General features: G+C 36.3%; 1 protein-coding gene across 1 annotated transcript; it reads left to right on the top strand.

Annotated features, from left to right (window-relative positions):
• Window positions 1–42,499: 42,499 nt before the first annotated feature.
• Window positions 42,500–66,581, top strand: LOC141684455 (twinkle homolog protein, chloroplastic/mitochondrial-like). Its single transcript, XM_074489441.1, has 21 exons — window positions 42,500–42,806; window positions 43,179–43,312; window positions 44,156–44,211; window positions 44,321–44,378; window positions 44,470–44,577; window positions 44,749–44,832; window positions 46,035–46,115; window positions 46,827–46,892; window positions 46,980–47,096; window positions 47,406–47,453; window positions 47,531–47,616; window positions 47,742–47,802; window positions 48,197–48,379; window positions 48,686–48,817; window positions 50,257–50,318; window positions 51,215–51,298; window positions 51,760–51,891; window positions 52,589–52,685; window positions 52,756–52,890; window positions 52,970–53,037; window positions 65,861–66,581. Exons 1-21 carry the CDS (start codon window positions 42,620–42,622, stop codon window positions 65,895–65,897), a joined length of 2,016 nt encoding a protein of 671 aa, XP_074345542.1. The 5' UTR covers window positions 42,500–42,619; the 3' UTR covers window positions 65,898–66,581.
• The last annotated feature ends 5,508 nt before the right edge of the window (window positions 66,582–72,089 follow it).

Raw genomic sequence — 72,089 nt, 5'->3', positions numbered from 1 at the left:
TTCAAAGGTCTGTAAAAACAAGGGAAAGGGGCTTATAGTTAAAAATAAAGATTCTTTGAGTCAAGATGATATGGATGATATTGATGAACATCTTGCATTCCTTTCCAGAAGATTTGCCAAGCTCAAGTTCAAGAAGAACTTTAGAGCATCTAAGCCAAATAGAAACATGGTAGATAAATCAAAATTCAAATGTTTCAAATGTGGCTTGGTAGGGCATTTTGCTAGTGAGTGTAGAAAGTCAGATTCCGGCAAGAAGAAGTTTGAGCCTGTGGATTATAAACAGAAGTATTTTGAGTTGCTCAAACAGAAAGAAAAGGCTTTTATTACACAAGAAAATGACTGGGCAGCAGATGGTTTGGATGAGGATGAAGATGTCAGCTATGTAAATCTAGTCCTAATGGCCAAATCTGATGAAACATAAACAAGCTCTTCAAGTAATCAGGGAAACAGAAAGAATCTGTGGTACTTGGATAGTGGTTGTTCAAGGCACATGACTGGAGATTATACCCTGCTCACAGAGTTCAAGGAGAGATTTGACCCAAGTATTACTTTTGGAGATGACAACAAGGGTTACACTGTGGGATATGGCTTGATTTCTAAAGACAATGTCATCATTGAAGAGGTTGCCTTAGTGGATGGCCTCAAGCACAATTTGTTGAGTATCATCCAACTTTGTGATAAAGGCAATTCAGTAACCTTCAATTCAGAAGCATGTGTTGTGACAAACAAAAGGAGCAACAAAGTGGTTCTCACTGGAGTGAGAAAAGGAAATGTGTACCTAGCTGACTTCAACTCATCAAATGCAGAATCTGTCACTTGTCTTCTCAGCAAGGCAAGTCAAGATGAAAGTTGGTTATGGCACAAGAAGCTATCCCATCTAAACTTCAAGACCATGAATGAGCTTGTCAAGAAAGAATTGGTTAGAGGTATTCCTCAAGTGGAGTTTTCTAAGGATGGATTGTGTGATGCCTTCCAGAAAGGAAAGCAGATTAAAGTATCATTTAGGAAGAAGCTTGATTCAACAATTGAAGAACCTCTGCAATTGCTACACATGGATTTGTTTGGACCAGTCAATGTGTTGTCCATCCCAAGGAAAAAATTTTGCCTAGTAATTGTAGATGATTTCTCAAAGTTCTCTTGGACATATTTCCTAAAGTCTAAAGATGAGGCGAGTAAAATCATCATCAATCACATAAGGCAAGTCAACAATCATCCAGATTTCAAAGTTAGAAGAATCAGGAGTGACAGTGGAACTGAGTTCAAGAATTCTGTTATGAGAGCATTTTGTGAAGAGAATGGGATTATGCATGAGTTTTCAGCAGCAAGAACTCTTCAACAAAATGGAGTAGTGGAAAGAAAGAACAGATCACTTATTGAAGCTGCAAGGACAATGCTTGAAGAATCAAAGTTACCAACATACTTCTGGGCTGAAGATGTAAATACTGCATGTTATACTCAAAATATTTCTTTGGTTAATCAAACAAAGTGTATGACACCCTATCAATTGTTCGAGAACAAGAAGCCAACTCTAAATTTTCTTCATGTCTTTGGATGCAAATGTTATATCTTGAGAAATCAAACTGATCAAAATGGAAAGTTTGATGCTAAAGTAGATGAAGGAATTTTTGTTGGATATGCTGTTGGTAAAGCATATAGAGTCTACAATCTAAGAACCAACATTGATATGGAATCAATATATGTTGTGTTTGATGATAAGAAGATTGAAGAACTGCAAGATGGAGATTAACATGAGAGCCTCAAATTTGATAATGTAGAGATGGTTAGTGATGATGAAAGTGATCAGGAAACAATGACAAAGGATATTGCAGAAAAATCTACTACTAATGAAGCACAAAATTCAACATCTGTCGAGTTGTAAAATGCTTCATCCGTCGGAAGCCAATCTGCTTTATCAGTCGGGAGACAATCAGCTTCATCCGTTGGAACTCAAAATGCACCATCCGTCGGGTCATCAAAAGAAGCTGAAAGTCTGAATAGATCACTTACAGAAAGTTCCCCTTTCTCAAATCAAAGATCCATAAACTCATGGGGAGTTTCTAATAATCAAAACTCAGTTACACATCAAGACAACAATGAGGCCTCTTCATCTAGAGCTAATCTACCTCAACAAAGAAAATGGACAAAAGATCACCCCTTTGAGCTCATCATTGGTGATGTATATTCTAGAATTCAAACAAGGAGAGCAATTCAAGAAGAATGTCTATATAGCAGCTTCCTATCTAAGGAAAAACCAAAGAAGGTAGAAGAAGCTCTGTTGGACCCTGATTGGATTTTAGCTATACAGGAGGAGCTAAACCAATTTGAAAGGAATAAAGTATGGGAGCTGGTACCCAAGTCTAAAGGAAAGAATCCAATTGACACCAAATGGGTATTCAGAAACAAGATGGATAAAAATGGCATAATGGTCAGGAACAAAGCTATATTGGTTGCTAAGGGCTAGTACCAACAAGAAGGAATAGATTTTGATGAAACTTTTGCTCCTATTGCAAGACTTGAAGTCATCAGAATTTTCTTAGCCCATGCCAATTTCAAGATCTATCAAATGGATGTCAAGAGTGCTTTTCTAAATGGAGATTTGGAGGAGGAAGTCTATGTCAGTCAGCCATCTGGTTTTGAAGATCCAAATTTCCCAAATCATGTCTACTATCTTTTGAAAGCACTCTATGGACTGAAGCAATCACCTAGAGCCTGGTATGACACTTTATCAAAGTTTCTTTTGGAAAATCACTTCACAAGAGGTACTGTGGATAAAACTTTATTCTTTAGAAATGTTAATGGCTCTAGTATACTTGTTCAAATTTATGTAGATGATATTATATTTGGCTCTACAGATGAAAAACTTTGCAAAAAGTTTGTCAAATTGATGCAAAGTTAGTATGAAATGAGCATGATGGGAGAACTAACTTATTTTCTTGGTTTACAAGTTAAGCAAGTTAGTGATGGTATATTCATTAGTCAAACTAAATATATTCATGATATTTTAAAGAAGTTTGATCTAATGGATTGCACATCTGCAAAAACTCTCATGGCCACTGCAACTAAACTTGAATTAAACACTACTGAAAAGTCTGTGGATATTTCAAGTTATAGGGGCATGGTTGGCTCACTTTTGTACTTAACAGCTAGTAGGCTAGATATAATATTTGCTACTTGTCTTTGTGCTAGATTTCAGGCTGATCCTAGAGAATCTCACCTAGTGGTTATTAAGAGAATTTTCAGATATCTCAAGGGAACACCAAAACTCGGCATTTGGTACCCTAAAATTCCTGATTTTGATCTAACTGGTTATTCAGATGCAGATTATGCAGGTTGTAAAATAGACAGAAAAAGTACAACAGGAACCTGTCAATTTCTAGGAAACAAGCTTGTGTCCTGGTTCAGTAAAAAAGCAAAATTCAGTTACTACTTCTACAGCTGAAGCTGAATACATTGTTGTTGGTAGTTGTTGTGCACAGATTTTGTGGATGAAAAATAATTATTGGAATATGGTCTACAAGTGGATATGATTCCTATTTTATGTGATAACACAAGTGCAATTGCCATCACTGAAAATCCAGTACAGCATTCAAGAACAAAGCACATAGACATCAAGTACCACTTCATAAGAGAACATGTGATGAATGGTACTGTGGAACTGTATTTTGTTCTAAGTGAAAAATAGCTTGCAGATATATTTACCAAGCCACTGGATGAATCCACATTCTCAGGGTTGGTAAGTGAGTTAGGTATGCTTAATTATTCTTGAATTGTTTCAGATATTTTGCAAGTTGCTATGCAGCTAGAAATTTAATTAATTTTTCTGTTTTGGATGAAATTTTGGCTAAGTCAAAATTTACATCCCGATGGATGACCATTATCCATCGAGTTTGATCATCCGTCGGAATACAATTTGTCAATAAAATCAATTATATTTTTGGAATATTTTATAACTCGACGGATAACTGATTTATCCTCATCCGTCGAATTGTCTCAATCCTAGCCGTTAATTCTCTGAACATTATTTATCGAGTATACTTAAAGTTTGTAAGTATGACACAACGGATAAGTGACGGAATTTTTACAGTTTATTTATTTTTAAACGGCTATTTTGGGAAATTTTTATTGGTTACTTTATTTTACTTTATTATTTTTGACAGTTATTTTCTGAGATAGTATAAAAGTAAATTCACTTTTATTCATTTCTTTTATCATTCTCAAGATTCAATAACTCTAATTTATTTCTTCTCAAAAGCAAACACTCTCTGCAAATTCCAAATCTCTAACAATGGCACCTGTAGTGAAAATCATGTCTCAAACCGGTTATATCTATGAGAAAACAACTTCTCAACTTTTGTGAACAAGGAGATTCAACAGTGTAGTGACTATCACAAAATGATACATTTTGTGAAGAACTGCAAACTCAACTATGTCATGCTGGAATCACCCACCATTTACTGTGAGGTTGTTGAAGAGATATGGACAACTGCAGTATACAACTCGACAGACAAGACCATGACATTCACTCTAAAAGGTAAACAGTTTTGCATAAATAATGATTTTGTTAAAGCATGCTTCAAGATTCCTGATAATACTGTAACTGCTCCACACACAGATACTGACATTGTTAATATGCTTAATTTCATGGGCTATGCACTCACTACTTCTAAATTAAGTAAAATTAGGAGGTTGGGTCTTAGGAAAGAATGGAATTACCTGTGTGATGTAGTAACTAAGGTGTTTTCTGCTAAAATTAGTAACTTTGACTCTATAAACATCTTTATGCTTAATATGCTTTACATGCTAGTTACTGATAAGTACTTTAATTTCAGTGATTTGGTTTTTTTTGAGTTAGGCTTTAAGTTAGGAGAGATCAATAAGAGAGGTAAAAGTGTCTATTATGCTATAATCTTTATGATGCTTGCTAACCATCTTATTGAAGATATTGTGATTGAGAACCCAACCAACAAGTTAAATTATTGGGTTCAAGAAAGAAGGATAATTGCAGATTTAAACAGAGCAAACCATCACAAGAAGGTTCCCTTATACTACTTTCCAGCAATAGAGGGACCTCAGGTAAGTGAGGTAATTTCTTCTGTCTCCACTCTTCCAACCTCATAAATTTCTTTGCTTTCTAGTGTAGCTATGGCAACTGTGTCAATGACCCAACAGGTGCCTGCCCAAGCTACCAAACCAACAAAAGTTCCTAAATCCAAAGCTAAGAAAGCCCCCTCTGATTTCTTTCAAAAAAAATCAGTTATAAAATCCACCAAACCTAAAGAGGGGAGTGTGAAGGTGGGAAAGAAAGGTGAGGGACATGGTGAAAATCAAAGAAGCCCTAAGGATAAGGATGGAGAGGTGAGAGTTTCCCAGCCTAGCCACACTGCAGTTTCTCAACAAACTGTAGTGCTTAATAAGGATATTAGCTCATTACTGGTTTCATCCTCCCAAAAGGATGTTACCATTGAAACAAGCTCTCAGCCAAGAGCATAGACCAAGAGGGTAAGGGACACAAGCTCACCCCAAACTTATACCAGAAAGAAGAAACCAAAAACCCTTGGGGATGCACATGGCTCACACACTGTGCAAACTGGTGCTAAAGACTCAGTCACTGCACCTTCTCAAAGTCAGGTTTATGTGGCTCCAATAAATGTGGAGTTACAACCAAAATCTCTTATAATTGAAGCACCTGATACACCAAATTCTCCCACACACTCATTGGATGTTGACATGATAAACACATCACTTCCAAATTCTCCATCTTTAACTCTCTTGGAGAAGCCAAAAATCCATGCAAGTGAGCATCATCTTCTAGATGATTTGTTGGCTCACTTGCCATTTCTTTCTGAGACTGTTGAGACATCCGTGCCAAAATTTTCATCGATCTACACAGAGTCTACAATAGTCTCCACTCCAAACTCAATTATTTCTTCTATCCCGATGGATATTTATCATCCGTCGAGTAGTGATTGTATCCCGATGGATAAGCTTAACAACAGTTATCCGTCGGATAGTCAAACTGCTAACCCGATGGATATTCCTCATCCGTCGGGTGTCTCTGCACAACTTCAAATTTCATCTATTCTTACAAGTGCAGAAGACTTAGTAGTAGTGTAATCACTCCTAGGACTGAGGGAAGGGAGTAAACTGAGTGAGAGTCTGGGTTGTTCCCAGGAAAAAGGAGAGAAAAAGAGTGATCTAATGCAGTCTATTTCTTTAGGACTGGCAAAAGTGAGTGAGAGGAATCCCACCTTAGATGGTGAAGGCGAGGGTGTGAGGGTGGGGAGCCAAGGTGAGACCTTAATGCAAGAAAAGAGAGACAATGAGAAAAATACAGGTACAGGGGAAATAAGGGTGAATGTCATTGCAAGTGACTTAATAAATGTCCAGGATGCAAACAGGGAGGGACTATTTCAGCAAAGTCAAGCGGTTATAGATTCTACCTCCTTGGATGCTGAGATATTTACTCACCCTGTTCCAGCATATCAACTTCTAGCTGGACAGGGCAATGACAATGCAGAAAAAATGCTATATTTGGTGCACACCACACAGTCTATGCAAAGAGTAAAGGATGCAATCACAACTCTGCCCTCTACAGATGGTGATATTGACTATGAGACTGGTGGTTCAGAAGATTTCTTTGGTGGTGAGGATGAAGAAAGTGAAGAAGAGCCATTGGACATAGGGGGAGAAGTAGGCCCTAGTTCCGGATCAGGCATGCCATTATGGGCCTTCTCAAAGAAATGTGATGAACATCATTTCAAGACCACAATCATCCAACTTATCAGTCAAACACAGTCTGCTCTTCAATCATCTGAAAATGCTAGCACCAAGAAGCTTCTGCAAGCACATCTTGCTTCTCTCCAACTACAGCAAATCCAAGGCTTCCAACACAATCAGGATATCACTTCTATTCAAACAGAGATCACTCAAGTGAAGAAGGATATAGCTGATAGATTAGATGCAAAACTTCCAGAAGCTACAATTCTTGATATCAAAAGATAATTAAGGAAGAACACTGATCTACCAAGGCGGATTCTTTGGAGAAAAAAATGACAACAATGGAAGCCTCTCTAACAAAAATTCATCTACACCAAGCACAACAAACAGACTTGCTTCAAAGGCTAGTGGCAGCACAAACCTCTTCTTCTACTCAACTTGCTGATAACAAAGAGGGGGAGAAAGAAACCTCTTCTGAGAGGGAGAAAGACAGCTCAATTGTCTTATTCAGTCAAGGGGAATCAAGAAGTGAGGGGAGCAAAAAGTGCTCAATATTCAAGTAAATAAAGCAATTGTGCCAACAATTGCTTTCACAAAGCCACCTGCTAAAGATAGCATAGATCTAATCAAAGAAACATCAGCTAATTTGAAAGCAGCTGAGAAGAAGCAATTGAGTCCAATCAATTGGAAGAAAATTGATGAGAACATCCAGAAGATATTTGGTCCTGAAGGGTTTTTAGCACATAAACGCAGCGAAAACGTAAATTTAATCTTTAAAAAAAACTGAAACCCTCCGCAGGATCCATGCGAAAAAATAATATTTAATTCGTAGTTCAGTATATTTACCTTAAGAAGCTTTACGTTAATGGAAAGATGGAGGTCTTTAATAGCGATCGAAGAACGATGAACGGAGATCCTTAGCAGCTGTTCCTCAAGTGTGAAGCACTCCGCCGGTAACCACCAAGAAAATGATGTAATGAAGGAGGAGGAGATCGAGAGAATTAGGGTTTTGTAAATCTGTTTGGTTGAGGCAAAAATAGGGTTTATAATAGTATATTCATAGGCAAAATTTTCAGCTGAAAATTTTCCCATAAAATATTATTATTATTAACCCTTTATTATTCTCACTAATAATTAAAGCACCTTTTAATTATTAATCCTTTTTCTAAACTATTTAGAAATAATTCTCTCACTTGATTTAATTTCTAAAAATTAAATTCTTAATTAATAATATTAAGAACCTTTTCTTAATTAATTTATAATCAATTAAATCTCATTTAATCAATTATTAAATTTGCCAATTAATTATTTATTTCATAAATAAATAATTATCAGCCATTATTAATTAATTCCTCCACCATTAAATCATTCTCTTTTATGATGTGACCCTATAGGTTCAATATTAAGCCGGTAGTAGAAATAAATAATAATAAAACTATTTTATCATTATTTATATAAATTCTCTAATTCATTAAATATGATTAATTAATTAATCATATTTATTCTACATCGTGAGTGATACTTCTCAGCATATCGCGACTATCCGGATAATACGAATTCACTACTTAGAATACCAAGAACCTATTCAGTGAGTAGTTACCGTACAATTAATTCCTTCTACCCTGCAATGTCATGATTAAATACAAGGCATGGAACTTGTGTCAAGCCTATCTTATTTAATCACTTGCTTTCCCATTCACTATACTTAGTTCTATTTAATGTAAATTAGAAACTCCTTTCTAATTTCATTCACTCTGGCCAGAGATTCCTGAACTAACATAAGTGGATCAGCATTGAACATTCTCTTCCTACACTGGAAGGGGTAGATCCTTTATTGATCATACACTATCTTCATGTACAAATTCCTATACCCAGTAGAGCCCTTATAATTGTCCCTTGAGACTAAGAACTAAACCAAAGCATAGTTCAGTGCACACAAGATGACTATGATGACCTCAAGTCTAAGGATATTTGTACAACTATCACTATGTGAACAAATGCTGACACGTGAGTGAACTCCATCAGTTGTTCAGTTGTGTGAGTCATGTTCAGTGAACTGATTCTGTAATAAGCACCTACATACTAGCTATAGTGTCACCACACAAATGTCTATGAGAACAGACATCCTTCATAATGAAGCAAGCATAGTATGTACCGATCTTTGTGGATTATTAATTACCAATTAGTAATCCTACGACCAGGAACTATTTAAGTTTAGAGTTATCATCTTTTAGGTCTCATTATTATGATCTCATCATAATCCATAAAAAGCTTTACTCTAAACTGTGGTATATCTTATTTAAACATTTAAATAGATAGAACCCGCAATAAAAACAAAACAAACCTTTTATTAATATCAATGAAATCAAAACAGATTACATAAAAGTTATTGCTAAATCCACATACATGATTGGACTTAGGACATATCTCTTTCAGGTCCAACACAAAAGCCAGAAAAAGTCTTCAATCATCACTCTAAAGTCATGAAAATCTCTGTGAATGATATAAGTATGAACTATCTGGAAAGGGGTCAAACTTCCTGCATCAAATCTCTAAAGAAAGATCTCATCATGAAGGCCAAAAGGAACTATCCTAAGTTTTCAGACAAGAATCCTATGGATACAATGTTTGAGACACCAAAGCCAGATGAAAAGAAACTGTTGTCAAGATCTATTTCATTCTACAAGGATCCAACTGATTCAGCATTGAAAAAAAGAATTGCCAAAATTTATAGAAATGGTAAGGAGATCTGTGTGGTGGTTGGACATCCACTGTTTGTGGAAGCTAAGAAGGAAGAGAAAGAAAGAATCAGGATAGAAAAGAAGCAAGCTGCTTTGGATGCTAAAAAGCAAAAGCAAAAGAAAGAACAAGCTGCTATCTTGGCCAAGCTTCAAGCTGTAAAAACCACAATAGAGCTTCTTGTACAACCGACTGTAATTACTGAACATAAGGATCTGAAAATGCAAGAAGAATCACAGCGGAAAAGAAGATTTAGATACAAACTCCATTATAAGAGGAAAATGAACTTTAATGATGAGGAATTGGAAGACCAATTTCCCAAAAAGCCTACAACTACAACTCAGACTTCAAAACCCTCAGTGGTATTTGAAGAATTCAAAGTGGTTGATCCAACAAGAAATATTCATGGTGAACTAATTGTTCCTAAGGATGAACTAGTAGACCGGGATAATTTACCAATTCCTGAGCTACATTTACCCATCTTCAAGACAAAGAAGACAAAGACTAGAGCTAGCAAGAAAGTGAAGCATGTATCTCTCAAATCCAAAGCTCTAACCAAATCCCAACCCACAGTCAACAAGAGAGATCTCATGTACATTTGTGATATCAAGGAATTTTCAGACTTGAATCTCTACTTGGATGAATTGAAAGAAGTAAGAGGACTTGATGCTTACAGACATCTTCCTGAAAGACTGGTATTTAGATACAAGGGAGGGAAAGAGATGACATGGCCTCTTCACAAGATTCTCCAAGAAAGCCAATTTGTTCTGATTAAAGTCTACTCATCCTTCAAAAAGAACTTTGGATACAATGTGACACAAGAAGAATAGTTCTAAAGATGATTGAGGAACTAAGGAGTATTAGAGCCAAAGATGCACTTCCAAAAACTTTATATATTCCCTTTACAGGAAAAAGAGTGCATCTAAGGCCTATTGGCTGATGGAATTCATGGATGACAAAGGTGTTAGAAGATTCTTGAGATTGGAGGACCAATTGAGTATCTCTAGCAATGAGACTCTTTTGGAAATGCAGGAAATGCTAAATCTCTCAGAAGCTGATGAACTTGAATTCCACAGACAACTTCAGAATCAAATTGAAGAAAATAACAGAATGCTTGGGAAGAAATCCAGACAATCAAGGAAATAGATCTATCTGCTCAGACTAGAGGAGCATCTTGATAACAATTGTGAGCAATTTCTTTGTGTACTTTGTATTGTTCAAATTTCAGCAACTTGTAGCACTTATCAGTTTTATATACTATTTTTCAAACTGTATCTTTAGGATGTTTTTTTATCATCGAGTTTCTTTTAATTTATGGCTACAATTCCAGTAGACATAAATTGGGGGAGATTGTTAGGAATATGTTGTGTAATTGATGATAAGCTAAACAAAACACCTTAGTAGATTTAACTTAGTGAATTATGTAGCACCCAACGGATGATCAATTATAGTCCCGACGGATGATCAATTATAGTCCCGACGGATGATTCAATATAGTCCCGACGGATGACTAATTTGTTAGGTCACACACACACTGTAGAGGGGGTGAATACAGTGCAAAGTACAATCAAATCGAACTTTAATAACTCAAGTAACATAAAACAAACTTTATTGAAACAATAAACTTTGTTACAGTATGGAACTGTTACCTCTCAGTGATGAACAAATATCACGAGAGCTGTTAGGGTTACAATGAATAATCTTCTCGAATATGATAACACTTATAGTGTAAACCCTATGTCTGTGTTTATATACTACACAGTTACAAGATAATCGCTAATTGATATGGAATATAATTCTGCTTCCTAAAGTATATCAATCAGATATCTTTTCTTCCAAGTATTCTATTCTTTATAAAATTCCTTCTTCATGCATATCTATTCTTATGTTTATCTCAATCTTCTTTCCTTTAATAAGTTGTTGTCCTTATCTGAACGTCCTTCAGTACTTAAGTTCTGATATCCATCTTCTGATGATTATCTCCTGATAATATAAGTACTGATATCCTTAAGTCCTGACTTCCAGTAAGTACTGATTTATCCTGTTTAAGTAAGATCTGAAAACTAAACATAAATCATATTAGCCATGACATTATCAAATATATCTAACAATCTCCCCCAACTTGTAAATTAGCATAATATACAAGTTTAACAGATATTTGATGATGTCAAAAACATTAAGTACAAATGCATGAGAATTAGACTAGATAACTACAACTTGCAGTCCTTAAAGCTTTACCAATCTTTAACTTCTGATAATAGCTTCAGTCTGTACAAATATCAGAATTTAATCAGTTGTAGATCTTGACTTGGCTTCATCTTCTGATCTCTCTGATGTCAGGAGTTGTTCTGAGATAGTTCTTCAACAAACATTTATCAGCATATCTAAGTTCATCAATCATCCTCCTTTTAGCATCTTTAAGCTCTGCAATATCTTCACCAATTTGAAAGATTGCAGCCCTGAGATCATTAATATTAGCTTTTCTTATATCCCGATCCAGTTTGATCAAATATGCCTTATCAGACTCAAGATTGAATTCCACAGCCATGTAACCCAGAAAGGTAGGTATAATCTTAGCAGTGTTGGGCTTCATTTCAACTATATCACCCTTGTGATCTCTGTACTTTGGAAAATATATGATGTCAGACTTAACAGAATAAAGCCTTTTCTGTCTCTGAATCTGATCCTTCAAATAGTTTGCAGCACTTTCTGTTAATTTGTCATTCACTTAAAGTAAGAATAGTACATGCTCCAGTTCTTCAAAATACTTCAATGGAATGGCATTTTGCCTTATATGATAAACCCTACCATCTGTCATGAAGTACAACAAGATGTGTTCTTTCAAGTAGGTATGGTAAACCATTTGTACAGATTCCAGTTGATTCAATCTCTCAAGATTTGCTCCAATACCTGGTTCACTCAAGGAAGTTGGATCATTGGTAGTGTTTTGTATTCTTCTTTCATCAGCACTTCCCAATCCAGTTTTATCTCTTGCTTCCTTTCCAGTAACTACTCTTGCTTCAAAACCACTTGCAGCAGTCTTCAAAGGTTGAGTCTGTTTTGCTTTAGTGAATCCTGGTAGGAGTGTCTTTGATTTATCTTCTGATATCAAGTTAACTTGAGCTATGTCAGAGGTTACTTGCTTCTTCGAAATATCAGAACTTACTGTCTCTTGACTCTGAACAACTTGAGCCATGTCAGAGGTTGTCTTAAAAACTTTTCTTGAAGTCAGAGCAAGATCATCCTTTTCATCATTGATTTCTTCATTCTCAAGAGGCACATAAACCTTGATAGGTTCACCAACTTTTTCTTTACCCTTGGATCTTGGATCTATCTGCGGTTGTGATTTAGCCAATGTTGCTTCAGTATTTGTCCTTTCTTTTATCACAATGCCTTCGAGTTTTGGAAGTGTCTTTTTACCAGAAGCTTCAGATTTAGATGTGACTTTCTCTGATTTAAGTCTGGCTTCTTCTTCCATTAAACTCTCCAAGTCCATTCCTGGATTTTCCTGAAGAAATAACTGTCTTTACATTTCTTCATCAAGATCTAAAAGTTTATCAGAACTTATCCTTTTACCAGTAGCAGAACTAATTCTTTTTCCAGTATCAGAACTTGTCCTGTGACTTGTGATTTCATCTTTTCTTTATGAGAAACCTCTACCTTGATTATGACCTCTACCCATTCCAAGTTTCCTTGGTCATCCTTTTCATCATCCTTCCCCTTCAGTGTCTTATCAGTTTTGCATTTGGACTTAATTACTTTCTCCCCCTTTTTGGCATCAGCTGGTAAGAGAAGAGAGACAAGCAATTCCACTGAGGCTTGGATTTCATTAAGTTGAGATTGCTGAGAAGCTTGATTTTTAAGAATATCATCAATTTGAGCTTGTTGTTTCTCTTGAGTCTTCTCAATATAAGCAACTCTGTCAAAGGTAGGTTGGAAGAATTTTTTCTTGTCAATCTTCTGAACTTGTTCTTGCTTAATGAATTCTTCCTGAATCTTATGTAAGTCTGCATGAGTAGTTGAATGAAGACCTTGTAGATGTTTAGTACTCAATGCAGTGACTCTAAGCTGTGTTTTGAAATCATCGGTAATTAACATCTCATCATCTTTAGTCAAGTGTTCAGCAAGATGCTTTGCAGATGGAGCACAGGTAACTGAGTTCCATTCCTTAGTCCACTCCTGTCCTGCAGGAGTTTCACTCCAAGGCACTGGTGCTTCTCTTGTAACATACTTTTGAACAAGTTCAGATTTAAGAACAGTTTGTTGAGGAGCATGTCCTGAAGGACCTGCTTCATCAGCATCTGCAGTTAGAGCATCATCACCAGTATCTCCAGCATTTGCAGCATCATAACTTACAGAATCAGTATCTTCTGATAAAACAACAGTATGACTAGTAATTGAGGCTTCAGGATCATCCTCTAATTGCTGATTTGGTTCCAAGTTCTGATCAACAGCCATATCCTGATGCTCACCTATATTCTGATCATCAGCATCTAGATGCAGAGAAGGTGTAGTAGATAATTCTGGAGTTTGAACAGCATCAGTAACAGGTGTAGTTGATGGATTAGTTGATGTTGGAGCTTCTAAGTAAAGTACTTCAGGCACAACCAAGTTCTGGATATCAATATCAGTACTTGTGCCTGAATTAACAGGAGATACAGTCTTAGGAGACACAGATGATGTGTTGGCCTTTTCAGTAGCAGCTTCCTTAGTTGGAGTTAATGGAGAAGCAGTGACTTTAGCAGATTCTGGTTCTTGTGAGATCAGAGATTCTTGATCTCCTTCCTTAGCTGCTACTTCCTCATCATCTGAAACTGGCCTTTTTGCCCTCTATTTCTTGTATCTCTTTGAAGATATGGATTCCTTGGGAGTTTCATCAACAGTCATTCTTCTAAGCCTTTTGAGAAGCCTAGATCCCCCAATTGCAGAATTCTTCTGAGAAGGAACTTTCTCAGCTTCTTTGACAACAGGTTCTGAAGTAGAAACATGTTCCTCACTGTTAGATTCATCTCTCAAAACAATCCTCCTTCTCTTCTGAGGTGTTTGGGGAACTGTCTTTGTCCTCTTAGCCTTGGAAGATGAAGGCTTCACAGGAGATGCTGAGGATGAAGGTTGAACTGCTGTGAAGTGGAGAGATATGATTTGAGATATTGTTTGAGGGTAGGTTGAGTAGTATGAGTGGTATGTGCTGATGATTGTTGTGGTATTTGAGATGTGGTGGTTGGTTGGACATCAGGATAAATAGATCTGTAGGTATCAGGACCAGCATTTACTAAGATCTGTTGTACAGATTGAGGAATCTGTAAGGATCCAACCACCTTCTTCTTAACATCAGCATTTACCAAATCATTAAAGGCTCATTTTGCAATTTTGAAAGATGGAGTTAAGTTAGTGGTAGGTTGGGGGTTATCAGCACAACAATGATTAAAAATAAGCTGACAAAATCTAGCAAAGTAGACAACATTCCTATCTTCTGTCATCCTATCCCCAATAAAACCTATCACAGCAGTTGCAAAATCAAAATGAGTTTGGTTAATGATTGCATACCCGATGTGCTGACTCATTATAGGAATAGCATCAAAGTTTGAACATTTATTCCCAAAAGCTTTAGTTATGCAGTCAAAGAAGAAGCTCAATTCCTTTCTGATATGAGCCCGTTTCAACTGCCCAAGCTTTGCCAAACTCTGCTCATACCCCAAACTAGCCATGAACTCTTTAAGAGCTGATTCCTCCGGGGTTGAAAAAGTACATCCTTCTGGTAGATGTAGGGCCTTGCGAATTGTACCAGGAGTTACCCCATATGTAGAATCACCCACTTCGAAAACAATACTAGGAGTACCATTTTGACCACCATTATCAAAGTTTCCAGTCCTCCAAAATGTCAGAACTTGTTGGCTCGAAAAGGTTGAAGGTTGGGTCAATGCATACCCGATTTCACTGTGTGCAAGAAGATCTTGCACAAAATGCAACTCAGATGGAGCTTCAGCATGATCAAGAATTGCAGCATAGTTATTTGGAACAAATTTAGCTCCATCAATGATTAAATCCTTAGGTTCCATGAAAATAATCGAGATTTAAGAGTGCCTGTTAGGTGTTTGATAAAATGTCTAAATGAAAAACCAACGTCAGGAGTAGAAAGAGAGTAAAAGCAAATAGAGAGATAAAGTGTAAAAGTGAATAAAAGATTAAAAAATCCTCTCTCTGTCTTACTTATACTTTTTAAAAAAAATGTAACTGTTGGACACCTGTCAGACTTGCAGTAATAATGAATAGTTAATGGGCACGGGAAAAACCGTTCCACTTACCCAGTAATTCCATTAATCAAGGTAAATCAGATTTAATTCAAAATTGAAACTATTTCCACTTATTCAATTATTTTTCACTGCAACACCAATATTCTGAAAAAAAATCGAGTGAGAATGACCAAAATAAATCAAGGGAACAAGTACTGATAACGTAAAATCAGAACTTAATTTAAATTTAAATTGTAATGGTCATCAGAATATGAATATTTATCAGGATTTATCAATGCATTTCAGAACATCTCAGAGACAAGAACTTGCAAAAAAAAGAGAAATTTCATTAATATATGAAGAGAATACATTCATGAAATTTAAATTACATCAGAACTTTTACAAGATTGTCCTAAGCTGCTAAACCTAACATCAACAGCTAATGTCCTAAGCTAAGAAGCCTGACAAAGCTGATGATGAAGAAAAACAGGAAGAAGAAAATAAATTATTTCTTCTTCCTACTCTCAATAAAGAGAATAGCGAGTCGTATTATTTGCTCCTGCTTTCGAAGATGACGAAGGTGAAGTTCTCTTCGAACTGCCAGTAGATCACCTTTAATAGCCTCTGGAAATTGAATCCAGAGATTGTGAGGGATGTTGGCGATAGTGTATGGAGTTGGAATCCCATTTAAAAAGACATGTACAGTCTCATCGCCATAGTTGTAAAACCAGCCAAATGCAGCCATTTGTGGTGGTAAGTGTAAAACGAGAGTGAGTTTGTGATAAAAGAGTTGATGTGAAGGCTGATGTGAAGTGGTTGTTTTTATAGGCAAAAGAATGCCAGGAGACGCAAAGAAATTTAATACTAACAGGTAGAATTAATTCTACCTCGTCTCCCCAGACTTGGAAGAAGGAAAACAGTCATTGGAAGTTTAAGTCAGGGTTAATGCGCACAAGTAACAAGTAAAAATTATTGTACGTGTATATGAACCACTATCCCTAATAATATTGACTGTTAATATTCTACCCAAACATAGTCTGATTTAAAATGAAACTGTTTTTAGATTTTATCCACAAATAAGTCAAGTAAAGAATCAGAATTGAATATCAGAACTTAGACTTATATCAGAACTTAACAGTTATCAGAACATAATTTCTTAACTCGAAAAATGAATGCCTATCTTAGTAAGTCCTCGCACAAATTCTGATTTAGATTCTTCAGAACTTAATCATCAGAACATGCAATCAGAACTTGTCCTCAGAATTTATGTAATGTGACACAGAAACTGTTCATCTAAAATAACATAGATCACCACAATAATTTTTATCATTCATATGGAGTGTTTAGTGTGTGCATTAAGCTAAATATCAGACAAAGAGTAAAGTCTGATTCACTTCAGTACATCTTAGAAATAAGGCATAACTAAAACTTTACTAAAAACTTGTCATTATTCTGAAACCTACTATTGAATGAGTTCATGCTTGAGTCCACCTCAACTATTTTGTGCTAATTTTGTGCATCTTTTTAAATTCCATTTTTCAGTGGCTTCTCAGTGTGAGTGAGTCACGACTGCTTATCAGAATTTATGCTATTATCAGAGTATTTCTCCAGTAATCATAGAGTGTGAAAAGTCACCAAGAAAATATTTTACTTTTCTGATGCATATTTACTTAATACCAGCAATGCACTTGGGTCGTTCCTTCCACATTTATACTCTAGATCTCAAAGGAGTACCTGAATTTTAATCCTTGAATCTTTTCTTTTTCTTTTGATAAGAGAGGTTTATCAGCACTTAGTACATTCAACAGATTTACTAGCGTCAGAACTTAACAGATGAGAAGCATTATTCTAGTTTGTGACTTAGTAATAAGATAGACAAAGTAAACTCAACTAAGCTCAATATCAGAATTTGCTTGTGTCAATAGATTTCCACAGAAATAATTACTTCTAACATGGGATCCCTAGATTATTGAAGACTACTAGGTCAGCATCTAGCACAGGTATCCTCATAGGATTGAGTAGTTACATTAACAGACATATCACTATCAGAGTTTAGAAACTTACATCAGACAACAGTCAGTACTTAAACAAATTTTCAATTCAGCACAGAATACACAAAGAGAGTAATTTCTGTAAATACTGATCATAAAGTCTGATGCATCAGAACAAAACTAAGCAGATTTAGAGAAAGAACCTAAAACCATTCCAAGTTCATTTACCAATCTTGTAAAAGTAGCTTCACACAATGGTTTTGTGAAGATATCTGCTAGTTGTTGATCTGTTGGAACAAAGTGCAATTCCACTGTACATTCATCCACATGCTCCCTTATGAAGTGGTACATGATGCTGATGTGCTTTGTCATAGAGTGTTGAACTGGATTACCTGTCATAGCAATAGCACTTTGATTATCACAGTAAATAGGGATTTTGAAATATGTTAACCCATAATCCAGTAACTGATTCTTCATCCAAAGAATCTGTGCACAACAGCTTCCTGCAGCAATATACTCTGCTTCTGCAGTTGATGTGGAAATTGACTTTTGTTTCTTGCTAAACCAAGAAACCAATCTGCCTCCAAGAAATTGGCAGCTTCCACTCGTGCTTTTCCTGTCAATTTTGCAACCTGCAAAATCTGCATCTGAGTAACCTATTAGTTTAAAATCTGATTCTCTGGGATACCATAATCGCAGATCAGCTGTTCCCTTAAGATACTTGAAAATTCTTTTCACAGCTGTTAAGTGAGGTTCTCTTGGATCTGCTTGAAATCTTGCACAAAGACAGGTAACATACATGATATCAGGTCTACTAGCAGTTAGATAGAGTAGAGAGTCAATCATACCTCTGTAATCAGTAATATTTACTGATTTACCAGTATCCTTATCCAGTTTTGTTGCAGTGGCCATAGGAGTGGATGCACTTGAACAATCTTGCATTCCAAATTTCTTCAGCAAGTTTCTGGTGTACTTAGTTTGACAAATAAAAGTGCCTTCTTCATTCTGCTTGACTTGAAGGCCCAGAAAATAGCTAAGTTCCCCCATCATACTCATCTGATACCTTGACTGCATCAGTTTGGCAAACTTTTTGCAAAGTCTGTCATTTGTAGACCCAAAAATGATATCATCAACATAAATCTGGACCAGAAGTAAGTCCTTTCCATGGTTGAGGTAGAACAGTGTTTTGTCTATTGTTCATCTGTTAAATCCACTTTCCAGAAGAAATTGAGCTAAAGTCTCATACCATGCTCTAGGAGCTTGCTTAAGTCCATAAAGTGCTTTATCAAGTCTGTAGACATAATCTGGATATTTGGAATCTACAATGTAATAACCCCAATTTTTGGAAATTTTTGAAACCCTTATGAATAGTGTTTTTGCTGAATGAGAAAACTTTTCATGCCACACTATGTAGGGGTTCTGATATGGGTATTCTGAGATTTTATTAGTACTCTATATGGTATATAAGTATATGCAAAGATCGTCAGAATCCAATTCCGAACACTTTGATTTTTACCAGAAATCCACTAGGTACGGAAAGAATTGAGTATAAGGTAACAGGATAAAAAGGGTTTAAATTAAAGGATTATAAGAGAGGATCATAAAAAGGAATATAATATATTGAGAAAGGTTAAGGGAACCTAAGTAATAAGACCCCGGGTATGATCCCTCAAACGATAAACGAAAATGAAAGTTAAGCGAACCGTATAACAGATCAGCGGTCATTAGGCAAACAATTAGGAAGTTAATCAAAGGGATTAGAGAGGATGATGTCACCCAACCAATGAGAAGAGGACAAGGAGGGAAAGATGACATCATAGCATGACACAAGCATGACATAGGAGGGAAGGAAGTGTGGTTGAATTATAATCATACAAAATCAAGGTTAATTAGGTAATTAACCTAAAACAAATCAAAAAGCAACCAACCAAGCAAAAAACATTTCATTTCACCAAACAAAACACAAAACCCTCTTTTTCCATTGAAGCTCTCGGCTTCTTTCTTAGGAAAATGAAAGTCCAAGCTCCTCCACTTGCTATTTTACAAGGTAATTATCCTAGCTTCTCCTAGTTAAGTTACATACTTCCTATAAGTTTAAGCTTCTAATTCCAAGCCAATCTTTTTCTAGAAATCAAGGAAGAAGATGGTGAATAGTACTTTCTTGAAATTAATTTTTGTGTTCTTGATTTCTTTGAAAGAACAAGCTTGTAGGAGGTTAGATTAAGGCTTCCATGGGCATTCCAAGGATCTTTCATGGATTAAAAGCTTCAAGGAAGGTATAACTCTTCATGATCTTAGTTTTAAGTTCGTTGTTTAGATTTCCTAATGTTGAGATGATGGGTTAGTGTAATGGGTTTGTAATCATGTTTAAAGCTTGTTATGAGTAGTTTAGTTGGTGAGAGGCATGATTATTGTGTGTTTAGAGATGGGTTGCTTTTGTGATATTTTTGGAGTTGGAAATCTTGGTTATTAGTTAATGAACCTAAGTAAAGCTTTTAGTTCATGTGGGGAATAAGTATAAATTGTTAATATGGATTTGTTGGGGCTGTTATGATGTGGTTTGGATGGATGTTGGTTGTATGATTGATTTGAGGTTGAATTGTGATGGTTTTTGAATGGTTTAAATTTGGGAAATCGCGTAAACATAGCCGTCGTAACGTCCAATTTTCTTTAGACTGCTTTTGTACATAACATTAGGACCCGAGAACCCCTGCTAGATTATGACCATGGCCATGTCTAGATAGCTCGTGTTACGAGCTTCGTTTTGATATGTAGTTCGTTCGATTCCGATGCACGGTTTAGGAGAAACGACCGTTTCAAGTAACGGCGTTTCGCGAACGAAACTTTTCCCCTCGTCTTACTTTGAAACATAGGTTAAAGACCAAAAAGGGTTAATTAATGTATGAAACATTTATGGTAAGTGTGTTAGGCAGTTGGTAAGACACTCGCGAAGGAATCGCCTTAAAACTCGTAAAGGTTAAATTATTAAAAATGGTGGAGCCGAGGGTACCCGAGTGACTTAAGAGAATCAATAAGCGCAAAACAAGCGTTAGAGTCTAAGTTAGTTAAAGTATAGATTTACAAGTGACTTTGGTTTAATTCCAACTTACTTGTTGCTTATAGGTTACCAGACTCGTCCCGAGCCATTCGTAACCCCCAGTCGCTCAGGCAAGTTTTCTACCCGTTATAACTGTTGTTGTGATGTATTTGTGTATATGCATTATCTTGTGATAGTGCATGATTGTTATTAGCAAATTTTGCGATATATTGGAGCATGCTGATATGGAATATATGCATGTCTGTTTTGTAATCTGGTTATTTATCTGTTGATTTCAATGCTTATAGTTGCATAATACCTATGCTAGAAATAAGCAAGTAGTTGCGTATACCCTTAGTATAGGGGATAAAAGGTGAACATATTTCTAAACCGGGACTCGATGTTCCCGAGTATATTATATATATATATATTTATATATATATATATATGGATATAGTTTTTAAAACTATTGATCGAATAAGGTTTATTCGATACCTTTATTTTACTTAATTGAATATAAATTTGAGTATTCATTCGAGGGCTTATGACTCAGTTTAGTTTATTATTTGAATATTCATTCGATGGCTTATGACTCAGTTGATATTATTATTGAATATTACTTGGATATTCATTTGAGGATGTATGACTCCTTTATTTTACGAATATTATTTATAGTATTCATTCGAGGTATTATGACTCCGCTTATTACTTAATAATATTCTTTATTGTATTAAAGAATAAGGTGTCGATAATCAAACTTATTTTTGATTATTCAAATAAAGATATTACTTTCGTATAAGTATATCTTTGATTATTTGCTATTCATTCGAGTATAAGTTTTCCAACTTCTACCTCCATTATTCTTTATGGGAATATTATTTAAATAATACTATTCAGATATTTCTTTCATATTGGGACTGATTTATTTCATAAATCAGCATTACTCCAAACATTCTTAAAAATGTTTTCGAGTCTTCAAAATGAATTTAAAAAGGGTAGAGCGGATCCCAAAACTTGTTTTCAAATTCAAGATCTTCCATTTTAAGGGGACTTGAATACTCGCTCAAAAATCTAAGAGATCCGGCTCTATGGTGTATTTTATATTCGCAACAAGGTTGCAGTTTTGGGTAAATGAATTGATTACTTACCCAACGTTCGGGAAGTAAGTCCATCTATTGAGTCGGCATAAGCAACATGGGCTCAGTGGGCGTCCATGATAGTGTAAGTGGCTCAGTGGGAGTCCATCAAATGCATAAGTGGTTGAGTGGCAGTCCAGCATAAGGTCCTATTACGACCAGGGTGATGATCAGTGGGGAATTCGTCCATCTACTAGTAGAAAAGGTTACTTATTGATATCTTTGCCTGATCAGCAAGATATCGGGTTTATGCCAAAATTCTTTCCTTTCCAAATTTATTGGATGTTTCAAACTCTGTTCATACTTTACATGGCAGAGGTTTTCAGGAAATATATAAAGATGATGTATATGTGGATATATATATATATATCAGAACTTAATGAAGAATATCATAACTTCATTTCCTTTAATAATATTTCAAAGATTTAATCTATTCAAATCTTGTCTTGTAGTCTCATCTATGTGATGAACTTTTGAAACGGATTATAACTTGAACGGGGGTAGTTCAAGTAGTATTTGGGAAAGATATAAGTATTTTGGGGTATCTTGTAACTTCATCTTTTAAACTTATATCTAATTAATAATTGTCTTATGAACGACAAAGATTTTCAGAAAAACGTTGAGACAAGGTTAGATATATGAGATCACCTTGCAACGATATTTTTATACAGTTATAAACTGGAACTTTGTGTATATTATGCATGGAAGAGGACTTCTAATATTTTGAAAAGTATATATGTATATATACTAAATATTTTGCGACTTCATCGCATTAAAATATCAAACTTGGTTCATTTCTTTTGACCAAGATTTTCATGAGTACTATGAGAAGGCTCATATATTGTTAATCATATTACATATTATTTTGGTGGGCTTGCTGCTCACCCTTGCTTTCTTCTTTCATCACACAACATCAGATAGAAAGGATGAACAGGACCAAGCTCTCGATTCGCGAGCGGATAGGAAACGTTCCGCAGTTTCCTATAGGCATTGATGTCGCTGTAAGCTGAGGTAGGAACTACCAATAGGCTAGGCTTCAACTTTTGTTGTACCAGATTTATGTATATTTATGAATTGTAATAATGGCAAAGAAATGTAAATTTATTCAGAAACCTTTTTAAGGTATATTGACATATAATTGTGGAATAAAATGACTTGTGATTATTTTTGGATATTCATCTCTGAGACTATAACTTGTGGTGTGTGTGTTTATTGTGGGGTCACGGTACAGAGTAGTTGATTTATTATTAAGATTGGGTGTTATTAAGGGAAATGGAACTCGTGACAACCCGGATCCCTGACCCCGGATTTGGGGGTGTTACATACAAAGCCTGGAGGTTGTTCAACATATACTTCCTCCTCCAATTATCCATTGAGAAAAGCACTTTTCACATCCATTTGAAAGACAGTAAACTTTTTGTGAGCAGTATAAGCCAAAAATATCCATATGGCTTCTAACCTAGCAACTGGTGCAAATGTTTCATCATAATCAATTCCCTCCTGTTCAGAACTATCAGAACTTGGCTTATCACAACTTGACGAATCAGAACTTGAAGAGCCAGATGTATGTTCTGATGCTTCTTGAGATGTGGTAATATCTTGAGTATGCTCCCCCTGCATAGGTGCATCTTCCTTTGGCGTAGTCACCACAGTTTCAATAACATCAGAGTTTAATCCATCAGAGTTTGCAGTATTAGGACTTAGATTGTCAGGATTTTCAGTATCAGAATTTGAGTTTTCATTTTCAAATCCCAGCTGATCATGATCAATAAAATCTTCAAGTTCAGTAATCTTCTTGTCATCAAAAGAGACATTGATAGATTCCATGACCACTCTTGTTCTCAAATTATAGACTCTGAAGGCTTTTGTGGAAAGTGGATATCCAACAAAGATTCCTTCATCAGCTTTTAGATCAAATTTGGATAGCTGTTCAGGATGAGTCTTGAGAACAAAACACTTACATCCAAATACATGAAAATATTTCAGATTTGGCTTCTTTTTCTTCACCATCTCATATGGTGTCTTTCCTTACTTGTTAATGAGTGTTGCATTTTGAGTAAAACAAGCAGTCTGCACAGCTTCAACCCAGAAATAGGTTGGAAGCTTTGCTTCTTCAAGCATTGTACGTGTAGCTTCAATAAGAGTTATATTCTTCCTTTCAACAACTCTATTTTGCTGTGGAGTTCCAGGAGCAGAGAATTCCTGCTTAATTCCATGGTTTTTGCAGAACTCTTCCATTATCAAATTCTTGAACTCAGTGCCATTATCACTCCTTATTGTCTTCACAGAATCTTTGACCAATTTATCCAGTTGTTTGACATGATCAATCAAGATAGATGCAGTTTCACTTTTTGTGTGCAAGAAATACACCCATGTGTATCTGGTGAACTCATCCACTATGACCATAGCATATTTCTTCTTTGCAATAGACATGACTGTTAGGTCCCAATTTGTTTGTAGAAGGGGGGGGGGGTTGAATGCAAACAATACCGTTTCGTCGAATAAAATGCGGAATAAAATTGTGAAACAAAATTCAAGTTAAATAAAACTTTTATTAAACTTGAAAGGTGTTACAACTACGGTATCGGTTACAAGGGATTAATCTCAAATCAATTATTACAAATCTAGAATAAATTCGACATGAACTTTTTCTATATTTGTAATTAAAAGATCAAATGCTAAATGCGATTTGAGATTAAGTTCTAGGGATTTTAATCCGCTAGATTGATACACAAGAACAAGAGAGTGATTTCTAGTTGATTGGATTTAACTTTACAAGCTAGAAATTGTAATCTTGAATTAGCAGATAAGATGAAATATTTGGCTGCTTTTTCTCTGTTTTGTTCTTGGCTTCTGTTTGATTGCTTTTTTTTTGTATGTGTGTTGTGTAAATTGGATGCTTCTGCTTCTATTTAATCAACACAGCCGAGATCAAATGAACTGGTATGACAATCATTTGTCCAATAATACTTTCGGTGTGACAATCTTTTAGAGCTAGCAAGACAATTAAAATGAACTAGCAAGACTTTCGGTATGACTATTGATTGTCATACCGATTGTCATATTAGTTCAAATGAAATTGTCTTACTGAATTAATAAGTGATTTTAATCTAAATAATAATTCTATCAAGACAATCAACTGAATTAGCATGACTTTCGGTATGACAATTTTCGGTATGACAATCAATTGTCATACCGATTGTCATACTAGTACAATCAGTTGTCTTTTTAGAATTAAAACAGATTTTAATCAATTAAAATTCTGAAAAACCTTAATATTAATTCAGAATTAATTAATCAATTAATTTAATTAATCAAATAAATTAATCTTTGCAGATATAATTTATTTTCATAATTAAATTATATGACTTAATTAATTAATAGAGAATTAATACTAACCCTGAGCAGCATCCATTCTTCTGACAATCTTCTGAAAGTCACTGAGACTTATGAATCAATTCCGCCACTTCAATGCTGACACTCGATGTACTGTCTGGTTCATGAGTGACTAACTTTCATGACGTTTCTTCATGTCTTGACTTTGTTGTTCTGATTGAATCCTTGTAATAAATAATACCCTGACGAGATCTCTGTCACTTGATTAAATCCACGATCTTGATTTATATCACTGAGGCATGATCAAATTCTTGAACTTCTTCCAGTGAATCTTCAAGTCTGCAGATGAACAATGTTTCTTTATTCTTTGACAGATGTTACTTTGTGAGATCTCTCTGATGATAGATCCACTATTTACTTATTACATTCTTATTTGAGTTGAGTTAAATACTCGAATAAACGAGTAGGCTATGACATATGCCTTTCAATCTCCCCCTATTTGCTTGTTAGACAATAACAACAAATACCTAGAGGATAACTCAACTAACAAATAAGAAAAAGATATAAACAGTAATGTAAAGTAAATAGCAGAAAAGTTCTGGATTATATTTAACATTTTCCAGATTCCAAATGAAATTTACAAGTGAATACAAGATAGATGTTCCTCTAGCCTGAACATATAACTACATTAGACTATCTTGATTCATAAAGCTCTAATCATATTACATTGAGTCTTGAGCTAATTGACTTCAGTTGTCTTCTCTTCTGACTTCACCTTCTTCTAAATCTTGAAGCAATTCCTTGTCAAAGACACGATCCTTTTCTGAAGTGAAGCTTGCAGGTCTGACTGGTTGAACTCCAACTGACTTCAGCTTATTCTTGAGTTGATTGTACCTTTTAACATTCTTTTCACAATAAGCTTGAATCAAGTCAGCAGCTTGAGTCTTCAACATGGATGAATATCCAGCAGTTCTCAAATGATGTTCCATCCAGACCAGATGCTTAGCTGAGTAGTCTTTAAGATATTGTACATCTAGCTGACAGATTTGAAGACAATCAGACTTAAAAAATCTCACCTGATGAGGATTGTTGACCACTTGAGGACTAGCCCTGCTGGCAAACTCTTTAAGCCTTTCTCGAAGAACTTCATTCAATTCTGAGCTTCTTTTGACTTTGTTTAAAAGAACCCAAATCTCTGACAAAGAACGATTCTCAAATAGATGAAGTGACACCTTGAAAGATCCTTCACTCTGACAATATACAAAAATGCTCATCTCATTTAGGGATCTATCAAAAGCAGCTGTGATCCTTGAGACTTCAGTCTTGATAGCATTCATGTACATGTCATTGTTAGGATTTGAGATTTCCAGCTTGTCAAGAAGATGTAAGAACTGCCTATCATTGTTAGTGCTCAGCTGAGGCATATCAAGTACTCTCCTAGCTTCATCCCATTTTTCACCAATCTTTAGTCTGACATCTCTTCTCCTTTCTTGAGCCTTAATGTCATGAAGACGTTGCTTTTGAAGAGTTTCTGTTCTTTGTATGTCTTTCCTCCTGTCAATGATCTGAGAGACCTTCTTGAGTTCAGCTTCTTTTCTTAGCATCTCTGACTGCTCTTTCTGAAATTCTTTCTCAAACCTAGGATCCACTGTATCTTCTTCTTCCCAATCTTCAAAATCACTTTCCTCTTCAGCTTCAAATAACCCATCTTTATCTTCCTGAACTGGTTCAGTGGGAATGTCAAAAATATCAAAGTCATCCTGTTCTCCACTGTAGTAGACATCATCAGCCTTTCCTGTGTTTCCAGCAGAGGTATCTTTTTCTTTCCCTTTGGCACTACTCCCTTTCTTCTCCCCCTTAGTTGAGGGATCCTCTACTGACTTTCCTTTGGAACCTCTATCACCTCCAGAGCCTGATCCTCCACCAGACGGTCCTTCAAAATAAGCTCTTTGTTCTTCATTAGGGTAATGAGAATTCTTGATCATGTAATATAGGTGCTTCATCCCTTCATTGAGATGTTCCATGCCCGTCTCTATCTTTAGAAATCTTGAGGAGTCCAGTGAATGATTCATCTCAACGAGGTCTTCAAGAGAAGTCATTCTTGTATGTAGAGAGCAGAAGTTGGATATGTCATCAGCTGATAAATTTGGAGTGTCCTGAATAGAATTGAGCTTTGGTATTACAGTGGTCTTTGGATCTGAGATGTCATTCCTTATGATTGCAAGCTGATTGTTGACAGAGGTGGAAGAAGAAGACCGTTCAACCACTTGTGCTTTGAATGCTTGAGCTTCAGCTTGGCTTTTAGCAAGTTCTTCTTTTAGGGCAGCAATCTGAGCTAACAGGTGTACAGTATCAGTGTCTGTGTGTGCTCTCACCTGAATTTCACTCGTGTTTGGTTCACTCATCTCACGTGCATGTGTTTCTCTCAATATAATTGCTCGTGAGGAGTCTTCCAGTTGCTGTTCTTCTGTACCTGCATTAAAAATCACCCTAGCCTCTTCAAGAGAGGTCAGTGGTGGTGCAATGGGAATTCGCGAGTCCCGATCCTCAGTCAAACCTATCAAATCTTTTGGAATAGATGTCTGAATTGCTTCAGGGATAGATTGACCGAGTTGCCCTCCACTTTCTCCAGATAAATCTGCGAGTGGAGAATCCCATAAGGGAGCCAGAGGTGTTGGATCTGGGAGGGGAGAAAATGACTCTATTAAAGATGGCGGAGAGTCAGATTTTCCCTCTGAAGCATGTGACTGCTCTTCTGCCGTAACTATGGCAGGCACTGTAACCGACTCTACGTGCACTCCTCGCTGTGTGTCCTGAGTATGATCTGGGGAAGTGTATGGTTCCATTGTGAGTAATGGAATTGTGCTTGACTCAGTACAAGATGCCATGGCCCTATGGCAAATTTCAATAGATGCATCCTGTTGAGAGAATGCCTCTAGTAACTGTTCATTGGCCATTTCAAAGTCCATGTCCTGTTGGGAGGACAAGGATGGGCTTTCAGATGCCTCAGAATATGTTCTTCTTTTCTTAGGAGGAGGCAGAGCTGAGGGTTCACTCATATTTAACAATGTACTACTTCCTAGTAATCTTCTGGGTAACATTTTAGACAGTGGGGGAGAGGTTGAGATAGAATGAGACTCTGTGTTTGGCTCTATGACCTGGGATTGAAGCTGTGGTTCTACAACTTCATGGTCAGCCCTATCAACCACTGGGGGTCTTTCAACAGAAGTAGGAAGAGAGTGAGAGTGAGGAATTACTACCTGTAATGGAAGAGCCTGGGTGGTTTGAACCACTGGAGGTTGAGGTTGCTGTTCATGGCCGGGAAGATTGAAAATAGGTAAGGGAATATAATTGGACATGAAAGCAGATACAAGTACTGGAACTTGCATGAATTTGAAGGTTGTGTCTTGGCGAGTGTAAATCTTTTTGCTAACTGGAGGGGGTTCGGTTACTGCAGAGTTAGCAAAAAGGGCTTTGTGTTCAGGGGTGAGTAGATGATCTGCTATAAGCATGAGAAAACGAGCATAGTAACATGATACCCTACGATTTGTAGAATGATCACGTAAAGCAGAAGTTAGACGTCTCAAGAGAATGGGAAAAAGTAGTTTGCCAAAATTGATCCTTTGATTGAAAACAACCGCAAGACCAATATACTGCAGAGTGGAAGTGATGTTATGAAAATTGGATTTTGTGCAGTTGGCAAACACTTTGGAAAGTGTATCGAAGAAAATATCCCATTCAGACACCAAATTTGATTTAGAAAGTTTGGTTAAATTGATCACCCCCTGATAGTGAATAGCATTGAAAAAATTTGTGATATCATTTTCAGAGGGTAAATTACAGAAATTGTCTAGTGGAAAATTTAACGCACGATTGACGACTGTTTCATCAACTACATACTGTGTGTTTGCGACGGTGAATGAAAAAGATTTTGAATCATCGTCCACAGTAGAAGTTGTGCAAATCAGTCTAAGTAGATCGACGTTTAAAATCACATTTGATTTAATAGCAGAGCTAACAATCGAATGGTCATTTAAAAATCTAATCCATGGCTTAAATTTTTCAACATCACATTTTTCCGGATTAAAATAACCAACCTGATTATGAGCGACAATTTGGAAATTGAGAGCCATTTAAAATAATAATAAGACACACGCTTTTCAGAATTTTAAGAATAATATTAAGAAAATTCGAATTAATTAAATTAATTTAATAATTCGAATTAAATTAATTATAATCGAAAAATTTAGACAGAAATGTATCTCGTTAAAATTCCTAACTCACAAACACAGTTTTGACAAACCAAAAGACACAAATCAGAAATTGAAAATAAAAATAAAAAGTTCAAAATCAACAAACACAAATTGAATTTGAAGGGGCAAACTGATTTTTATTTGTTTTTGTTTTTATTTAAGAAAAATCCAACAGCACCTCTGTATATATATACTTGTATGTATATATCACAAAGTGATGAACTAGTTTGCTGAGTAAAAACTCGAGCAAGGAAGGAATCAGATTGATGGTTTTAGTTCGAAGAGAGAGAAGAGAGAAAACGAGGAAGAAACTGTTCGAATTTTTTTTAGAAGTGATTAACTGTTGAAAATGGTTTAAAACAATACACACACACGCTTTTATATTACAGATGGTATGACAATCCGGGATTGTCATACCGATTGTCATACCAGGCAAAAAGAAAGAAAACAAATAAAAGAATAAATACTAAAATTATAACTGGTATGACAATCTGATAGTCATACCGATTGTCATACCAGGCAAAATAAAATAAAATAGATATATATAATGTTTATAACTGGCAAGACAATCAATAGTCATACCGATTGTCTTGCCAGTATAAACTATACCGACATATTCAAACATATACAAACATATACTGAAATGACTTTCAGCAAGACAATTCAATTGTCTTGCCGATTGTCATTGCAGTAGAAAATAAAATAAAAGGAACAGACTACTATATATGTACTGAAGCTATATTACAAAATAGTAAAACTGAAATAAAAACTTATAATTTTTACAGAAACAAAGACAATATATCAGAATTTATTATTTTTATTCCAAAAATAGATTTCTATTGAATTTTAGCAAATAAAATTCATAGAAAAATATTTTTAGATGAAATAAAATATTCTGAGGTATTTTAAATTAACAAGTAGGGAAAATAAAAATAGATAAGATAATATATATTACATAGAAATAAGCAAGAAATATGATAAAATGATAAAATAAATTTGCAAATGAATTTTTCATTTATGAAAAATTCATTTGTAAATTCATTCAAGAACAGATCCCAGATATTAACTAAATTAATCACTAAAACTATTCAACATGCCCAATTTACCAACTAATCTGGTAAATGTGGATTCGTCAAGTGGTTTAGTGAAAATATCTGCTATTTGTTCTTCTGTTGGAACAAAAAATAGTTCAACAGTACCATTCATGACGTGCTCTCCAATAAAATGATACCTGATGTCAATGTGCTTTGTCCTCGAGTGCTACACAGGGTTGTTGGTGATGGCTATTGCACTTGTATTGTCACATAAAATAGGAATCTTGTTCAATACAGAGCCATAGTCTCGTAGTTGGTTCCTAATCCACAAGATCTGAGCACAGCAGCTTCCAGCAGCAATATATTCAGCCTCGGCCGTTGAGTTGGAAACTGTTTGTTGTTTCTTGCTGTACCATGAGACTAGCCTGCTTCCTAGGAATTGACAACTTCCTGAGGTGCTTTTCCTATCAACAACACTTCCTGCATAATCTGAATCTGTATATCCGACAAGGTTAAAACCAGATTCTTTAGGGTACCAAATACCTAGATTTGGTGTTCCCTTAAGATATCTTAAGATTCGTTTAACAGCAACGAGATGAATATCTCTAGGATCCGCTTGGAACCTTGCACATAAACATGTAGCATACATAATATCTGGTCTACTTGCAGTAAGATAGAGTAACGAGCCAATCATACCTCTGTAGCTTGTGACATCTACCTTAATGGAGTTTTCACATGGTCCAAGCTTGACAGCTGTAGTTGATGGAGTCCTTGCTGATGCAGAATCCTCTAGATTGTACTTTTTGAGGAGTTCCTTGAGATACTTGGATTGACAAATAAATGTTCCATCTAACCTTTGATTTACTTGTAATCCAAGAAAGAACTTCAGCTCTCCCATCATGCTCATTTCAAACTTGCTGTGCATTAACTTAGCAAATCTCTTACAGAGATTATCATTAGTAGACCCAAATATTATATCATCCACATAGACTTGGACTAATATAGTATCATTCTTATGTTTTTTAGAAAAGAGAGTTTTGTCTATGACACCTCTAATAAAGCTATTTTCAATAAGAAATTCAGAGAGAGTGTCATACCATTTTCTTGGAGACTGTTTTAGCCCATAGATAGCCTTGAAAAGAAAGAAGACAAAATCCAAATGATCTGGATCTTCAAAACCAGGAGGTTGCTCTACATATACCTCTTCATCCAGCTTTCCATTCAGAAAGGCGCTCTTGACATCCATTTGATAAACTTTAAAGTTTGAAAATGCTGCGAATGCCAGAAATATCCTGATGGCCTCAAGTCTAGCCACTGGAGCATAGGTTTCATCATAATCAATACCTTCATCTTGAGAATACCCTTTAGCTACCAGTCTTGCCTTGTTTCTTGTAACCACACCATCTTCATCTAGTTTATTCCTGAATACCCACCTAGTACCAACAGCTTTCTTGTGTACAGGCCTAGGTACCAGTTTCCAGACTTGTTGACTTTCAAACTGATTGAGTTCATCTTGCATAGCAATCACCCAATCTGGATCAGTCAGTGCTTCTTCAATTTTCTTAGGTTCCATCTCAGAAAGAAATCCTGAGAACAGACACTCATTTTGAGTAGCACGTCTAGTTCTGACTCCAACATCTGGATCACCAATAATCAACTCAAAAGGGTGAGCTTTATTCCAGACAATCTGTCTTGGAAGATTTGATCTTGATGATTCGCCTTGAAATTCATTGTGATGTTGTGTCCTACTAGATGATCCTTCAGCATCTCCCCCTGAGTTGTTGCCATGTTGACTTGAAGATTCTCCGTCAGTAGCAGTGGTATCTCCATTGTTGCCAAAGTTTCCATCACTATTACCTTGAGTATCATTAGGATTAACAGGTTCTTCACCAGCAACAACCTCAGGTTCTTGACCATGTTCTGATTCTGAATCTGACGTATCATCAAACTTCAGTTTCTCAGAAGGATCTTCAGTTTGGATACTAGGGAGTTTAGTGTCATCAAATGTAACATTGACACTTTCAGTTACTTTGTGTTGATCAATGATATACACTCTATATGATCTTCTTCCATATCCAACAAAAATACCCTCATATGCCTTTGCCTCGAACTTACCACGACGATCATCTCCATCCTTGAGCACGAAGCATCTGGCACCAAATACATGAAAGTATTTGATAGAAGGTTTCTGTTCATTCAAAATCTCATAAGGAGTTTTCATGAAGTCTTTGTTGATTAGAGTTCGATTCTGAGTATAACATGCAGTATTGACAGCTTCAGCCCAAAAGTACATTGGAAGACCTGATTCATTTAACATCGTTCTTGCAGCTTCAATCAATGTACGATTCTTCCTTTCTACCACTCCATTTTGCTGAGGGGTTCTAGGAGCTGAAAATTGTCTGGTAATCCCTTTGTCTGTACAGAATCCATTGAGAAGTGTATTCTTGAATTCTGTCCCATTATCTGACCTTATTGCTCTAACAGGGACGTTAGAATCTAACTCAATCATCTTGATATGATCAATCACAACTTGTGGTGTTTCATCCTTAGAGTGAAGAAATAAAACCCACGTATACTTGGAATAGTCATCAATTATCACAAGACAGTAACACTTCTTTGACATAGAAAGGATATTAACTGGACCAAATAAATCCATGTGCAATAATTGCAGAACACCAGTTATGGAAGATGTGTCAGTGCCTTTGTGACTTGCTTTCTTTGACTTTCCTTTCTGGAAAGCCTCACATAGTCCTTCTGGAGAGAATTCCAGCTGAGGCAGACCTCTTACCAATTCTCTTTTGACAAGAGAATTCATTGTTTTGAAATTGAGATGGGAAAGTCTCTTGTGCCATAGCCAACTCTCATCTGACGATGCCTTTGCATAGAAACAATTGACTTCAAGATTGCTTCCAGAGTTCATGTCAGCTACGAACAGATTTCCTTTCCGGATTCCCATTAAGGAGGGTTTTTCACTTTTCTTGTGCAGAATCTGACACTTCAGCTTGTCGAATAAAACATTGTAGCCGTTGTCACAGAACTGACTAATGCTAAGCAGATTGTGTTCAAGTCCTTGCACAACATATACATTTTCAATGATAACATTTCCAGCTTGCAAACAGCCATATCCCTCCGTTAAACCTTTGCTGTTATCTCCAAAGGTAACCACTGGGCCAGCTTTCTCAACCACATTTGATAGCAGGGCTCTATCTCCGGTCATATGTCTTGACGATCCGCTGTCAAGAATCCACACTACCGGTTGTACCTGTTTAATGCCCTCTTTTCTTGACGATGAGGTGCTTGCATTACTAGCCATGAGAGCAAGATTCCCAACTTCTTCATCTTCACTGTCAGTATCATCCCAGCTTCTTCCCTTTGCCAGGTACGCCCTTTCAGATTTACTCTTCTGATTAGAATCGTAAGAGTTCTTCCTAGCTTGTTTTGGCTTCCTGCATTCTGTGGCAAAGTGTCCCAACTCATTACAGTTGAAGCATCGAATGGTGCTTCGATCAACCATCCCTGTTTTATACCCACCACTACTGGTGTTAGAGGATGAAGATCCACCTTTCTGGAATCTGTTGTAGTTGGACTTGTACTTGAACTTGGGATTCCATTTGAATCTGACATTTGAGAATCTCTTGACAATCAGGGCCATTGACTCATCCTCCAATTGCTCCAGTTCTTCCAAGGAATAATAATCATCTCCTGATTGATTTGTAGTAGGAGAATCAAATTCTGCTACTATCACATTATCTTCAACCTTGGAAGACTGTACCATTCTATCTGACTGTTGAGATTGTTGTTGATATTGGGGTTGTTGTTGTTGTTCATCAGCTACTAGAGCAGTAGACGTGCTGACCACTCTTCATTTCCCGTAAACTTCCTTCTGCTGAATCTGCTCCAACTCATAAGTCTTCAACACACCATAGAGCCTTTCCAAAGAAATCTCACTCAGATCTCTTGCTTCTCTTATGGCAGTGATTCTATGTTCGAGATGAGTTGGCAGTGTTAAAAGGAACTTTTTGTTGACCTCCCTGATGGAATAGTATTTACCATTAATATTCAGGTTGTTGATCAATGCATTGTACCTCTCAAACACTTCAGTGATTCCTTCTCCTGGATTTGATTTGAAATATTCATATTCAGAGGTTAGGATTTCTAGTTTGTTCTCCCTAACTTCCTCTGTGCCTTCATTAATAATCTCAATAGTTTTCCAGATATGTTTGGAATCTTTACAATTCATCACATGTCTATTCATCAGGGGATTAAGGGAATCTACTAAGATTAATTGAAGGCTAGCATCCAGGAAAGCTTCTTCTATTTCAGCAGGAGAGAAGTCCTCAGGATCCTTCACATAAGTTCTCGTTTTGGTGATCACCACATCATTTTCTATTACCTCTGGTTCCATAACCATAGGAATTTTTGGACCCTTCTTCAACACTTGCAAATATTTGGGATTAGCAACCTGTAAAAACAGTAGCATCTTCTTCTTCCACATAACATAATTTTCTTTATCGAAAAGTGGAATTTTAACGGTTCCAACTTTTTGTGTAGTCATTATGAATTTTTTTTTTGAGTGAATAAAAAATTCAAGAAGTGAAAGAAACACAAAAGTCTAGGATCTAGATTTGTACGTTAATCAGAAGGCTCTGATACCAATTGTTAGGTCCCAATTTGTTTGTAGAAGGGGGGGGGGTTGAATGCAAACAATACCGTTTCGTCGAATAAAATGTGGAATAAAATTGTGAAACAAAATTCAAGTTAAATAAAACTTTTATTAAACTTGAAAGGTGTTACAACTACGGTATCGGTTACAAGGGATTAATCTCAAATCAATTATTACAAATCTAGAATAAATTCGACATGAACTTTTTCTATATTTGTAATTAAAAGATCAAATGCTAAATGCGATTTGAGATTAAGTTCTAGGGATTTTAATCCGCTAGATTGATACACAAGAACAAGAGAGTGATTTCTAGTTGATTGGATTTAACTTTACAAGCTAGAAATTGTAATCTTGAATTAGCAGATAAGATGAAATATTTGGCTGCTTTTTCTCTGTTTTGTTCTTGGCTTCTGTTTGATTGCTTTTTTTTTGTATGTGTGTTGTGTAAATTGGATGCTTCTGCTTCTATTTAATCAACACAGCCGAGATCAAATGAACTGGTATGACAATCATTTGTCCAATAATACTTTCGGTGTGACAATCTTTTAGAGCTAGCAAGACAATTAAAATGAACTAGCAAGACTTTCGGTATGACTATTGATTGTCATACCGATTGTCATATTAGTTCAAATGAAATTGTCTTACTGAATTAATAAGTGATTTTAATCTAAATAATAATTCTATCAAGACAATCAACTGAATTAGCATGACTTTCGGTATGACAATCAATTGTCATACCGATTGTCATACTAGTACAATCAGTTGTCTTTTTAGAATTAAAACAGATTTTAATCAATTAAAATTCTGAAAAACCTTAATATTAATTCAGAATTAATTAATCAATTAATTTAATTAATCAAATAAATTAATCTTTGCAGATATAATTTATTTTCATAATTAAATTATATGACTTAATTAATTAATAGAGAATTAATACTAACCCTGAGCAGCATCCATTCTTCTGACAATCTTCTGAAAGTCACTGAGACTTATGAATCAATTCCGCCACTTCAATGCTGACACTCGATGTACTGTCTGGTTCATGAGTGACTAACTTTCGTGACGTTTCTTCATGTCTTGACTTTGTTGTTCTGATTGAATCCTTGTAATAAATAATACCCTGACGAGATCTCTGTCACTTGATTAAATCCACGATCTTGATTTATATCACTGAGGCATGATCAAATTCTTGAACTTCTTCCAGTGAATCTTCAAGTCTGCAGATGAACAATGTTTCTTTATTCTTTGACAGATGTTACTTTGTGAGATCTCTCTGATGATAGATCCACTATTTACTTATTACATTCTTATTTGAGTTGAGTTAAATACTCGAATAAACGAGTAGGCTATGACATATGCCTTTCAATGACATTTACTGGACCAAATAGATCAACATGTTGTAGGTGATAAGGCTCAAGAATTGATGATTCAGTCTTGCTCTTGAATGAAGATTTTCTTTGTTTGGCCTTCTGACAAGAATCACAAAGGCCATCAGGAGCAAATACTAACTTTGGCAGTCCTCTCACAAGATCTTTCTTGACCAACTCATTTATATTGTTGAAATTTAAATGTGAGAGTTTCTTGTGCCAATTCCAGCTTTCTTCAATTGATGCTCTACTCATCAGACAGATTGCAGAACCATCAGTACTTGTTGAAAGCTTAGCTTCATAAATGTTACCACGCCTGTATCCTTTCAGAATAACTTTGCCTTTAGATTTACTCACAACTTCACAGTGTTCTTCAAAGAAATCAACATGATAACCTCTGTCACAGATTTGACTTATACTCAGCAGATTGTGTTTAAGTCCTGAGACCAGAGCTACTTCTTTAATGATGACATTCCCAAGATTGATATTGACATATCCCAATGTTTTTCCAATATTGCCATCTCCATAAGAAACACTTGGGCCAGCTTTCTCCACAAAGTCTGATAGCAGAGCTTTATTTCCAGTCATATGTCCTGAACATCCACTGTCCAGAACCATGATGTTTTTCCTGTTGCCCTGCAATCACAAAGACCACTAATGATTAGTTTTAAGGACCCAGACTTGCTTGGATCCTTTGGCCTTATCAAGTTTGTTAACATTTACAGCGGATTTAGCATCAGAGTTTATGTTAACATTTTTCTTATCAGAACTTACACTAACAGACTTTGAATCAGAATTTACACTAGAAGGAACAATGGAAACTTTCTTTAAAGAAGGTTTTATTTGATAATAATCATAGTACAAACTATGATATTCCTTACAAGTATAAATGGAATGCCATAAACTACCACAATGAAAACAAGAATTTTGTGGCTTATATCTAACAGACTGACTCTTAACTCCTGACTTTGAAGGTAAGGAGTTTATGTTCTTATTCTTCCTGCAAAAAGAGGCCAGATGGTTAGAACTTCCACAGTTATGACATGTTTTCCTAGGAGCTTTAGGAACAGGCTTATAATCATTGCTTTTATTCACACCTTCCTTTCCATTCCTATTTTTCTTAGGTGATTTTACCTTGTTTGCGTTCTTAACATCTTTCAGCTTATGCTTAAGCTACTTCTTAGTCATTAAACCTATGTTTACTTCAGCTGTCTTTTCCTGTTTAAGTTTGTCAGAAGTTAATCCCTCTTTAACTTCTGATTTCTCATTTTCAGACTTTACTGCTACAAACTTAACAGGTTTTAACTTTGGCTTTTGCTGAACAACAACAGGCTTAATTTCTACAGTTCCTTTATCACTCTTATCCTCTCCATAACCTAAGCCCTCTTTCCAGTTTTCACTACTTAGCAAATTTTGAGTTGTTCTGCCAGAGTGAGTCCAAGTCCTGATAATCTCTCTTTCCTTTTCTAACTCAGTTTTTAGAGATTCATTCATTTTTAGCACTTCATCCCTAACATAAAAAGCATCATCTCTATCCTTCTGAGTTTGATGGAACATAACTAACTTTTTTTCTAAGAAATTATTTCTTTTCTTAAAAGCAAGATTTTCAGAAGTTAATCTTTCACATGTTAAAGTTTGATCTCTATAACTAACAAACATGGTTTTAAGATATCTTCTCAACTCATTAATATCATCAGTATGAAAAGCATAAGTAGTCTGAGGTACCTTTGATTCAGCAGCTTCAGAACTGCTTTCAGCACTTGCTTTATCAGTATTTGCCATCAAAGCATAATTCTCCTCACTTTCAGAGTCTGAGGTGTCTGTCCAGCTTTTCTTCTTTGTGACAAGAGCCTCGCCTTTGTCACCCTTCACTTTCTTGCAATCAGGAGATATGTGGCCTTTCTCACCACAGTTATAGCATTTGACATTGGTATAATCTCCTCTATCAGACTTTCCTCCTCTGCCCTCAGATCTTCTGAAATTCTTCTTATCAAAACTTGTGCCTTTCCTGGAAAACTTTTTTCCCTTCCTGAACTTCCTGTATGCAATCTTTGTGATCCCTTTCACCATAAGAGCACACAGCTTCATCATCTCCTCATCGGCATCAGTCTCAGGCAACCTTTCAGAATCTGAGTCATCATCACTTTTAGAACTTGATGACTCAGTATCAGACTTTGTGAAAAGAGCTTTACCCTTGTCTTTCCTTGAGGTAGCTGCCTTGGGGGATTCTTCTTCAGCCTTAAGAGCAATTGTCCTTGACTTTCCTCCTTTCCTCTTGCTTCTTTGTTCCATCTCAAGTTCATGAGTCTTGAGCATTCCATAAATTTCATCAAGAGTTATTTCATCAAGATTGTAGTTGTCTCTTATTATTGTTGCCTTCAAATCCCAACATTCAGGAAGAGCTAACAGGAATTTAAGGTTTGAATCTTCAAGATCATACTCCTTATTAACCAGTGACAAATTATTCAAGAGTTTGACAAATCTATCATATAAATCAGTCAATGACTCATTAGCCTTTGAGTCAAAGTGTTCATACTCTTGAGTGAGTATTGTCTTCCTGTTCTTTTTAATTGTATCAGTTCCCTGACACCTTGTTTCCAGAGCATCCCATATTTCCTTTGCAGTCTTGCAGTTAATTACCTTGTTTGACATTACATTATCAATGGCACTATACAGTAAGTGTCGTACTTTAGCATCCTTAGCAATTGATGCGATATCTTCAGCAGTATAATCACTCTTCTCCTTTGGTACAGTTTTTGCTGCTTCACCTGCAACTGCAACAGCGAGCTTGGTTGGTTTGTGAGGTCCTTCCTTGATTATATCAAGATATTCTGGATCTGTAGCTTCCAGAAACATGGTCATCCTCACCTTCCATATGGCATATTCAGATGGTCTCAGTATGGGAACTCTGATGGTCTCATACCGACTTTGAATTTGTATCTTTGGAGGTTCTTCAGTTTTGGTAGGCTTATTTGGAGTTTCTGTGTCAGACATGATTGTGTTTGGATCTTAAACTATTTGTGCGTTAACAGATAGGCTCTGATACCACTTGTTAGGTCACACACACACACACACACTATAGAGGGGGTGAATACAGTACAAAGTACAATCAAATCGAACTTTAATAACTCAAGTAACAGAAAACAAACTTTATTGAAATAATAAACTCTGTTACAGTATGGAACTGTTGCCTCTCAGTGATGAACAAATATCACGAGAGTTGCTAGGGTTACAATGAATAATCTTCTCGAATATGATAACACTTATAGTGTAAACCCTATGTCTGTGTTTATATACTACACAGTTACAAGATAATCGCTAACTGATATGGAATATAATTCTGCTTTCTAAAATATATCAATCAGATATCTTTTCTTCCAAGTATTCTATTCTTCATAGAATTCCTTCTTCATGCATATCTCTTCTTATGTTTATCTCAATCTTCTTTCCTTTAATCAGTTGCTGTCCTAATCTGAACGTCCTTTAGTACTTAAGTTATGATATCCATCTTCTGATGATTATCTCCTGATAATATAAGTACTGATATCCTTAAGTCCTGACTTCCAGTAAGTATTGATTTATCCTGTTTAAGTAAGATCTGAAAACTAAACATAAATCATATTAGCCATGACATTATCAAATATATCTAACATAATTGATATCCGTCGGGTGAGTAGCTTATGTAGCAATAAGCACTGTAGCACATTTCTGCAAACAACTTTGTATAGATTCTGTAGTAGCTTATGAATCATGTAGACTGCTAGTAGATGTGCAGAATAGGTTGATTAAATGTAAATATAAGATGTCTTGTAATTCTGCACAAATGAAATGGAGTTAAATGATAAATGGCTACCCGACGGATGATCAACAAGGCTACCCGACGGATAACAAGCATGTACCCGACGGATGATCAATTCAAACATCTGTTGACAGTGACAACACAATCACATGCGTCGAGTGTTTGCAAAAGGAATGTGGCAGCCTATTTAGCAGGGTTTCGAGAACAAAGAAGCATTATCATTTCCATGCAAGTTATGAAGATTTTCAAAGATGTTGGAATAGAGTAGTGAAGCAGCATGAAATTAGACTTAATATGTTTTGTTTTATTATTCTGTCTTATTATCATGTAAACTTGGTGATATATAAACCAAGAGTAGCTAGTAGAACAAACTAACTAAGCAAACACATTTTTAGCAGAGAAACATTTGTAAGCTATATTCTGTAGAATTTCTCTGTAGTTTATTTGTTCACTTGTAAAGCAGTTGTGAGCTATTCAAGCTTCACTGGGTTCTCTTGATATATATATATATATATATATATATATATATATGGTGGATACATTTAACTCTGTATTCCGCACTTTATAAATCAATGTTTGATTAACTTAACTCTGTATTCCGCACTTTACAAATCAATGTTTGATTAACTTAACTCTGTATTCCGAACTTTGCAAATCAAACAGTTAAATATAAATTGAGTTAAAACCATTTTTCATAAATTTCAAAAAGAAACCAGATATACATTCAACCCCCCTTCTGTAACTCTTGTTGTATTGTTAGGGAATTGTTGTATTGCTAGGGAATAACACTCCCCTCATGCATTCCGGTCTAAAACCTAATCATTCATCTTTTTGCCCCAATTTGATTCCAATTGTCATGTTTTTGACCCGAAATGATCCATTACCAAATTTTGGGTATAATATTATATTATAATTTTAATAAAAAATTAATCTACTACTTCGCAATATATAAATATAATTATATTTTCTCATATTTTTATCATTAAACTAAAATTAATTTATAATACAAATAAACGACAAATTTAAAATTTTAAAAAATATAATATATTATAATATAAAAAATGATCAATAAATTATAGATTATTTTAAAATTCTAATAAGATTATAAATTTTATCTATTTTCAATGTTTTCTTTAATATAAAATAGATAAATATTATTATTTTTTATTTATAGGGAGACACTAGTCCCCCGACCCGCTCGTCTTTTATGCATATTAAATGTAAATTTGTGATCTAAATGAAGGTAGGTTTGTGGGTGTCGGCCCTAATTGTCATTGTAGAGTAAAAAATGGTTTAAAATATCATATCGGGAAATTATAACCCAAAATATAATTTCAAGACGTTATATCGTGTAATATTTAGAAAACAACCCAAAAAGTTACACGATGTAGCGTTTTATATTTTTTTTAGATTTCAAGGGCACACGCTACATTAAGTAGCGTTAATATGGTTTCACTTTTTTTTAAATATTTATTAGCAACACTATTATCATGTAGCGTTTTGACCCAAAACACTACTTTATCTAACATTTTAAACATATATTTTTTTTAAAGCTAAACAAAAAATTGTTAAATCCTAAATCAAAAAAATTAAATTATTTCAAAAACCCAAAATTAAAAATTGGTAAATCCTAAAAATTAGAAATTATTAAATTAAGTTACACCCTTAAATTTTAAAATTATTTAATTTAAAATTTACATTTTTGGTTTTTTAGGGTTTAGGGGTTAGGGTTTAGAGCCTAATCCCTAAACCCTAAATTAAATTAGGGTTTGGGCTCTAGAGTTTAGGCCATTTATGTTCAAAATTATAAAATGATGGTACATTATTAAATTTAATAATATTAATTTAAAAATTATTGTTGAAAACATAATATTAAGTAGTGTTTTCGGCCCCAAAACAACATAGAAATATAATTTAAACACGTATAATATGGACCTTAATGCTATTTCGTGTAGTGTTTTGTTATCTTTTCTAAACACTAAAGGATATACAGTATTAAAGTAACATTTTCGAGCATAATTCTCAAAAGTGATATTTCGAACCTTTCTTTTTTCTCTCGAATAGTGATATTCAGGGCTATTTATCATGTTTTATTTAGTTTGATGGGCTACATGTAAATTGAGTTTTACCTAAGGGATCAATTTTGATTAAAGCCATATTTTATGCTATATAGTCTACTTGTCTGCATAAACCCACAAAAGATAAAACTTGAAGTGAAGATAAAACCAGAACTGAAGGCTTTGAAATCAATTCAGACATATCAACATATGGAAGCTTGGTAATATAACTATACATACAAAACACTTGTTTACTTATGTCTACATACAAAATGAGCTTAAATCTTTCTCCCGCCATTTTAACTCCTATCCGAAAAACACAAACACTCAACTCACTACCCATTTTCCATGCTTTTCCTTCAAAACCCATCTCCATTTTCACCAATTTATCTCTAAAAACATGTGCAATTTCTTCTTCCCCAAATGGGTCTATTGTCAATTCAGGTACTTGCTTAAATCCCACCTCATAAATAGGGTTTATAAGTGGTTTTATGAAATTGGGTTGCTTTTTAATGATGTTTAGTTGTTAAAGTTTTCATCTTTACTTGTTTATATGTTGTGATGAATCTTGTTTATGTTTAGTAGTTAAAGTTATAATCTTTATCTTGTTTTTGGGATAAAAGTGTCATCTTTTTAGGTTTCTTGTTTGGTAGATTTTTGGGGTTTATGGTATTTGTATCCAATTGAACTAGAAAGGGATGAAAGTAAATTATAAAGATATTTGAATGAACTTGGTTTGGTGAAATGAGAAAAATCATTAAGCTTTTCGGATTTGTAGTCCGTGTTGGTGTGATATAAAGAATTTTTTAATGCCAGTGGAAGTGATGAAACCAGAAGTAGAAGTACAGAGTGACAACAAGTTGATAATACTGAATGAGAGATTGAGGAAGCTTGGAATTGACGGCAGTCATTGTATTCCAGGGCAATACTATGGCATGTCTTGTCCTAAGGTATGAATTATTTATGCTGGTTGCCGGGCATCTTTTCGGCATTTTTTATTTACAATGATAGTAACAATTGGAATGAGATTTCGGCTTGAATAATTGAATTCACTGAGAAACATAGATTGTATTGATTTATAGTTTTTTCGAGAATGCTTATACCCTAGCACAAATTGGAATTAAAATTCTAAATGCAATCTTCCGGCTGCTTCACTACCCCGTTTTAAGCTTTAAACTGAGTTGTCGAGAATTTTATTTAGTTTTCAGATGAAGAAGTTGTAGACATGACTCATAAGTGAGCAGGCAATTAAAATAAATAAACTTCTAAATATACTGCTTACACTCCTGGAGGTCTATACAGGTTTATGTAAGTGGTAGTTAAATTGAAAATACTAAGCAATTCACAGGAAATGAGAGCTGACTAATAGCCAATACAGTTCAAAACTAAAAATTTATGAGTTTTATATATTTTTGAATTCTTATCTGTACCAAACCTTCACGAATATATCACCAAGCTATTTTTGTTGGACAAGCTTTCCCACTCCTATATCTCAACTTCGATGTGGAATAGCTAGTGATTATACAATGCGACTTTGATATAGAGAAATAATGGAATGCAATAATTAGGGATATATGAGAGAGAAAAGTAGTAGGGTAAAAAACTAGATTAAATAGATGGGTCGAGATTAAGTGCCCACATATGTCTAAAACGTTCTAATCATAACACTATGGTAATGCTTCCTGTATAATTTAGCAACTTGATTTCAATAGCGAGCTTGCCTCTTGAACTGTATAACTTGGTAATTCAATTGCTGCCTCCCTGTTTCACAAAATCAATATCTTTTTTTATAGTGCAAAGGCGGGGACACGGGAGAGCAGACATTATCATTGTTCATCACCAAGGATGGGTATATTATGATTCTCTTTTTACTTTGTGTCGTTTCCTTTGTTCATTTATTAAAAAACATTTTACTGTATGTTGCATGACTTCCGATAGATATGTTTATATTGCTGCAGAGATGCAGCTTTGTGGACATGCTTTCGAGCTGAATGTGGGTGGAAAGGCAGTACACAAGTAATATATGTTTATTTATTCAAGTCGGTTTCTTGTTTATACAAATGTTCGTTCAGGGTAAATTTGCTTTGAGATTGACATTGAATTGCAGACTTTGTCAAACAAGTCAAGTAATGGAAAGATGAATAAAATCACCAAATCTAAGGAAATTAGGCAAATAACAGAGCAGAGATTGGGTTTACAACCTCTTTGCAGTGAGGTAGTTACTTTTGCAGCATTCCTTTTATCTGTACTTGTATCAAAGTCCATTGTACTTTGGAACCTTTGTATCTTTACTTAATTCATAATATGCCTTTTTATTCATTTACTTGTGAATATATCGATGTGCATGAAGATTGAAGATTAATATAGGTTCTTGATGTTGATACAGATACGTGCATATTTTTCTGAGAGAATGATATCGGAGGAGACATTACAGAGAAACTTTGTCATGCAAAAAACATATGGTGATCAGGTGCACAATAAGAATTTCTAGGACTATGTATCTTTATATATCTTATTTTTGATGGGATTCCAGAAGCTGGTTTAATTGCCTTACACTAGTTCATTGCTTGTTTTCTAAGACAAGTTAGTTCTTAAAATTTAAATCGCCTAGTTTTTAATATGTAGTGTATATATTTGATAGCCAGAGGATCATGCCTTTTCCTTTTTTTGTTTTCAAATGCCATGTTCATTCTTTAAATCACCTTTTTTGGTAAGCAATATACAAACCTTTAACCATTAAGATTTAAGAAACAATCTTTTGTCAATCCTTGAGGTAAATTTGTATGTTTCTTTTAGGATTTACCAAAAGGCCTGATATGAGCATCACATAATAGAGGTTAGTGGACAATAGCTGAATAACTCTAATATATGATTTTCCCTATGTAGTGTTTGCATGTACGTGTAAACAGCTATTTGATGACACACTGATGCTAGATGCAGTGTGTAGCTGTCTGGTAGAGGTATGTGTCCAGGAGTTGGGTCCAGTTAAACCCTGAAACTAGTCTTATACTCTTCTGTATGAATCCTACTCATAGAAGAGTCCTTACTCGTTACATATGATACAAAAGTGCATACTCGAAATGTCTGACATGATTATTGCAATGAGCTTAAGATTATCTATTACGGTATATGTTCCTAGGAAGATATAAGAAAGCTCTATATTGAACAGGGTATAATGCCATTTACCGTAAAGAAGCAGAAGTGCTTCTCTATCATATATGCAAAATTTGCCTCCCCTCTCTGCCGTTTGTATATAAACCTGAAGTTGGAACTTTCATGGTTACAATGCTTAACTAAGGGCGGATTCCTCCTTTTGCTCCTCAGCCTACGGGGTATTAGCAGCCGTTTCCAGCTGTTTCTGGATGCTGATCATAATTTTTTTAAGTCCTTCGTCCCTACAGAAATTGTAAAACGTTGTCGATCATATTGCAGAGTTCAGAAGGATTTGTGTACAAAGTGTTTATATGAAATCTACCCAGAATGTGATTTGTATTGACTTTGCAATAAATTTTAGGAATAATTCAAGTAATCTGAAGGAGAAAGGGTTAAATTACTTAGTTACGTAAATATAATAGTTTGGGACTTTGGTTGAATATTCTTTCAAGTGAGGAGAGTAGAATCTGGCTTGTAGTAATTAAGACCAACTTTTTTCATTTTAAATATTGTTGACAGATCGCTATTGCTTTTACATATCGAAGAAATGGGAAGCTCATCAGTTGCAAATACAGAGATGTCAACAAAAAGTTCTGGCAGGTACCTTATTAATTATTTCATCTCTCTTTCAGTCTTTCGTAATTTCTGATAGATTTTGCAAAAGCTTTATGTGTGTGCCTGGTGGGTTGTTTTTCTTCACCCAGTGCTTTTTACTATGTACAACCTAAGGTTACAGTTGCAAGTTTCCATGTCAGTTTTGTATAGTTCGAGGGTCATTAATGTAAATGATCTGTGTCATTGCTTTTATAAAGGCTTTTACCTTACCGCCAAAGTCTCAACAACCAAGTTTAAGGGCATTTGGTTCTGTACTTTTGCTTGTTCAGTTATATAGTTGAATTGATAAAATAAATAAAGCTACTTTTATCACTCATCTTGTAATTCTTAAGGGAGCAGTATTTCTCAATAAACTATCCAATTGAGAGTGTTGCAGCTTATGTTCAATGGGATTAGTGATGGCATAATATTTCATACTCTTTTCCATCACCATTTTATTTTAAATAAATTAGATTTGAACCCCGTTAGATAAACATTACTGTACTATAAAGTTAAGGTCTTTAGATATGCCTTCTCGCTCTTGGAGAGGCAATTCAGTTATAATATGTTATACATTATAGAAAATAGATTTTAGGAGTCAATTTGTAGCTGTGGGCATACTGGGTACTTTCTATATTTTGGGTGATGTTTCTTCCTAAAAGTAAATTGATGCTAACAGTTTTAAATTCAATAACTACTTTTTTTGTTTAAATGCAGGAGAGTAATACCGAAAAGATATTCTATGGAGTGGACGATATAAAAGGAGCAAGTGAAATCATCATTGTAATATTATTTTAGGAGCTTTTTAATGTATCAGTTTTAACTTTCAACATTCTCCATTGTGGATTAAACCTCTGTATCTATTTTAAGGTTGAAGGTGAAATGGACAAGCTTGCATTGGAAGAAGCCGGCTTCCGAAATTGTGTGAGCGTCCCTGATGGCGCCCCTCCATCAGTTTCCAAAAATATTTTGCCGTCTAAAGATGAGGTCTCTTCAGCCTAGAACTCTGTAAATACTGTTATGCAATTGATTAACTTTTCAGCACGTGCTCCAGAATTCTGCATCTTTTACATTATGTAGTGAAACGACTCCCCTGGTCCAGTTTCTGCTATTCATGTTGTAATTTGAAGTAACATCACATATTTTAACATGTTTCTTCTATTTGTGTCTTTGTTTTGTATATTGCACAATTATCTATGTTTTGAACTTGTAAGCATGAACTTCTGGATCAAATACCTATGTTTGACCTAGTAATCGTAAATTCCTAATGCTTTTGCTATGATTTTGTAAAGCTAGGATTTGAAGTATCAATATTTATGGAATTGCAGAGAGTATCTTGAAAAGGTATGTTAGGAAGGGGTCTACGTTTTGCTTTGCTTCAGTCGCTACTAAAAATCACTAATAATCTAATACTTCACTAGGCATCTCGGATAATACTTGCTACTGATGGAGATCAGCCTGGTCAAGCCTTAGCAGAAGAGCTTGCACGTCGTCTTGGAAGGGAAAGGTATGCATTATGTGCTCTGGCCACACTCCTTCATTTTTATTAACGTTTTTCTAGAAATCTTCGTGTATTTTTCTCCAACAGAGCATAGAGACTTTAATATACCTTAACATATGCATGTCAAACAGATGCTGGAAAGTTAAATGGCCAAAGAAAGATGTAAATGATCATTTCAAAGATGCAAATGAGGTTTGATATCAATATGGACTGGTTTTATTTCTATTTTTCTTGTGTACTTGGTCTTGATGAAATTTAAAATATTCCATATAGTGAACGGAGGTTTAACAGATAAGTAGTGTAATTGGCTACAGTTGTGTACGAATAAAGTAGGACAAAGAAGTCCTGTAAAGTTTTAACAAGGAAACATAAAATATATATCATGGCCAAAGCCTAAGATGACTGATGAGCCGTAGGGATTCACCTCCTGGAATTGCTTTACTGATTGTTAAATTCCCAATCCACATTTATATAAATAAAATTTCTTGCAGAAAGGATAGGGGTTTGTATACCAGTTTTGTGCGCTTTAGGTTTAGTAACTTTATTGTTTTTAAGATTTGTTCTGCAAACTTGTCTGCTTTCATAGGTGCTCATGTTTATGGGACCCGAGGCACTAAGGGGAGCCATTGAGAATGCTGAGGTGTATCCTATTAAAGGATTATTTAGTTTTGCAGATTTCTTTGATGAGATCAATGCATACTATTATCAAACACTCAGTTATCAGCTTGGTGTTTCGACTGGATGGAGGGCTCTTGACCAATATTACAATGTAAGTATGATTTTGTTCCTCAAGTTGCATATGATTTATATACTATGATCTAGTAGTTGATTAACTTACATAGAAGGGATTAGCAAGTAATGATTATTTTCTAGATCCCACATCCATGTAGGCCTTTATGGAGAAGTCGATCATTTGACTTTATTACTGGGAAAAGATATTCAGATTATACAAGTAGAATTTAAAGTGGAAATATGCATCCCTACTTTGGATTTATAATTTTTAATGAAGTGGCCAATTTTTTGGGTTTGTGACATTGTACATGTGTGTCTGTGACTCTGCATGTATATAAATCAGGTTGTGCCTGGAGAGTTAACTATAGTTACCGGAGTTCCTAATTCAGGTAAGAGTGAGTGGATTGATGCTCTTCTATGCAACCTCTGTGAGAATGTTGGTTGGAAATTTGCACTATGCTCTATGGAGAATAAGGTACCGTAGTTGAGCTATGCATGTGTGTTTCCAATTTATTGTTTTGTCATCTGGTTCATAGTGTAAAATTATAATTTATTAATTCGATTTGTTATGGGAGTATACTCTGGCAATTGTCCAATTGGTTAAGGTTGTAACATGTTCCCGATCTAACTTTTTGAACAACCCCCCTTACAAAGGGGACCCACTCAGTTTGCAGAATAACTGCATCTGAAGATTTAAAGTTCATGTAACACTTGAGACTCTATACAAACTCTGAGAACCACCTACAGTTGATCTGTTTGACTCTTGACTCTATCAACTAGAGTTTCCGATGATTGTAATATGCATTTGTACTTTTAAAATTTTCATGTCTCTCTGGGTGGCAATGTGTTGAAAAATTTAATGAGGATGAAGCACATCAGCACAATACAGAGATGATTTATTTTGTTCAAGCTTATTAAAAAGCCGTAAAAGTAATAGAATGGACTATGCTGCTGAATATTTATTTGTTAGCAGTGATGTAACTTTGTCATGCGTTGCGTACCTGAAGATACCATTCTAGCATGCAACGACAAGTGTCATCTCTTCCAATATGGATTGAAGAGCTTGAATTCATTATCTTCCTAATTTGGGTCCTTTTCAGGGGCGGACGCACAGTGTGACTGGGGGTGGCCGTGGTCCCCACCACACTCTCAACAGAGGGAGTGTTTAATGTTTATACATATATGTAAAGTTATTACTCCTGCTAATTTTAAATTCCTTTGTCAGTTGATCCAATGATATCAGCCCATGACTCATAAAATAGCATATCACCAGTACAATTAAAATTAGTTAACAAATCCTATTAAATTTATATACAAGTCCAAATCAAGATATAAATATAATGCAAATTTTGGTACTCCTAATATGTATGTATCAACTTTCATGTACATAAAAAGTATATAGTAAAATAAAAAATAGTATATGTATAATATAAAAAATTACTTTTAAGTGTGTCTTCTATTTAAAAATTTTGTACCTACCTAAATGCATTTCTCATACTTTTACATCATTATTTCTACATTTTTATCACGTATACTTAAATTAGTGAGACAAATTCAAGTTAAAAACGATATCAATTTTTCATGTACTACAAATTTTATAATTTATTTTGGCCCCCCTCGGAAAAACTTTCTGCGTCCGCCCCTGGTCCTTTTATAAAGCCCAACATAGAATATGAGTGGGTCTGGATATATTTTTATGTAGCCTTTCTCCATTTCCCCGCTTGCAGTTCATTTCCTAAAGCTTTTTACGCAAATGAGTTGCCAAATGTTTTTGATAAGATCCAGAGAAATATATAAGCAGTTTTATTAGCCTCTTGATGGGATTTAGTACAGTTTACTGATATAGCATATTGGATTTGCTACAGATTTTAATTTGTGTTAATCTGATACCATGCATGCTTTTCTAAATTTTAGGTTCGAGAGCATGCAAGGAAACTCCTAGAGAAACATGTGAAGAAGCCTTTTTTCGATGCAAGGTAGGTACTCTACCATAACCTCAAAAGTCAAAACAAAAGAACAGTAAATATGCAAATATAACTATATGCTGAGGCAGAAGAACATTTGCCATTATTTTAGTCCATATGTTATGTTTATTGAAAATTTTAAAATTCAAACAAATTATTCCAGTTAATTAGTCTGACCAATAATCTTTTGGTTGAGATTCAAATTGCCAGTTACTCGATATTCTTTGTTAGACTTGCTTGTTATGCCTGGTGTAATTATTAGCAAGTTTGTCGTTTACCGGAATTATGTTGGTCTGACGCATCTGCATTCATCAATATTCATCTTTCTCCTCTTCTAGGGTAATTTAACTGAACTGAATGTGCTTCAGTTATATATTGACTTGTTCTTTGTTCATTTTTCTAAATAGTATTCTCAATAACTCTCTATTCAGTGGTGGGCATGCTTTATGTTTGCAAGCTTTACTCTTGCTACTGTTTTTCTCCCTCTGTTGGCAATAATTGGGATTGGCTAATAGTTCGTTTAAGTTATTTTATATTCCTTCCCACGTGTCTTTTTTTGTAAAAGAAGATCGGGAAGTCTGTTCAATCCTAGGTTCTGTCAGTCCCGTCTCAGACAAGTTCAGTTGCAGAAGCTTCGAAGATGAACATCTTCCTGTGTATGAAGTTGGTGTTGTAGAAGTAGCACACCCTCTTACATAGTCATATCTATCTGCCATCGATCAGTGTCTTGGCATTTATGTTATTTTAAATATTGAAAATCACATTGAAATATTAATTTTGACTGTTTGATGTGTAATTATACTCTCAGTAACAGGCTTAAAAAAGAAAAAGAAAAAACTGTCAGTAACATACATATGGATAACTTAAGGTAATTCTGTAAATAATCGTGCTAAAATGACTTACGGTAGGTATGGGGAATCTGCTGAAAGAATGAGTGCTGAGGAGTTTGAGCAAGGAAAGCAGTGGTTGAGTGATACTTTTTCTCTCATCCGGTGAGTTTTAAAGCTTGAAGGGCAGCTCTTTAATTTGAGTCTTGACTTTCATTAATTTTTTTTATATATTGCTTTCGTAGCTTCTTAGAATATTATCCTATACTTAATATTATTTGTTTGATGCTTTATTTTTCTTGATGCTGTTTAATTCATCTATAAGTGCTCATTCTGGAAGTCACCTAGTTTGGGATTTAAGCCGCTATTGCATTGTGTAAGGTATTTGATTTTGCTCTTAATGATAAAGAGAAAGTTTGAAGTAATTAAAACATTGCTGTTTACTGCCCTAAATGAACTACATTTAGCTCAGTTAGCTTCCAAATCAGTATAGGTTCCTTTTTTTTTTTTGGTCCACTTTATTCTTTTTGAATATCAGTGTACACTGCCATCTCGTATTGACTAGAAGTTTGTTCTCCCCGTTGCAGCTTACATTTATGATAAAAAAAAAATTGTTCATGAAACAGGTGTGATAATGAATGTCTTCCAAACATAGACTGGGTTCTTGACCTTGCAAAAGCAGCAGTTCTACGTCATGGGGTGAATGGACTTGTCATTGATCCATACAACGAGCTTGATCACCAACGGCCTGCAAACACGTGAGTCACTTTCGCCAATCTTCATTTCCGGGTTATCTAACTATTTTCTTTAGGTAGTCTTTGTACTAGTTCATATTGTCACTGCTATAAATATGGGGCATGTTTGGGAACTTTCCATTTATGACCCTTGGTAGCTATGTTACTCGGACTCGGATAGAAGTGTCTGACATGAATACGTGTCAAAGTATCGGATTCCGCAACATTTTTAAAAATATACCTGCTTTTGGCCTAAAATAAGTGTCCAAGTCCGAGTGTCCATGTCCAAGTGTCGAGTGTCCGACACGGGTACTCGAAGGTAAAATGAAGAGTCCGAGTAACATAGCTTGGTAGTCTTTGGGGTATAAATTGGAACATTTTGTTCAAAACATTCTGTCGTGTTATTTAATTAAAACCATTATTTTCATATTTTGAAGACTGCTTAGAGTGGCTCTCTAATTTCATTAGATGTACTTTAGCAGTCTTAAGTGTTTTGCCTATCAGGATTTGTGTAATTACATGAAGAAATTCGTTTTTTTTGGGAGGGGATGTATCTGCAAAATATGCAAGTGCAGTTCTTCATAGTCCTATAAAAATAGGTTTGTTTGAAAGTTATAATGTACCTTGCTTCTTTTTTCCTTCTGTAAAAACACTAGTGTGTTCTATGTAGTTGCTTGTCTATTTCCGGTCAGTCTTTCTTAATGTTTTTTTTTTGTAATAGGACTGAGACAGAATACGTGAGTCAGATGCTTACCAAAGTCAAGCGATTTGCCCAACATCATTCTTGTCATGTTTGGTTTGTAGCACATCCAAGACAGGTTGATAACTGCAAACCTCTATTTTTCCCATGTTCTTGTTACTACTCTAACCTTGTAACATGTTTGGCAGTTGCATAATTGGGTCGGGGCGCCCCCAAATTTGTATGACATCAGTGGAAGTGCACACTTTATAAACAAATGTGATAATGGGATTGTTATTCATCGCAACAGGGATCCAGCAGCTGGCCCTCTTGATACAGTTCAGGTTGTGGTCTCTCTGAGAGTTGGTATATGTGATTGATGTGTCCAACATCCAGTATCACTTATTTGACTTATTATTTCAGGTATGTGTGCGAAAGGTACGGAATAAAGTCGCTGGGACAATCGGTGAAGCTTTCTTGTCATATAACAGGTATGTATACTTTTCTTTGCAGTGTTTCTTCGAGGAAGGATATTTTTCTATAGCCATTTATTTGATGACTGGTTGTGTTGGAATTTGTTAACATTATTTGGCTACTATGTTATAGCTTGGTTAAGTTGAAAAGCCTGGATCGATACCAGGGGAATGTTTTCCACTCATGCTTTCTAACATGAGTTGGGAATGTGATTCAGATTTTATTGCTGTTGTCCATGTACCTTTATATATTCGTGTTGTATGCAGTATAATTTTCATTCCATTCGAAATTACGTTACATCATGATAAAAGATCACTATTTAGGATCAAACAAAAAATCGTACATGCTCTTCTATAAAGAGGAGCACAGGTTGACATGAATTCTATTTATACTTTCTTTCTTGCATGCTGCCATGCTGGTCCCACCTTGTGGGAGAGGATCATGTGGAAATACAGTAAAGGGGAACGGTCTACAACAACCGTTTATTGTAGACCGTTTTATAACGAACACATTTCTAGCCGTTGGATGGGGGAATAAAGGGCCGAGATCACAGACAGACCGCGGAAAATTTCCGCGGTTGGCAGAAAGGACCGCTGAAATTTTCCGCGATTGATAAACTTGCCCCCTTATCCCCAGCAACCCAACAGCCCCCCAATACCACACAAAAAATAGTTTTTTCCACAACAAAAACTCTACTATCCAAGTGACCAAATTAGGCGATTTTGGGGCATTTTCATCAAGAAATTCAAGTACTTTTATCAATTCAAGGTATATTTCTTATCTTAAATTTCACATTTTCATAGCGGATGAATTATTTGCTCGTATGTTTCGTCATAAACGTCAAAATGAAAAAAGAGAGAGTGTATTGATCATAGTTTACATCTTGATGATTTAAATACTAGTGAAGAACCTAAAACCCTGTATATGTTGAAGTGTATATAAGGAATTTATTAATTTAGATGACGATTTGGTTGATGTTGAAAATGAAAATGATGAAAATGAGGTTGAAAATGATAGTGATAATGTTGAGGGTGAGGATGAAGATTATAATGTAGAGGATGCAAATATGTATGAAAATGTTGAGCGGGGGGAGTTCCATATTTGAATTAAATTTTTCAAAGTGTGGCTGAGGCCAGTCATTTTTTTAGGGATTATGCTTTACGAAATGGATTTGCTATTAAAATTCAAGCAAGCCATCGTAATAAAGACAACGAGATATATGGTCGTTTATATGTTTGTAGGCTTTATCGAAAAAGTGTCGTCGCCGAGAGGTTCTTCCTAAAAGTGAGTGCAAGGTGAGGATGTATATCAATTATGAAAAGAAAAAACGTCTTTGGGAGGTAACTAGCCTTGAATTGGTACACAACCACGGTCTTGTTTCCCCTAGTAAGATGAATTTGGTACAACGCGAAAGACATGTCAACACCGCGACTCGTAGTTTGATTAAAACGCTTTATGGTTCGGGGGTTCCTAATTGTCAAGTGATGAATGTGATTGGTAATATTTATGGAGGTAATGATAAAGTTGGTTTCAATGTTTAACATGTTAGGAATGTGTTAAGAGACGAGAGGAAGAAAAGGTTTGAGATTAGTGACGCCCAAGCGGGGTTGGACTTGTTGCATAGGTTGAATGAAGAAAGTGGTTCTAAATATTTTATTAGGACCGAAGTTGATGAAGAGAATCGTTTGAAGTGTCTAGTATGGATTGATCCGAGATTTATAATGGCCTACCAAAATTTTGGCGATGTTGTGGCTTTTGATTTCACTTATTGGACAAATAGATATGCAATGCCATTTGTCCCATTTACCGGAGTCAATCTTCATTTTCAATCGGTTATTTTCGGGTTTGCATTGATGCGGGATGAACACGCGTCGACTTTTGAGGGGATTCTTCGTACTGGCTTGAAGGTGTCGGGAATAAGCCTCCATTAACTATAATCACGGATCAAGATCAAGTCATGGCAAGCGCTATTGCGGTTGTACTCACGAATACTACCCATTTATTGTGTTCTTGGCACATTAGTCAAAAATTCCCCGAGAAATTAATTTATTATTATTCGGCTTTTCCGGAATTCAAGACGGACTTCAACCATTGTATTTATAATCTCTCATCGAATGTATTTTTGAGGCTAGATGGGCGTCGCTTGTGGAAAAGTATCACTTGCAAGAGCATAAATGGTTAAATGAGTAATATGAGTTGAAGCGCAAGTGGATTCTTGCATATACTAGAAACACATTTTCGGTGCTTCAAAATAGTACATTGAGGAGTGAGGGGATGAATTCTTTATTTGATAAGTATGTGAGTTCGGCAACGGGTTTGAAGTAATTCATTGAAAATGCCCAAAAAGCTTTGGCAAGGCAATTCATGAGGGAGAAGGAAGAAGATTATGTCACCATTAATGTAAAACGTCCCATAAAATTGCATACCACATTGGAGTATCATGCTTCTTGTATTTACACTAAGGAAATTTTTAGAAGATTTGAAGATTAATTGGTTGAGTCTTCAAAATACTTTGTTGAAAAAGACCGACGAGCAAGTGAAGAAGGGGAGAGAATGGGGGATGTTTATACGTACTATAATTGTTATAGGCCCATGTCCGAGCATACGAGAAGAAATGTTTATTTTGTGGCATTCGAGAAAGCAAGCTTTTTGGGAATGTGTACGTGTAGAATGCTTGAACATTCGGGGTTACCTTGTAGACACCTATTGGCGGTCTTCATTAAGAAACGGGTTTCGGAAATTCCCCCGTATTACATAAACTCGAGGTGGACAATGCATGCCAATAGAGTTGATGGTGTGTTGCCTTACGATTTGGATGTTGGACAAAGTCATGAGATGACCTCAACCGATCGATTTAATAGCATGACAATGTTAACCATGAGTATTTGTCAAAGTAGCATTGCATCCAAGGAACGGTATGATTATGCCGTTGGAGTGATGAATCGAGAAATAACAATTCTCGAAAGAATGAATGTTGATGGAATTAAATCTTACGAAAGCAATTCTCATGCTCCAAATGCAAGTGCTCATCAAGAACCAATTCTTGACCCTATAATGTCCCAAACTAAAGGAGGAAAAAGGACGTTCGTTTCAAAAGTCCCATGATTGGTAAAAAGGAGAAGCCGCCAAGAAAGTGCACCTATTGTCAAATGGAAGGCCATGATAATAGAAAGTGTGCTAGTAGACTAAAAGATCTTAAAAATGCTCGAAAATTGCAATATAATTAGTAGTGTAGTATTTGTAACCGAATGTTGTAATCTTAATGAGTTTGAATTTTTAGTATTTAACATTGCTTTCTTTTTTTTATGTTTTATTGTCATATAATTGTATTTTATTGTGATAGGTAACATGACTAGCGAGTATAGTGGTGACAACAACTCCGATCATAGTTGTGATTCGGTTTCCCACGTTAGCAACACATTCTCGGACTCCCTACCAAGTGACTCGTGGCATGAGGACAATGACGAGGAAGATGTGGTCTCACCAACCTTTAGTGATATGGAAGATGCATGTGCCGAGTTGATGCCCCTTGTGGACAATGACGAGCCACCCCATGTGGAGGAAGAGGAAACGGACTTGTACCCACCCGATGAGGAAGGCTTGTAAGGCCAACAATTGGATCGAGACATGCAATTGGATGGAGGGTAGTGAACCGTGGAGATTGGTGAACTCTCATCCGGATCCGTACTTTCTTCCGATCTTGAATTTAAGCAACAAAACACCCGATGGAAAATGAAAAAAATCTGGATGAAATGGCGGTAAGCTTGTTAAATGTGATCGGATTGCCGATATTGTAAACTTGAGGCCTCGTGAGGGTTGTAATATGGACCAAATGCGCATTAAATATGTGAAGGGTTGAGTTTCACACCCAACGGGAGGGACGGAGAGGGAACGCGGGACATGTTTTGCAAGATTTCGTGTCTACGATGGCTCGAGTACGATTCCCGTTACCATTTGGAACGACTCCAACCCTTACCCGTGGAAACTTACGGAAGGGCATATCCGTGATGGTTGTGTACTTGTTCTCTACCATGTTGCATGCTTCGTGGATACTACGCAAAAAGTTGCTCAACACTGGTTATCTGGTGGTCTTTCTAATATACTCAGTATTTTTGGTTAGGATCAATATATTTCGTAAAATTTAGTGGATTGTATTGATCGTGTAATTTTCATTCAAACCTATGTATTTTATAATTTTCATTGAATTTGAGCGGCAATTATGTATTTTCTATGAAATATGAAATTTGGGATTGAAAGTGTACCTATAAATTTGAGATTGAAAATTAAAATTTACAAGTCGAACTATACATTACAAATTGTTATGAAATGTATTGAAAAGTTTTTTTAAACATTTGGACGAAATGTTGATTTTTGTTGACTTTTTAAGGAATTTTCAATTTAATGTAAAAATTGAAAAAAACTCTTTTTTTTTTTAAAATCACTCATTACCATATTTTAAGACTTTTGAGAGGTTTACATTTTTGGAAGTTAGTTTAGGACCAACTTCCAAAATTTAAGAAATTTCAACAGAAGCTTTGCAATCATTACTCTGTTTTTTGTGGAAAAAACAAAAGGGACGGATCGCGGAAATTTTCCGCCGTTGGGTTGAAGAGGGACCGCGGAAATTTTCCGCCGTTGGGCGGGGAATTTTTTTTCCTGCAGACTGTATACAGACAGCCAACCTGCAGAAATTGTCAACAAAATTTATTTACAACAATCCTCCAAAATCCAGCAAACCCTTCTCTGCTGTTGGATGCGCAAAACAATTCACCAAAATTTATTCACAACAATCCTCCAAAATGCAAAACAATCCAAAATCCACCTAAATTAAAACAAAAAAACCCAAATAAAACCGGACAATATAAAATCAAATGAAATCCAAGTACATAATCTGACAACCTAAAATCAAATGAAATCCAAGTACGTAATCCGACAACCTAAAATCAAATGAAATCCAAGTATGTAATCCGACAACTTAAAATCAAATGAAATACAAGTGCATAAGCCGACAACCTAAAATCAAATGAAATCCAACTACATACGAAATGAAATCCAACCACATAAGTACTACGAAGTTTCGTGACGTCTACGCATACGAATCATTTAGACACATGCTGGGATGGCTGTGTCATGTCAACGACATCCTGGGCAGGAATGGCTGGAATGTCAAATTCGTTAGCCGAAGGTGCAATGAAATATGGTTTTATGTTCTGAAATGTGGGAGGTCTATAGGCGGGTCCTTTGATCTTCTTCATCAACCGAGAGAATGGTGTGAGGAAGGTACCAGAAATCCTCTCAAACTCCTCCACAAACTCAGGAGGAACCCTAGCATCCAGCTGCTTCAACATATTAAGCCCGACAACCATCTACAAACAAAAACAAACAAACATTTTTTCATTAATTCCACAAGGATATCATATGTGCAAGATGAAATACGTGTGAATGCAAATTTGGTAGTGTGTGGTGTAATGTGAAATATGCATATTTGTAAAACACTTACAATTTCATATCCCTCGAGGCTATCATATAACTCCCTTGTCTTGTACTGCTGCTGAGGCTGTGGATCCGGCTTCCCTATTCGCATATGAGATATATCAGCATACCACGCCATGTAATCAGCCTTAGAAGCGATGTCAACCGAGTCATCAACAAGTCCATCCAAATCTGAACAAAACCTGGCACATTTATTAATATCAATGAACCACCGTACAGGCCAATCCTCCCCTACAAATGTGGCCTCCTTAGCCCCCTATAGCCAACCATGTTCACCGGCGCCCGTGGAATCTGGGGACTAGCACCAAACTATCTGGATGCTGCCACTCGACCACATCATAACATACAAGGGGAACTCGACCGCACCCAGCTAACTGTGCCTGTATCGTCTCACTGTCCATAACATCGTCGAATCTAGCATACGACCTCCAAACCACCTCATCACCAGCAACACCATCAAACTCACCCCTATAGAATGGTAAGCTGTGGTGAGGACTTGTCTTCCTGCGCTTCTTTGAAACCCCCATATGAGTATCACTAGAATAGGTCCATCCCTCATCAACCGGATAATCCTCCTGAACAGGAGACCGTAAAGGCACGCCAATACGAGGAAATCTCTCGTAAGACCAAACCTGTAACACCCAGACACAACAAACAATGTTCTTACTGCCCTTCATTGCAGCAATCTCCAAACTATGGTATATAAGAGCCAACACAACTACACCCCAAGTATAATAAGGAATCTCCCGTATATTAATCAATGGGTGCATATACCGAACATGAACAAAAGACCGGTTGATGCTAGGGAAGAGGATACAACCCATCAAGAATAGCAGATACGCCTTGGTATGTACAACCGTGACCTTCATATTATTCTTCTCAGACTTCTGTGCACCATATCTCTCAAACAACCACCTTAGCTTGATGTTATTCCGATACAAAGGCTCCTTCACCTCCTCATCGGTCAAAGGCTCAAACCAGTTATTAACAAAATACGCAGCCTTGTTCTCTATCACCCCACAAGTCAGTGCATCCCCCTGAACTGGCAACCCTAGAATAAACCCTACATCCTCCAATGTAACAGTCATCTCCCCCGCCTCGTGAAGAAAGTGTTGGTCTCCGGTCTCCAATGTAACAGACCCTGCTGTTGGAGACCGGAGACCAACATTTTCTTCACGAGGCAGGGGGAGATGACTGTTACATTGGAGGATGTAGGGTTTATTTTAGGGATGCTAGTTCAGGGGGATGCACTGACTTGTGGGGTGATAGAGAACAAGGCTGCGTATTTTGTTAATAACTGGTTTGAGCCTTTGACCGAGGAGGTGAAGGAGGCTTTGTATCGGAATAACATCAAGCTAAGGTGGTTGTTTGAGGGATATGGTGCACAAAAGCCTGAGAAGAATAATATGAGGGCCACGGTTGTACATACTAAGGCGTATCTTCTATTCTTGATGGGTTGTATCCTCTTACCTAGCATCAACCGGTCTTTTGTTCATGTTCGGTATATGCACCCACTGATTAATATGCGGGAGATTCCTTATTATGCTTGGGGTGCAGCTGTGTTAGCTCATATATACCGGGGTTTGCAGATTGCTGCAAAGAAGGGCAGTAAGAGCATTGCTTGTTGTGTCTGGATGTTACAGGTTTGGTCTTACGAGAGATTTCCTCGTATTGGCGTGCCTTTGCGGTCTCCTGGTCAGGAGGATTATCCGGTTGCTGAGGGATGGGCCTATTCTAGTGATACTCATGTGGGGGTTTCAAAGAAGCGCAGGAAAACAAGTCCTCACCACAGCTTACCGTTCTATCGGGGTGAGTTTGCTGGTGATGAGGTGGTTTGGAGGTCGTATGCTAGATTCGACGATGTTATGGACAGTGAGATGATACAGGCACAATTAGCTGGGTGCGGTCGAGTTCCCCTTGTATGTTATGATGTGGTCAAGTGGCAGTATCCAGATAGTTTGGTGCTAGTCCCCAGATTCCACGGGCGCCGGTGAACATGGTTGGCTATAGGGGGGCTAAGGAGGCCACATTTGCTGGGGAGGATTGACTTGTACGGTGATTCATTGATATTGACAAATGGGCCAGGTTTTGTTCAGATTTGGATTGACTCGGTTGACATTGCTTCTGAGGCTGATTACATGGCGTGGTATGCTGATATATCTCGTATGCGAATAGGGAAGCCGGATCCACAGCAGCAGTACAAGACGAGGGAGTTATATGATAGCCTCCAGGGATATGAAGTTGTAAGTGTTTTACAAATATGCATATTTCACGTCACACTACCAAATTTGCATTCACACGTATTTCATCTTGCACATATGATATCCTTGTGGAATTAATGAAAAAATGTTTGTTTGTAGATGGTTGTCGGGCTTAATACGTTGAAGCAGCTGGATGCTAGGGTTCCTCCTGAGTTTGAGAGGATTTCTTGTACCTTCCTCACACCATTCTCTCGGTTGATGAAGAAGATCAAAGGACCCGCCTATAGACCTCCCACATTTCATAACATAAACCGATTTTATTGCACCTTCGGCTGACGACTTTGACATTCCTGCCCAGGATGTCGTTGACATGACTCAGCCATCCCAGCATGTGTCTAAATGATTCGTATGCGTAGACGTCACGAAGCTTCGTAGTACTTTTGTGGTTGGATTTCATTTCGTATGTAGTTGGATTTCATTTGATTTTAGGTTGTCGGATTACGCACTTGTATTTCATTAGATTTTAGGTTGTCGGATTACGTAATTGGATTTCATTTGATTTTAGGTTGTCCGATTACGTACTTGGATTTCATTTGATTTTAGGTTGTCGGATTACGTACTTGGATTTCATTTGATTTTATATTGTCCGCTTTAATTTAGGTGGATTTTGGAGTATTGATGTGAATAAATTTTGGTGAATTATGCTGGATTCTGGAGGATTGTTGTGAATAAATTTTGTTGGCAATTTCTGCAGGTTGGTTGTCTGTATACAGTCTGCAGAAAAAAAATTCTCTGCCCGCGGAAAACTCTCTTCAGCCCAACGGCGGAAAATTTCTCCGGCCCTTTGGTTTTTTCCACAAAAAACAGAGAGTTGGTCCTAAACTAACTTCCAAAAATGCAAACCACTCTCAAAAGTCTTAAAATATGGTAATGAGTGATTTTCAAAAAAAAAATATTTTTTTTTCAATTATTACATTAAATTGAAAATTCCTTAAAAAGTCAACAAAAGTCAACATTTTGTCCAAATGTTTAAAAAAACTTTTCAATACATTTCATAATGTATAGTTCGACTTGTAAATTTTAATTTTTTAATCTCAAATTTATAGGTACACTTTCAATATCAAATTTCATATTCATAGAAAATACATAATTGCCGCTCAAATTCAATGAAAATTATAAAATACATAGGTTTGAATGAAAATTACACGATCAATACAATCCACTAAATTTTATGAAATATATTGATCCTAACCAAAAATACCGAGAATATTAGAAAGACCACCGGATAACCGGTGTTGAGCAACTCCTTGCGTAGTATCCACGAAGCATGCAATATGGTAGAGAACAAGTACACAACCATCACGGATATGCCCTTTCGTAAAGTTTTCACGGGTAAGGGTTGGAGTCGTTCCAAATGGTAACGGGAATCGTACTCGAGCCATCTTAGAGACGAAATCTTGCAAAACATGTTCCGCGTTCCCTCTCCGTCCCTCCCGTTAGGTGTGAAACCCAACCCTTCACATATTCAATGTGCATTTGGTCCATATTACAACCCTCACGAGGCCTCAAGTTTACAATATCGGCAATCCGATCACATTTAACAAGCTTACCACCATTCCATCCAGATATTTTCCATCGGGCGTGTTGCCCATATTCAAGATCAGAAGGAAGTACGGATCCGGATGAGAGTTCACCAATCTCCACGGTTCACTACCCTCCATCAAATTGCATGTCTCGATCCAATTTTTGGCCCTATAAGCCTCCTCATCGGGTGGGTACAAGTCCGTTTCCTCTTCATCTACATGGGGTGGCTCGTCATTGTCCACAAGGGGCATCAACTCGGCACATGCATCTTCCATCTCACTAAAGGTTGGTGAGACCACATCTTCCTCGTCATTGTCCTCATACCACAAGTCACTTGGTAGGGAGTCCGAGAATGTGTTGCTAACGTGGGAAACCGAATCACAACTATGATCGGAGTTGTTGTCACCACTATACTCGCTAGTCTTGTTACCTATCACAATAAAACACAATTATATGACAATAAAACATAACAAAAAAGAAAGCAATGTTGAATACTAAAAATTCATTAAAAGATTATAACATTCGGTTACAAATGCTACACTACTAATTATATTGCAATTCTTGAGCATTTTTAAGATCTACCAGCACACTTTCTTTTATCATGGCCTTCCATTTGACAATAGGTGCACTTTCTTGGCGGCTTCTCATTTTTACCAATCATGGGACTTTTGAAACGAACGTCCTTTTTCCTCCCTTTAGTTTGGGACATAATAGGGTCAAGAATTGGTTCTTCATGAGCACTTGCATTTGGAGCATGAGAATTGCTTTCGTAAGATTTATTTCCATCAACGCTCATTCTTTCGAGAATTGGTATTTCTCGATTCATCACTCCAACGACATAATCATACCGTTCCTGGGATGCAATGCTACTTTGAAAAAAACTCATGGTTAACATTGTCATGCTATTAAATCGATCGGTTGAGGTCATCTCATGACTTTGTCCAACATCCAAATCGTAAGGCAACACACCATCAAGTCTATTGGCATGCATTGTCCACCTCGAGTTTATGTAATACAGGGGAATTTCCGAAACCCGTTTCTTAGTAAAGACCGCCAATAGGTGTCTACAAGGTAGCCCCGAATGTTCAAGCATTCTACACGTACACATTCCCAAAAAACTTGCTTTCTCGAATGCCACAAAATAAACATTTATTCTCATAGGCTCGAACATGGGCCTATAACAACTATAGTACGTATTAACATCCCCCATTTTCTTCACTAGCTCGTCGGTCTTTTTCAACAAAGTATTTTGAAGACTCAACCAATTAATCTTCTAAACATTTCCTTAGTGTAAATACAAACATGATACTCCAATGTGGTATGCAATTTCATGGGACGTTTTAGATTAATGGTGACATAATCTTCTTCCTTCTCCCTCGTGAATTGCCTTGCCAAAACTTTTTGGGCATTTTCAATGAATTCCTTCAAACCCGTTGTCGAACTCACATACTTGTCAAATAAAGAATTCATCCCCTCACTTGATGTACTATTTTGAAGCACCGAAAATGTGTTTCTAGTATATGCAAGAATCCACTTGCGCTTCCACTCATATAACCCATTTAACCATTTATGCTCTTGCAAGTGATCCTTTTTTACAAACGACGCCCATCTAGCCTCAAAAATACATTCGATGAGAGATTTATAAATACAATGGTTGAAGTCCGTCTTGAATTCCGAAAAAGCCGAATAATAATTAGCTAATTTCCTCGGGGAATTTTTGACTAATGTGCCAAGAACACAATAAATGGGTAGTATTCGGGAGTACAACCGCAATAGCGCTTGCCATGGCTTGATCCGTGATTGTAGTCAATGGAGGCTTATTGCCAAGTACAAAGAATCCACTCAAAAGTCGACGCGTGTTCATCCCGCATCAATGCAAACCCGAAAATAACCGATTGATAATGATGATTGACTCCAGTAAATGTGACAAATGGCATTGCATATCTATTTGTCCGATAAGTGGTATCAAAAGCCACAACATCGCCAAAATTTTGGTAGGCCATTATACATCTCGGATCAATCCATACTAGACACTTCAAACGATTCTCTTCATCAACTTCGATCCTAATAAAATATTTAAAACCACTTTCTTCATTCAACCTATGCAACAAGTCCAACCCCGCTTGGGTGTCACTAATCTCAAACCTTTTCTTCCTCTCGTCTCTTAACACATTCCTAACATGTTGAACATTGAAACCAACTTTATCATTACCTCCATAAATATTACTAATCACATTCATCACTTGACAATTACGAACCCCCGAACCATAAAGCGTTTTACTCAAACTGCGGGTCGCGGTGTTGACATGTCTTTCGCGTTGTACCAAATTCATCTTACTAGGGGAAACAAGACCGTGGTTGTGTACCAATTCAAGGCTAATTACCTCCCAAAGACGTTTTTTCTTTTCATAATTGATATACATCCTCACCTTGCACTCACTTTTAGGAAGAACCTCTCTACGCCGTTTATTTTGACTACTCTCGGCGACGACACTTTTTCGATAAAGCTTACAAACATATAAACGATCATATATCACGTTGTCTTTATTACGATGGTTCGCTTGAATTTTAATAGCAAATCCATTTTGTAAAGCATAAGCCCTAAAAAAATGACCGGCCTCATCCACAGTTTGAAAATTTTGATTCAAATATGGAACCGCCCCCCCCTAACATTTTCATACATATTTGCATCCTCTACATTATCATCCTCACCCTCAACATTATCATTTTCATCTTCTACTTCAACCCAATCGTCATCTAAATTAATAAATTCCTTATTTCTATCTACAAAATCATCATCTTCAACATATACAGTGGTTTTAGGTTCTTCACTAGTACTTAAATCATCAAGATGTAAACTATGATCAATAGCCTCTCTTTTTTTCATTTTGACGTTTATGACGAAACATACGAGCAAATAATTTATCCGCCATAAAAATGTGAAATTTAAGACAAGAAATATACCTTAAATTGATAAAAGTACTTGAATTTCTTGATGAAAATGCCCCAAAATCGCCTAATTTGGTCACTTGGAGAGTAGAATTTTTGTTGTGGAAAAAACTATTTTTTGTGTGGTATAGGGGGGCTGTTGAGTTGCTGGGATAAGGGGACAAGCTTATCAACCACGAAAAATTTCAGCGGTCCCTTCTGCCAACCGCGGAAATTTTCCGCGGTCCGTCTGTGATCTCAGCCCTTTATTCCCCCATCCAACGGCTAGAAATATGTTTGTTATAAAACGCGTTTGTTGTAGACCGTTCCCCTACAGGAAATGCATGTGGTATTGTGGATACATCATCTTTCATTTGCAAGTAGGCTAAAGAACCATGTTTAGCAAAATGACCAATGTTCTCATGGCATGCTCAAGATTACATTGCCTTAATATAAAAGTCAAATGACATAATTGACAAAGATGGTATATCTTCTATATATGCTTATTTGATATGCACATAGGGTGTCATAGATGAGAAATATTTATATATAGTTTCTTATACCATTTATTACTCCCTACCACTCACCACCATGGATAAAAAATGCTTATCTGAACTCGCAATATATTTTACAGGGTAACTGGTGAATATATTGATGTTGATAACATATGACCTGGCACACAGAAGGAATCAAGTAACATATATGGTACTAGATAACCGGTTCCTGTTTTCCTTAACTCTGAGCACTGCGAGATTGACACTTTAAGTTAAGAGAAGTCATGTCTACTGTATACTGATCATGGCAGTTGCTGGGAACAAAACCATGGAAAAGATGAGAATCATTGATATCGGTATATAGTAACAAATATTCAGTACAGGCTTTAGATTAGAAGTATGAGTGTGGACAGCATCAGTAAATTTGATCTTTCTGAAGTTGGATCAGTTATTTTTATTATCAGAATCAATCTCTCCATTTTTTTATGGGGATTGTGTTTACACTACAACCCCTTATTTCCTGTGAGTTGATATACTCATATAGCTAGAAAAGTCAAGTGCTTGAGAGTAATGCAGGCAGCAAACTGCAATTTATCAAAGCTCAGACCCATGTTTTGCCGTAGAGGACCTACTGCTCGTCTTTTTCAAGATTGCAATTTTTTGGCGCCAAAGACGGAGGCATCGTGCAGAACATTTTTTAGAGGAATAATCTGTGCAGGCAAGGCACTATTCCTAAAGGCTGTAATCAGTCAAAAGTGCCCTGCCACCAAGTTGTGAATGTCTCTTGTAGAAAAGCATCCTACCAAAGCAAATGTACCAAGTTGCACAAATTATTTATATAAAAGCTTGATATTAAATTTATCATTTGGTTTGAGTGACTGAAGAGTTGTGTTTGGCATGATCTTCCTTTTGTTCCAGCTGCATAAATGCTAGTTTCTGCCTGTCATGAGTGCAGAACAAGGCTGTGTTTTAATAATGATATGGAGAATAAGTATTGTAGTTTGGTCATTACTAGGGGGGTGGTGGCCTTAAGAAACATGAAAAACTCACATGGTTAGGCCTCTGTTTTTCAGAAAAACACACACATGACAACCGGCTTAAAGCCCCTACTTCATTGTTTCTGCAATTAAAAGAACGGTTGGTAGGTTCCTACCAACTTTGTTTTGTTTGACCACTTCTATAATTTGTTTTCTCCATTTCCATTACTTTACCTTAAAGATTCTATCCAGCCTAACATTTATACTAAGAAGCTTTTTTCGGAACTTTTTGTTTTAAGACTCTCTTCCTCGGGCAGCAATGTTTATGCATATTTTAGTTAGTTTACCATTCGAATCCCCAAAAACGGTCTTATGGCTAGTTGTTAGTTCACGAGTTCGAACCCCTAAAAATGGTCTTTCTTAGTGTTTTGTTCGATATATCCAATGAATTTGTTTAACGTAGTCAAAAAATATTATTAAAAAAAAATTTGTACGAGTACATTTCATGTTGTTTTTCTTTGTTTTTTTGTCAAGAACAAGAAAAGAAGAGAGGAAAATATGCCCATTGGAACTAAAACAGTGTTTGGATATTCTTTATAGATTACATTGCTAAAGCAACCGACTTTTTTTTTCTCCTTGGATGAATAAAGTATCTTGTTTTCATCCAACAAATCATTTCCCTACTGGCAAACCTAAATTTAAAATTTATAAATCTTGCCAAACGAAGTCTAAAAAACTGGTGATTTGAGGATATACAACTCATGCCGAATAAAGATACTCTTGGGGGTTGAGAGTATTATTTCATGGTGTCCAAATTTAAATGATCATAATATTATTCCTTCTTGTGTAACAGCAATGCAAATGCCATCAATTATGGGAAAATTGCGATTCAGATCAACTAAAATAATCCATTTGTCAATGAAAACGAGGTTATGATTAAGATACTTTCTCCCTACATTAATATAAAGCATTACATCCACATAATCAGAAATAAACAAGTTATAGGTATGGACTCACAATCACTACAACCTATGACGTATATTTACCCTTAATGAACATGATAAGATAAAAAAATTAAGACTAACGCTCAATACGTAAAGTGTGGATACCAACAAAATTGGAGTAGATGTTATAACGGTAGCACTCAAACAATTTTGCAGCTTCTAAATCACTAAATTGAAAATTTCCCATAATCGCTTCTAAATTCTCAGCATTACCGAATCGGACATTGTGATCTAAAGTATAATCAATTGGAACACAATATGGATTAAAGATCTCCAAATTAAACTTTTCAGCACTTATATACTTCATTATGACAACGTGATATGGTTTAATATTATGAAAGAACATCATATCATTCAAACCCTCAATATACTCATGGTTTTCAGAGATACGACCAGCCCATATTGCATTTGATGGCACTTGTAGATAGACTTGCTTTGGTAACTTCGATCCAAATATTATTTTTTTTGACAAACAAGTTGGTTTTATTAGCATAAATCTGCTTTCAAAGCAACATCAACTTCAATAGGAACAGACCTCCTATCGAACTCCCGATCTGGAAAGAAATATGATGCACGAGCTAACTCATGTGCTACCATATTAGCAGATCGTTTGATAAATGACAACGACACTGTGTTTTATTCTTGCAGTATCCTCCTACATTCTTTAACCATACGACCAAATTGAGACAACATAGGAGTTTTACTGCGTATTGACTGCACCGCAATCAAGCAGTCCGACTCAACTGTGATATGCTGTCATGGCGATTTTTCAGTCCAGCTGAGAGCTTCCTTGATGGCTATCACTTCTGCCATTTCAGGATCCAGAGTCTCTTTGATGCATATAGTTTTTGCCATGATCATTTCTCCTTCTGAATCACGAGCTACTAACCCAATCCCTGAGGCATTAAACTCTTCAAATAGTGCTGCATCCACAGATACCCTAATTTCTGACTCCTGCGGCTTAACCCAAGATACTTCTCCATCCCCTTCCACTGATTGCGGAAACATAGAATACGAAACCTTTCTTTGGGCATATCTCCATTGTTCAAGGTATTGTTTAGCAATAGCAACTATAACATAAAGTCTACACGCCTTCTTGTTCCAAACTAACTCATTCCTCGCCTTCCACAACGACCAACAGACAACAGCTACATCTGCGTTCTTTTTATTATCACACTTAGCCACAACATTCTCCCACCACTGTGATAATGTTTCCCCTTGGCCCTGAACAGTTGGTATAACCATTTGCCAACACTGAACTGCCATTGAGCAACGTAAAAAGACATGATCGATAGTCTCTGGTTCTCTTTTACATACTGGGCACATTGGATCCACTTCCACACATTTTTGTTGCAGCATGACTACCGTAGGTAAGCAATAAGATAAAGAACGCCATACTAAATTTAATACCTTAGCCGGGGCCTTGATACGCCAAATCTTACTCCAGAGGCTATTACTATCAGACCTTCTCCAGTATGATTTCTGAACTTGCAGCAGCTTGTAAGCATTTTTTACTGAATAATCTCCATGTTTTTCGTGACACCAATACATGCTATCCCTCCCCTCAGTCTCTGTCAACTTGGTTTTCTTTATACACTCTTGATCACGTTCGTTGAATAACGCCCTGAGGATCTCTTCATTCTACCTATTTTGTGCACCATCATAAGAGAAGATACTTTTTTATTTTCCAGCTGTGGTGAACACGACTCAATGTATGGCTGATCCCTATCGCCTAACCATGGTTGTCTGAGCACAGATATATCCTCTCCAGTCCCCACCTGTCATCTTACCCTGCTAGCCACTAGCTCTTTGGCTTCCATGATGCTTCGCCAAACGTAACTAGGATTATTTCCTATCCTCGCTTCAAGAAAATTTACCGTAGGAAAGTATCGAGCTTTAAATACCTTACTAACCACACTAGATGGTTGTGATAAAAATCTCCAAGCTTGTTTCCCCAATAACACAATATTGAAGTCTCTAAAATCACGAAACTCCATTCCTCCAGCCGATTTATGCTTACTCAACCGGTCCCAACTCATCCAATGTATCCCTTTTTTATCCCCTGATCCCTTGTTCCACCAGAATTTCGATATTGTGCGTTCAATGTCCCTCTGGATTTCTGCTGGCAATAAGAAAACGCTCATAGCATAGGTAGGTAGGGCTTGTGTAACAGCCTTAACTAGTACCTCTTCCCCCCCTTGAAAAACTAAACACCCATCCCAGGCTAACACTTTTTTCTTCACTTTACCTCTTAGATACCCCAGAGTTGCAACCTTGCTTTTCTGCATCATATTCAGCAAGCCTAAATACGTACTATCTGTACCTGCCTCCATCATATTCACTCTATAGCAAAGCTGACTCCTGCTATTCACATCTATATTCGAGCTGAAGAAAACCACCGATTTGCTGAGATTAACTTTCTGTCCCGACGCTTTCTCAAACACCTTCAACAATCTCAAAATATACTCAACTTTTGTCCCATTAGCTTTACAAAACAAGTAGCTATCGTCTGCGAATAGCATATGAGTGATACTTGGGGCTTGTCTGCATACTTTAACACCTTGTATCCAGCTTTTCTGTTCATACCTTTAAATTAAGCTTGAGAGCCCTTGAGCATAAATGATAAACAAATAAGGGGACAACGGATCCCCTTGCCGAATTCCACGACTTGGAACAATAGGGCCTATATCCTTATTTTCATGAGTCACCTTGTACGAAATGGTGCTCACACAAGTTAAGATTAGATGAATCCTCCACTCATTGTATCCCATTTTACTTAATATTGCCCTCAAGAAACTCCACTCAATTCTATCGTAGGTTTTGCTCATATCGAGTTTTATAGCCATGTGCCCCTCTTTCCCTCTCCTTTTGCTTTTTAAATAATGCATAACTTCGTAGGAGATCATCACATTGTTCGAAATCAATCTCCCTGCCATGAATGCACTCTGGTTCTCGGAAATTACTGATTCTAATGTTGATTTCAGTCTATTAGCAGCCACCTTCGTTATGATCTTCACCAGTACATTGCATAGGGAAATTGGTCTTAAATCATTCATCGAGGAAGGGCTCTTCTTTTTTGGTATCAATACTATGTTGGTAACATTCAAATCAGAATTTAAGTCCCCTTTAGTAAAGAATTCTTGCACTACCTTCACCACATCTTTCCCTACTATTCTCCAGTGCCTTTGGAAGAATGCCGGGGTCATACCATCCGGCCACGGCGCTTTGTCTGGGTTCATCTGGAAGAGTACAGCTTTCACCTCTTCTTCAACTATTGGCCTGAGCAATTCCGCATTTTGAATATCAGTGATTGAACACGAAACCTCTTCGAGAACTTCTTCGTACTCAGTATTAGATGCCTTAAATAAATTGTTAAAATAGCTCTTAACTAGTTCTGGCAGACCATGTTCCCAGTCAAGCCAATTCCCATTATCATCTTGAAGTTTTTGAATGTGATTGTTCCTTCTCCGCCCACTAGCAGTCTTATGAAAATACTTCGAGTTTTTGTCTCCATCCTGCGGCCATAACTGCTTCGAACACTGCCTCCAGAATATTTCTCTCTGGTTATATATACATTCCAACTTTGTCTTTACTTCATTATATCTTTCGATGGAAACCGTATCTCTACCATTATTGAAACGACCCAACTCTGTCTTACAATCTTTTATACGACCAGCAAAATTGCCGGTTATCTCTCTCCCCCAAATGGCCAGCTTTTCACTGCAATTTTGAATTTTCACCTGTATACTATGTCCTTGATCTTCAAACCAACTTTCACGAACCAGTTGTTCACACATAGGCTCAGTGAGCCATGCGTTTTCAAACTTGAACCGATACTTCCTTGCACCTCTATTCAAAACCTGGGGTACTAATAATATAGCACTATGATCCGATGGTGCCCCCTCAAGATTGTGTAGCTTTGCCATAGGAAAGTTATACATCCAACTTTCATTTGTTAATGCCCTGTCCAATCTGATCTCCATCCAATCCTCGATGTTTCTACCTCGTTCCCATGTAAAAGGATGACCTAAAAGCTCTAGGTCTACCAGGCTGGCATCATGAACAGCTTCTTTAAAACCATCTATCAACCATTCTGGATATGGTTCTCCTCCTCTTTTGTCCTCAGTCGAACTTACATTATTTAGATCTCCCAGCAGACACCAAGGGAGATTTGTGTCCCTGGCCAGGTTACGAAGAAGATGCCAGGTACTCCTTCTTTTTGATCTGTCAGGTTCCCCATAAAACCCCGTTAGGCGCCATTCCATCATATCTGTTAGACAAACTTTAACATCTATGTGGTTTTGAGATAGGCTGAGTAACTCCACTTGATCTTTATCCTTCCACATTAACGCCAAACCACCACTTTTACCTATGGGATCCACTGTAAT

The sequence above is a fragment of the Apium graveolens genome, chromosome 9 (assembly GCF_009905375.1).
Source record: "Apium graveolens cultivar Ventura chromosome 9, ASM990537v1, whole genome shotgun sequence".
Lineage (NCBI taxonomy): Eukaryota > Viridiplantae > Streptophyta > Magnoliopsida > Apiales > Apiaceae > Apium > Apium graveolens.
Note: the sequence above shows the minus strand (reverse complement) of the source record. Positions and strands in the feature narration are given on the sequence as shown.

Bases quoted from the DNA above. Each gene is read 5' to 3' on its own strand.
- LOC141684455 (XM_074489441.1), top strand. From the start codon at position 42,620: ATGTCTACATACAAAATGAGCTTAAATCTTTCTCCCGCCATTTTAACT. The intron at 43,313-44,155 runs GTATGAATTATT...CTTTTTTTATAG, and splicing joins ATGGCATGTCTTGTCCTAAG to TGCAAAGGCGGGGACACGGG. The intron at 48,380-48,685 runs GTAAGTATGATT...TATATAAATCAG, and splicing joins CTCTTGACCAATATTACAAT to GTTGTGCCTGGAGAGTTAAC.